This window comes from Pelobates fuscus, chromosome 10, assembly GCF_036172605.1.
Source record: "Pelobates fuscus isolate aPelFus1 chromosome 10, aPelFus1.pri, whole genome shotgun sequence".
Lineage (NCBI taxonomy): Eukaryota > Metazoa > Chordata > Amphibia > Anura > Pelobatidae > Pelobates > Pelobates fuscus.
Window position 1 is genome coordinate 19,089,269 of NC_086326.1, and position 72,089 is coordinate 19,161,357.

At 42.4% G+C, this 72,089-nt stretch overlaps 1 protein-coding gene across 2 annotated transcripts; it reads right to left on the reverse strand.

The window, feature by feature from the left end:
• Positions 1-4,408: 4,408 nt before the first annotated feature.
• Positions 4,409-44,743, reverse strand: R3HCC1L (R3H domain and coiled-coil containing 1 like). Of its 2 annotated transcripts, none has more exons than XM_063434940.1 (8): positions 44,674-44,743; positions 43,297-43,438; positions 23,272-24,939; positions 22,792-22,967; positions 21,075-21,145; positions 19,953-20,048; positions 8,083-8,223; positions 4,409-5,275 (listed from the first exon to the last, which is right to left on the reverse strand). In XM_063434940.1, exons 3-8 carry the CDS (start codon positions 24,919-24,921, stop codon positions 5,223-5,225), a joined length of 2,187 nt encoding a protein of 728 aa, XP_063291010.1. In that variant the 5' UTR covers positions 24,922-24,939; positions 43,297-43,438; positions 44,674-44,743; the 3' UTR covers positions 4,409-5,222. The 2 variants fall into 2 exon arrangements, with proteins under 2 accessions (XP_063291010.1, XP_063291009.1); XM_063434939.1 differs by having other exon boundaries at positions 23,272-24,944; positions 43,292-43,438.
• Between the last annotated feature and the right edge of the window lie 27,346 nt (positions 44,744-72,089).

The window sequence follows — 72,089 nt, forward strand, 5'->3', positions numbered from 1 at the left end:
AAAAGAAGAAAAACTACCACAACAAGAGGACATAGTCTTAAATTAGAGGGGTAAGGTTTAAATATATCAGGAAGTATTACTTTACGGAGAGGGTAGTGGATGCATGGAATAGCCTTCCAGCTGAAGTGGTAGAGGTTAACACAATGAGGGAATTTAAGCATGTGTGGCATAGGCATAAGGCTATCCTAACTATAAGATAAGGCCAGGGACTAATGAAAGTATTTAGAAAATTGGGCAGACTAGATGGGCCGAATGGTTCTTATCTGCTGTCACATTCTATGTTTCTATGTTAAGAGACTGGAGGTCTCTTCCAGGGGAAAAAAAGGGGATGGCTTACAAAGGCTGCAGTCATAAGAGCTGCAGCTTTTGTAAGCTCTTTCAGGCTATACGCCCAATGAATACATACATGAAAATATGCATGCATGTGTAAATTGGGGGTATATCTACTAAACATTTTTTTGTGGGGGTTTGGAAGTGTGGAGTGGTCATTTAACTAATTTACTATCAATAACGGGTATACATGGCAGGCAAAAGTGTACATTTATCACTCAACCACTTTTATACATGTTTATCACCATCTTAATAACCTGAGAAAAATAAATAAATAAGTCTTGTATTCTTGTTTCCAAGACCATTAATCATAACTGATTTTTTTTTCCATTATCGGTTAAACAAGAATAAACAAGCATATTACTATTTTGTCATTAATTAAGCACTGTTTATTCATTTTGAACAAAACACAAAAACAAAACTTTTACATGTTACTTTTCAAAATATTAAACAAAAACACAAAGAAATAAAAAAAAGATCCTAGTGGTCATTTTTTTTTGCAAATAACCTGGCAGTGAAGAAATTAAAATAATATATAGAGAATGCCTAAATGTATAAAAACCCAAACGAATGAAAACAGAACGAGACAAACAAAGGAACAATGTTTATTGTAACGAACAAATGTAAAACTTTACACAAAAAAACAACAAAAGTTAATCCTATAAAAATAATAAACACCCACACATTTCATATCAGTTTACAAAATTCTGCTTGGTTTTCTCAGCCTGGGAGAATCAATCTCATTTGTTATGACAAGAAGAATATAGTTGAATTACTTATCAATACATAACCATTATGGCAGGTGATATGTTGAATTAATGATGAAATAGAGCCAGCATTGTGGAGACCTAAGCATTTATGCTACGTCCATTGTCTATTCCGAAAGCCACGAGAGACTTTAAATTCTTAAACTGAGCAATTATTCAGCTAAGCTGTATTAAATTTGCAATTTCCATTCCAATTCTCTACAATTCCTGGTTTAATAAATAAACCCCATATTTATATTACGGAGACATCTTGTAGGTGAAAGTGCAAATCGACAAGCTTACTAAAGACGTTATCACTCAAACACTTCAAAGGCAAAGGATTAAAACACACAAAAAAATTATTTTCTCTAACTTATGAAGCAGTTGTACATAACTGCAAGGGGTCTTCCAATCCTCTAAAATAAACATAAAAACAGTGTGACTTCATATAGTCACCATATGCAAGCCCCATGGGTAAAATGTGCTCACTGGCAGTCCACGTACCAAGATTTCTGGATGTGTCAATCACACTTCCACTTTATCCGCAGATTTTGCTATACTTTAAGACTATTATACGTTAATTGTATTACCTGTATTTCACCCATTGGTCTCACATTGTGTCAAACTTATATGGGGTACAGAATGACATACCCGCGTGAAATTATTGCAGTTTTTAATTCTAATCCACAGACAGTAGCAATATTAGATTGTGTTATCTCTTATGTTTTATATGTGAACATTTCACTACAGGCCAAGGAATCATTTGCTGATATTTTCACAGAATATAAAATAGATTTATCCATGGGTCATTATTTACACTGTACATGCAAATGTTACAAGCAAATATAAAAAAAAAAACCACAAAACAACCACAACAAAAACCCATAAAAACTGAACTACAAAAGTTACCTTAATTATATAAGTAAACTAAATGCTAGAATCAGACTGCTGTGAATTTCTGAGGTTTTAGATGAACCAAAAATCAAACTGATAATATGACAAAAATATTCGACATGTGACTAGACAGGAGTTGGATTTTGGCATATTGCAATTTCATTATATAAATGCAACGATCATAATCAACAGAAAAAAATCATTCCTGATTTAAAGGACCACTATAGGCACCCAGACCACTTCAGCTTAATGAAGTGGTCTGGGTGCCGTGTCCAGCTAGGATTAACCCTTTTTTCGATAAAACATAGCAGTTTCAGAGAAACTGCTATGTTTATAATATGGTTAATCCAGCCTCTAATGGCTGTCTCATTGACAGCCGCTAGAGGCGATTGCGTGCTTCTCACTGTGAAAAATCACAGTGAGAAAACGCCAGCGTCCACAGGAAAGCATTGTAAATGCTTTCCTATGAGACTGGCTGCCGAAGAGGCGGAGGAGAGCTCCCCGCCCGGCGCTGGAGAAAGAGGTAAGTTTAACCCCTTCCTCCCCCCAGAGCCCGGCGGGAGGGGGCACCCTCAGGGCACTATAGTGGTCCTTTAAGAGCTTAGGGCAATTTGGAGTTCCTATGGTTCATTTTCTGGGATCTTAGGCTTTCCAGAGCATGTCAACTTTCGCCCTAACCTCTAACCCAAGCTTCTACTCTAACTAAAAACCTAAGCTTTTGTTTTGTTTTTAGTTTCTAACCCTATTTATCTTCACCACAACCTTCAATGCTATTTCCTAATTACATCTCTGGTTCTATCCTGAAAAGTTTTAATCTCAGTACCCAACATCCCACTACTAACTGAATTTATTGATCTCCCAATTACCATCAGTTGGGCAGAGTATAAAATAAGTCTCCTTCTCCTCAATTTTAGTTTTATTCCTTACCAGTATAGCATAATCAATTGCAACCTAGTAAGATAATTAAACATATGATATAAAATTATTGGACTTCAGTGACTTTTGACAGAAGTGTGCTTATGAGTTTTAATGAAATAGCAATTAAAAAAAAACACATTTGGTGCCTTATTATACACCTTGTTTTAGACAAAACCTCCCATATTATATTAATGGCGAGACTTGTTAATTAATGTGCAACTAAAAATGTCCAGTCTCAGAGCTGACAAACAGTATAAATAATGAAAAACAAACAATTTAGTCAGTCCAGATAATCCCCACGAAACTATCCAGTTTAGAGAAAATGAATTTATTTTATTTCAATGCAACCTCTCCACTTATTGCATGATCACAGAGCAGGTAATAAAACTGCAATGTAATAATTAGGCCTACGACACAACAGGATAGTGAATGCAAAGTGAATTTAAAAGTTTAGTATACGAAAGCCAACCTTAATATAAAGCGGACTATGTGAACTTTTTCCAGTTAAAATATTTTATTGTACAATTTTAAAATAATTTTGAATCGTGGCATTTCACACCGCAGTGGGAAACCTTTATAGAATATCTGTATCACTGTTACGAAGCCATGAATTGCCATGTTAATTGCATTACAATTTAAGAATGTGTCTGTGAAATTACTTTCCAGTTAAATAACAGGCCGAAAAGCTAATGCCATGTATATAATTTGAGTCCCTCTCAAAAAAAGTTTAGAACCACTTAAAGGAAAACGGTCATAATTTATTATTTTAAAATAAATTCTATGCATTATAGCCCATGAGCAGTACATTGTAATGCATGCATACAACCGGTCTTTACTGCATCTGCATTGGGGCAGCTATCTATATACATCTACTTTGGTCAGAAGGACCCCTAAATTGGTTAAGGACTGGGCTTAATGAATGCCTGAAACCAGAACCGAATTTGGTTTTAGAGGTCTGCCACTTCTGCACATTAGAATTTTATGTCACCCCTACATCCTGTGGTTGAGTAAGAGGTGTTTCTGATCAAAGAGGACTTAACAATGATCACTGCCAGAGAGCAAGGTGCCAGAGGATGCAATGATAAGAGGTGATATATATATATATATATATATATATATATACACACACTGCAGTATAATACAAGAGGCTAGAATACAGGTAATATTTTATTTTAAATACTCACGATGACAGTCTTCACTTAAAAGATAAATTAACCAAATAACAGCATCTATTAATTTTCCTACCTAATATGGGCCTCGGTTTAATATTTTTGGATAAGCTTTTGAAAAAAAAAAAATATATATATATATATATATAAATAAATATATAATATACACACACATGTACATATATATATATATATATATATATAATGCGCACACACACACAGTGAATGGGGAGTTACTAAGTGGCTTAAAGAGCCAGCTGATACGGAGTCTGATGGCGCCATATAAACAATAAAATAACAATAATATTCTCAGCCAATCAGAGACGCTCGCCAAGGCCTTTCAGCGACTTTGGGGTTACATCATTCATGAACGGTTTATTCCCTAAAGGCAAGCTGGCACCAGGCACTAATGAAGTAGTTTGGTGCACAAAGTGTTCAAAAATATGAAATCATTTTAAAAGCTTATCCAAAAATATTGAATGAGGGTCATAATTAGGGCTGTGTAGTGCCAATTCAAGAGCCATTGCCAAACAATCTACGGATGAGATAGCTTAGTTTGGTTTACATCCAAACTAACATAGTGATACATCTCCCATTGCCCTCTACAGACAATCGTTTGTCAGTGACTATCGAAACTTTGGGAAAACACTGACACCCAACATATCAACTTTAGAACGAGGCACTTAGAGAAAATCTCATTTCACAAACAGGAAAGATTAGGATATTTTGCAGATATGCAGTTTCACTACTTCCTCCAGGTAAATATTCATCCATTCTTGGATACTTTTCTAGGCCTGGATGTACGATGAATATTTGTCAACTCAAAATATGTTGCTAAAATTAGAAATAAATTCACACTCTTACAGTTTTTACCAATATTAAAAACACTGAACAGAGAAAAGCTAATTTGGATTAAAAATTTTAAATTCGTCACTCTCTTCCAGTCTCGACTTGTTATCAAGTATTTCATACACACTTTAAAAAAAATGTCTCCGATGTAAGGCAAACCCTTTTCGTCCTACACAGCTAAACAAATGATTTAAGAGTAAGTCAAACACTGTATCTCTACCAAACAAAAAAAAAATGTATGCTTGTTAGGAAGCTCTCTGTTATAGATATTACAGATACATGTCATTCTTCTTGCTGTGTTCAAACATCAGTGTCATCACCTTCCCTCCCAAGCATCTTCACGCTGCTTTGCTTCCAAATGCCTTCTCTCTACAAAGAAAATAGAAGGTTTGAAAGATTTTATTCTCATCTCAGCAGCACCTGCCGTTTCTGTTGCTTTCTTGCTGTCGGAATGATATTGAGAATACCAATTAAGCTGCTCATCAGAGGGATATTTTTCAGAAGAATAAATGGTTACATTTCAACAGGCTGATGATGCCAACTGTATTTTTTTTTAGTAGAGACGTACTGGATACCACACTCACCAAGTAACCCCAGTGCTCTAAAGCAAGGGCTGGACAGGCCTCCCTTCCAAGATATGCAGAATAAATAACTGTTCAGGCACTCCGGGATAACAAAAATACCAGATTTATTGGGGCAAAAACGGCAACGTTTCGACCCTATCGGGTTTTTATCAAGCTTGATAAAGACCAGGTATTGTTGAAACATTGCAGTTTTTGTCCCAATAAAGCTGTTATTTTTGTTATCCCGGAGTGCCTGAACTGTTATTTAAACTTTTTTTTTTTGTCCCAGATTTAAATATACAGAAAACTCACTTTTTACAGCATTTGCCCGGAAGGGCATTTCACTTTAACCATGTACAGAAATGGCTAAAAATAACTTGAATGAATACGGTTAAATTAATACTGATTACAGAGTAACAAAAACTAAATTCGAAGAAAAAGCAGATCTGTAGTTAAAATTCACCAAGTATAAAAAAAAAAAAAAAAAAAAAAAAAAATGTATGTGTACATCATTCTTTGCACTTGACTTTAGGATAAAGAAAAATTAATTTCACTGAAATTCTAAACAATCATTTTAAGGGAGGATAAAATTAGATTCTACTGTAATGCCAGTTCCAATGTATGAAGTTTGGAGCTCTGCAGACATGTACCTGAATTTGATCACATAACACATTTCAGTACCGTGCCAAAACCATACTGCAAACCACTGCGGGTTATGCTCTATTTGAATAAACATGTTGGGCTCTGAGAGCCCCATCTTGTGGCAGCTTTTGGTGCAAGTTAAAGAAGACAGAAGAGGAAGGGTTGATATTATTATTATTATTATCGCCATTTATATAGCGCCAACAGATTCCGTAGCGCTTTACAATATTAGATATACTAGATCTATATAGATTTATATATCGGATTTGTAACACTGCACACTGGTGTAAATGTTTCTGTAGTTTAAAGGACAAATATAAAAAGTTCAGTGGAAAATGTCAGAGGCAGCAAATTGGCATTAACAAGCTTAGCTGCTACATAAAAACCAAATGGGTTTCAGATTTCACCCAGAACACAAAGTGCTTTGTCTCAAGGAAACTAAAAACAAACACTTACCGGTATGTGACATTTACACTTCCACTTAAATAAAAGAAAAAATACAGTTTGCATGTTGAGTGATTGCTTAAACGTATAACACCTCCTTAACAGGATATTGAAAGGTAAACACTAGAGAATTAGGAATACAGACATGAAATCTACCTATTTAGATTCAGGGCCCACAGAATTAAGGTAGTTTTACTCAACTTACTCCCTCCCCCCCGCCGGTCTCTCCACGGCCCCCCTGCCTGAGATCAATCTTAACGATTTCAGCCAATCCAAAGTTTCCTCATAGGGAAGGATTGGGAGGCTAGTGAGCATGCGCAGCCAATTGCATTTCCTCACAGAGATGCACTGAGACGCTAAATGGCAGTCTTGCCAACCAGAATGCAGGAAGTGCCTCTAGTGGCTGCCCAAGTGATAGCCACTATGGATACCGTTCTGGAGCAGTGTAAGCCCTGCCTTTTTGCAGACATTGCTCGGAACTCAGGGATATACTCTATGCACCATAACCATTACATTAAGTTGTAGTGATGCTGGTGACTATAGTATCCCTTTTAAAACTACAAAATTATTAACCAGACATAACAATAGAGAGGGATTTGTTTTTATTAACAGATCTGATATGGCACTCTTATACAGAGTGCTTTGCTAAATGTAACAATCAAACTTATTGTTACAGACAGAGAGATACCTTCTTTAAAATAATAGCACAACAATGAGGAGTTATTGTCCTGTTAAATAATGTCATGGTCACCTCTCTAGCCAATTGAGGATCTAGCCCTGAGCCCAAGGAACTTTAGAGCAAACACTAATTCTAAATAACATGAAAAATGCTGACCTTGTGAATGCTTATACAGTGTAGGATGTATAGGGTGTGCCATAAAATGGTGCGCCATAGCACTACACCAATAATGTGCCTGTAAAGAATTTAGGTAATCATGCGAGTCATTGTACTGTCATTAATGATTGAGGTTATTAGGTCATACCTCAATACCCTCGGTCATTAGGGGCACAGAACCTTGACAAAGCAGCACACACCTCCTTCACAAGCATGCCACTGAAATTCCAGAATACGGCTTTGCTGTTAGTTTGAAAAAGGGTGTAGCTCTACTTCGGCCAATGTAGGAAGCTAAGCGCAGCCAGCTGCAATATAATTAGCATCCTTTTATTGGTAAAAAAAAAATAAGCTAGAGATGATGGGTGAAATACATAATGCAAAACACAAATATAATAAAACTACAAACATTTAGTGGTCATGGTAGATAGAGAGATTCTTTAAAAACGTTTCAAGGCCTTATTGGGTATACTGTCAAACAGAGAAGTACAATGAAAAATAAACTTTTTTGGCTTGTAGACAAGACCTTGTTGTAAATAGGGCAAGTGTCCCTTGCTCAATGATAATTATGATCACACTAGAAAGAAAAAAAAAAAACAAAAAAAAACTGTCTTTATAGCTCTACAGCAAAAAGCAGTTAACAATGATTGCTGAAAAAACAGAAACCGTTGCAAAATATAATTGCTTCCTCTCACCTCTAGCTTCCTGTAGCTTCTTTCGTTCAGCCTCCCTCTCTGCTTTGGTCTGGGTACTTCGTACTCCCAGGGCACTAATCACAAGTCTCCTTGCAAGAACCGCAGACGTTTCTGGACGTTCTTTGGCCGGCTGTAGAAACTCTGAGCCACATAAAGAACAAAGAGAAAAGAAAGTATATGATTTAATATAATAATGATATCTAAAGCAGTAAATTACGGGGGCAAAAAATGATAAAGTCAAAACTGTGGCGCCTCACTTCTACTTGTTAAACAGACTTGGTCCAGAACACTTAACTCCAGAGAGACCAATGACGTTTCATATTGTAATCACCTTAAAAATACTTCTGGCTCTTCTAGAATATCTGGCCTATTTAGGATCACATCAAATGCTGCCAGTCCTTAACATATTTATATTTACATTTCGACAATAAAATTAAAAAAAAAAAAAAAAAAGACCTCCCTTATCTGCACTTAAGTTATCATTTAAAAAGAAAAGTATTATTATTCTGGTTGCAAAACGGAATACAAAAAAAAACCCAACATACTGGATAAGGTTGCAAACCAGCATCAATAATAAATAAATATATAAGCAGAAATATTAACCCTTTAAGGACTGAGGCAGATGTACAAGTTGTGATCAAACAAAAAGTAAAAAAAAAAGTTGAATCTGCGCTTTATGCCTGTTCAACCGTAATTCACCTCTTTCATATTAAATGCACCCAGACTTATTATATATCATTTTATTCAGGAGAAACAGGGCTTTTAGGTCATATCAAACATGTATATGTGAAACATGATTTAATATGAAAAAAAATATAAAAGAAATGTGAGAAATTAAGATATGTTATTGTGAGTTGATGCAGTGACATAGTGGTAAGGAGGATTTGTTGCACTTTTTTTGTTGTTTTGTTTATGCATAAGAAATAAACAAGCTTATCAGAGAAGTCAACATGGCATCTGAACAAGTGTTCGTCAAAACAAGGTAGCGTAGCCATAAGCGAATATACTTAACTGGGGATGTGTACAGTTAGTGTAGTGATCTACATAACTAGTCAGACATGGAGATGCGAGTCAGTATTAACCCCTTAAGGACAGAGCTTCGGAAGCTTGTCTTTCACTTTGTGACAACGGCATTTTTTGCTGTTTGCGTTCAACTGCAATTTGCATTTGACTAATTTATTGCACCGACGCATATTATATACCGTTTTTTAAAGGACAGAAAGGGCTTTCATTTGATGTAACATATATATATATATATATACATGCTTATTTATTATAAAAAAAATACAGAAAAATGCAAAAAAAAATGAAAAATTTTGATTTTTTTTTACAGTTTTTGCAATAATAATGTGTGCCTAATTAGTGCAGGTTAAGGAAAGTAATTAAAAATAAATTTATTTAGTTGTTCTGATTTACAGAATATATAATGTGTCTGGGATTTTCAGTTTTTTTTGGTAGTTACAGGTCACAAAGCACAAGGAGTAAAATAAACTTTTAATATGGAGCGATTTTAGAATTTGGTATGTTTGTCTTGTAAGCTTTATAGCCATAGAAGAAAACAAAATTGCCACACAAAAGTATATATTTATATAAAGTAGACACCACAGGCTATTTACCTAAGGTTGTTTTGACACTTTCTACGTAGCCATTTTACCGCCAACCTCTGCTAAATATTGGAGTAAAATTGTGTTTTTTGGGGGTTTTCGCACACAAACTTATAACAAAGAACTTCTCATGTGTATTTTGTAAAGTTGGTGTGTGCTATTCCTGTACAAAGTTTTATTATGTGTTCAGTTACTTCTGCTGAGTACAACGGTACCCCCATTGTATGTCTTTGGCACTATTTCGTGAAGCTACAGTGCCATATAGGAGACCTGTCCTTTTCAGTATTCACAGTAGAATTTTGAGAGAAGGATTTAATGAGCCTATGCTTCCATTTGGGGTATTATAACAGTTTGACTGTTCAAAAAAACCCCACAAAGGCCTACCATTTGTAAAAGTAGACACCCCAGGGTATCTCATAAGGTGCATATTGTGCCTTAACATGCCCCCATTTTTTTACCATTACATGCCAAAGTATGTGGTAAAAAATAATTTTGTGCATTTTTTTACATACGGATTGCATTTTTGCTGGGCATTTTGTATATTTCATATGTGCCACTAAGTTCAACCCCCCCAAATTATGCTCAGCTAAGTCTTCTGAGTAAAAGGACACCCCCATTGTATGTCTATGGCATTATTTCGTGAAGCTACAGTGCCATACAGGAGACCTGTCCTTTTCAGTATTCACAGTAGAATTTTGAGCGACGGATTTAATGAGCCTATGCTTCCATTTGGGTTATTATAACAGTTTGACTGTTCAAAAAAAACCCACAAAGGCCTACCATTTGTAAAAGTAGACACCCCAGGGTATCTCATAAGGTGAATATTGTGCCTTAACATGCCCCCATTTTTTTACCATTACATGCCAAAGTATGTGGTAAAAAATTATTTTGTGCATTTTTTACATACGGATTGCATTTTTGCTGGGCATTTTGTATATTTCATATGTGCCACTAAGTTCAAACCCCCCAAATTATGCTCAGCTAAGTCTTCTGAGTAAAAGGACACCCCCATTGTATGTCTATGGCACTATTTTGTGAAGCTACAGTGCCATATAGGAGACCAAGCCATATCAGTTTTTACCGAACTTTGAATTTTGACGCCGGGCCTAAGTGCAATTTCCAAGCATCTTCGCAGGTTTTAAATTCAAACTACCCCACAAAGGCCTACCATTTCTTAAAGTAGACACCCCAGGGTATTTCAAAAGGCATATTTTGAACCTTAGCGTGGGATCATTTTTCCGCTAGCGTGTACCAGGTGTAGTGGTAATAAGCGTTTTTTTCTGCCTTTTTGACACACAAAGTGAGTTTGCACAGTATATTTTGCAAACCATATGTGTACTACCACTGTATAATACTTCATATGTTGCTCAGCTATGTCTGCTGAGTACAAAAATACCCCCGTATGTACCTTTGCCAGGTATATGTGGACATCGGAGGGGCACATTTGGGACACAGCCATTCCATTTTTTTTTTCAAACTTTACATTTTTACGCTGTGCCCATGTCCCATTTTAGAGTATTTTACCAGGCTATATAAACCATATACCCCATAAAGCCATACCATTTCTTAAAGAAGACATCCCAGGGTATTTTAAAAGGCATATTTTGAACCTTAGCGTGGGATCATTTTTCCGCTAGCTTGTACCAGGTGTAGTGGTAATGAGCGTTATTAAATGTATTTTTTTACTTTTTAAAACTTTTTTTACTTTTTAAAACTATTTTTTAAACTTTTGTTTTGCTTATTAATTTTTTTAAAGTTTCCTAAACTTTCGTAAAACTTTTTTTTACAGATTTAACATTTTTCTAAGCTTTTTTTTTACGTTAACCCCTAACTAGCAGTAAGAAGCACTAACAGTAAATTCCCCATTTTCCCATAACTCCCACCCACCCCAGCTAGCAAAATATTTAATTATACAATATTTAAATTAGTTAATTAAATAAAGTTAACCCCTGAGGGTTAAAAAATAAATAAAAGTTAATCGTCAGGGGTTAAAAAAAAATTAGATCACAGTATAATACTGTGATCTGTATTTTGATCACTGTAGGCAGTGATCGACTGGCAGGGAAGGGGTTAATTTTTATTTGGACTGGGTAAAGGGTTTATTTTTTTTACATTTTTTACTTAAACGTTATTAAAACTTTTTTTTAACTTAATTTTTTAACTTTTTAAAGCTTATTTTTAAACTTTTTTTAACGTTAACCCTTAGTTAGCCTAATACTAAATCCCCCAATTCCCCACTAACTTCCACCCTCCCCAGCTAGCTAAATTTATAACTTTAAAAAATTTAAATTAATTAATAAAATAAATTTAACCCCTGAGGGTTAAAAAAAATAATAATTAACCCTCAGGGGTTTAAAAAAAAAAATCAGATCATAGTAAAATGTAATCCCTGCCAATTGATCACTGTAGTCAGTGATCAATTGGCAGGGAAGGGGTTAATTTTATATTAAAATGGGTAAAGGGGGGTAAAGTGGGGTGGGATTTTAATTAAACTTTATTGTTTTGTCACCAGGGGGCAGGATCACTGAAGATCCGGCTCCCTGCACTTCACACAGAACCAGGAAGTGCAGGGAGGCGGAGGTGAGTATAGAGAGCACATGTGCTCTCTCTGGCATGCTGTCAGAGCGGGCACATGTACTGTGACAGCCCGATCCGGTGCTCCCGGTCTGCCTCTAATGCAGAGGCAGACCGGAGCACCATTAACCCCACGATCGCCGCAATTGCGGCGATCTGGGGTTAATTTTAACGGGTGACGGACGAGGTCCGTCACTTGTCGTTAAGGCAATCCCGAGTGACGGACCTCGCCCGTCACTCGTCGTTAAGGGGTTAATTAATTAGTTGACATGCTAATAAACCGTGTCAGGCTGATATTCCACTGGGTACCACACACTTTATAGAGAAGATTAAGAGAACAGGATTGACCTCCCTGCACCTTAAGCTTAGTAAGCGAGTTAAGTCAGGTGTCGTGTGATGACTCTTACTGCGTATATGACTGACTAGCCAGGTAAGACAGGACCAACTTGGATTGTGTGCAGTTACTTTTTAGCGTGCAATAACGTGGCGTAGTATAACCCCCAAGGCACAGTGCAGCACTGGAGTAGCCAGGTTTAGGGATACATGCAGACTCAGGAGAGGTAAGTGCGGTCAGAATTAAAATCAACTATAAGAAAAACAAAAAGAAACAAAGACTGAAATATAGAATATACACTAGTCTGCTGTAAACTTGGGCATATGTGGCAAGCAGCAGCTTAGTCGCTCCCATAGCTGCGCTGGATCAGCCGATGTCTTGACTGGGAATGGGTCCTGTGTAGCTTATGCTGAAATGCTTGAGTGCCTGATTGCTAATCAACTAGGAGTATGTCCAATCCTGTGCTTCTGCTGGCGCAAACCCACGACAGAGAATAGAGCTTGCGCGGCGTGTTCATTATTCCCACAAGTATTGGCTGGATCAGAGTCCTGGTAAAGTCCCCACATACCTGCCAGTGTGGTTTGTGGACGGTGGAAGGTGAAACCTCTGGTGTAGACAGTGCTCCTGTTGATGAGCCAAATGTCTCTCTGCTCGAGTGGTGCGCTGTCACCCTCCGGTGTTACACGGTGGTTGGGGGGGGGAACGGAGAGGTTGCGCTGTCTCATCGGATCGTTGCCAGCGTGCATTATTCAGGTCGACACCGACTTCAGGAAAGCTACTCAGCCACTGCTCGGGTAATCTGGTAGCAGACGTGGCGGCCATCTTTTTTCCATGCGGGCCCAGGCTGGTCACTCCACTGCCCAGATACTGTGAGTGAGCACTGTGTACTTTGTGGGTACCGGGATAACCCCCAAACTGTTATAAATCGGTAAGACTTCACTGAGTGTTTCAAAACCGTAAAACTATCACAACAATGATAACGTCGTGTGTGAAAAAATTAAATAATGGCACTTTCACTGACAATATCAATGTTGTTATAAATTTTACTGTTTTGAAACACTAATATCTGTGTTCAACAAAGTCTCCAGAGTAAAACAGTACCCCCCATGTACAGGTTTTATGGTGTCTTGGAAAGTTACATGGTTAGATATAGGGCCTGCGAACCAAATTCTGTGGACTGTCTGCCTGGGTTGTCAGGCAGGTCCCTCAAACAGCAAAACCCTGCGATCACATGGCCTGGTACAGCAGCAGAGGGACAGCCTGGGATGCCAGGCAAGTCCCCACATCGCAATTGCCAGCAGGTGATTGCCAGCGATCAGGTACGTACATAGCATGGCCTGGACATAATATGCCGGTCCCCAAGGACTGCATAGTATGCCTGCTGTCCTTAAGAGGTTAAACAATGAACGTACAAAGACAAGTTCCTCTGTATTTATTTATACTCTTGTAATATTTTAATAGGTTACTCAAAGATGCTGTACTAGTTATGATGGCAGGAATAACCAATGTTCGCACCACCGGTAGCATGGCACACTGTTTCATAGGCTTCCGATATCTGGCTTCTGTGGAACCGCAGCAGCCAGAAAGCAATCTAATGGTCAGCTGATCTATCTTAGTTAACAAATTCCTCTCTGTGCAAATATATATGTATATAATTGAAATTAGCCAGACCGATAACGATAGTCTTGTTCTGGACTGGCTAATAACACCTAAGGAAACATCCAGAGATTTGAGTTATACCTCTGACAACAGAGGGATTACACTCTTTGTGCTTTGTTTCGCTATGAAATGCAGCATATACTGACACTAGGCAGCATTGTCACTACAAATCACTGAAGTGGTCATGGTGCTTGGAGTAACTCTTCCTTTAATATTCAGCCATATTGACGATTGAAAAATTAGGTTATAAATTAAATTACATCTCATGCACAGTACAGTTATGACAACCATGCAAATAAATCAACGAATTCCTCTTACCCATGGGGTGTGGAACCCCAGCCAGCCAGCTTTCTTTAATGTCTACTCTACCTTAACATTACCATTCTTGCTTCTCTGTTCTGTTCCTTTAGGCCTACTTTGGCATGACCCTTACGAATCTTTTAAAATAATTTTGAACGCAGTTAAATGTAATACGTTTTTTACCCCTATGCCATTTCCCTACGCTCCAAAGGACAATACAAGAGTAGAGGACAGTCAGCTCCTTCACTGACGGCACATTTCACTGTAGAACTCTCTGTGGAGGGCTTACGGACCAAAGGCTACTCATCATGCATTTATCACAATAATGCTTGTGCATGAAACCTGTTAATTGTTAAATCCGCTCCATACCTATAACCTTGCCTGTATGGATACATCATTGATGATCTTATTGTCTATGCAATGACTCTGCACAGTCCACTTCTGAGTAGATCACTGCAACCTTTTTCAACAGAAGCTTTGGACGGTAATTTGTGTACAGGCCACATTGTACACCCCCCTTACGAATGCTATTACTTTTGCATTGTACTGTCATGATATTGCATTATATTGTATTTTGACTTTCCTGTTAACCTTTCTTCACTACAAAACACGATTAAATAAATAATAAAAGATAAAAAAAGAAATCAACTAAGGCCCTTAATGTAGAAAGAGTAAAAAAAAAAAAAAAGGGGGGGGGGGGGGTGGACCACCACTTGTACATGAATATTCAGATTTTGGATGCAGGGATTACTTTATACTGCAGATCCTCGGCACCCGACAGAGGATCGCTGGTACTCTCCAGGGAAAATCCGACATTGGACTGCGAAAGGGTAAACTATTTTGTCAGATATATTCCAACATAGGACTGCAAAGGGTTAAAGGTTTTCATTGGTTAATTAGATAATAGAAAACCCAAGATAAGTTGGGCTTGCAAGTATACACGTACAATTAAATGTCCCACACTAAAGTACATTGTCTGTAATATTTCAGAGTTAAAAATTTATTCACATGTGTTTACTTGGCACAATACGTTTTTCCAATGCAGTTTTGATCATATTAAGTCATTTATGATGTTCTGAATTTGTTGGCCATAATGTTTTATTATTAAATATTAATAAAAGAAGAAAAATCTTCCACAGAAAATTCCCCACAGCTATTTTCTTTGCAGAAAAATAAAGCTTTGCCAACATTTTTATGCCCATCATTGAGGTCTATATGAAAAGAAGAAAAACAAAAATAACATAACTTGAGGGTGTTAATAAATGGATTTTCTAAAGATCTAACAGACCATGTAATAAAGATTGCCAATGCTGGGAGGCAGGGATACATCTCATTTTATAACTTTGCATTTTAAATTGGCTACAATGCATTCTTTCTATATATTGTCCATGTTTTACAGCATTGCATAATATGATGGCCGTTTATTACTAAAGCTTAATAAAAATATTAAAGGGACACTATAGTCAACTGAACAACTTTAGCTTAATGAAGCAGTTTTGGTGTATAGAACATGCCCCTGCAGCCTCACTGCTCAATCCTCTGCCATTTAGGAGTTAAAACCCTTTGTTCATGAACCCTAGTCACACCTCCCTGCATGTGACTTGCACAGCCTTCCATAAACACTTCCTGTAAAGAGAGCCCTATTTAGGCTTTCTTTATTACAAGTTCTGTTTAATTAAGATTTTCTTAGCCCCTGCTATGTTAATAGCTTGCTAGACCCTGCAAGAGCCTCCTGTATGTGATTAAAGTTCAATTTAGAGATTGAGATACAATTATTTAAAGCGGCACTGTCATGCCGAATTTACCTTTCCTCAATCTCTTCCTCTTCTCCCCATCTCTCGGGATCTGTTATTCTTTTCTTCATGTCTTCTTTAATTTTCTTTAAAATCATAAGACAAAGTAGGGACTCTTTGACTTATGGAGGATTCCTCCGCTTGACCAGCGGAGGAGCAAAGTGTGCTTCATTTCCGCTGGTCAGAGCAATTTTCCCATGATCACTAGCTTTCCTCCCTGTTCCCACAATGCTTCCTGTCAGTATTGCCGAACGTCCTGTCACTTAGACAGAACGCCGGCAAAACTGCCAAATTGCATCCTAACAGAATGAGAAGAGTTTCTCCATTGGTGTTAGGATGCAATTCGGTACTTTGTTCGTATCGGAATTTCATTCTAATGAATTAAACTCCGATCCTATTCATTGCCGCGGCTGCATCTTGCAGCCGCTTATTAGATAACTCCCTAATTCCCACGGTATCAGGGAGCTATCTACTAAAAGGCTGAAAGACCTAAATTGGTCTTTCAGCCAAATTTACTAATACTAAGTAAAGATTACTTAGTATTAGTAAATAATATGCCCCTACTCGCTATATCGCGAGTAGGGGCATGTCTAGTAAGCAGCCTATAGCCCCCCCCGGCTGGTGTCCTGCCCCCACCCCTGCGCGGTGGGTGGGGGCCCTAAATAAAGATTGGGGGGACCTACTGTCCTCCCCCCCTGGCCCCCACACCTGCGCAGTGGGTGGGGGCCCTAATAAAACAATAAGGGGGGGGGACCTACTGTCCTCCCCCCCTGAGCGGTGGGTGGGGGCCCTAAATAAAGATAGGGGGGGTGACCTACTGTCCTCCCCCCCGGCCCCCACCCCTGAGCAGTCGGTGGGGGCCCTAAATAAAGATGGGGGGGGCCTACTGTCCCCCCCCTGGCCCCCACACCTGCGCAGTTGGTGGGGGCCCTAATAAAACAATAAGGGGGGGGGACCTACTGTCCTCCCCCCCTGGCCCCAACCCCTGCGCAGTGGGTGGGGCCCTAATAAAACAATAAGGGGGGGGAGACCTACTGTCCTCCCCCCTGGCCCCCACCCCTGAGCGGTGGGTGGGGGCCCTAAATAAAGATTGGGGGGGGACCTACTGTCCTCCCCCCCTGGCCCCACACCTGCGCGGTGGGTGGGGGCCCTAATAAAACAATAAGGGGGGGACCTACTGTCCTCCCCCCAGGCCCCCACCCCTGAGCGATGGGTGGGGGCCCTAAATGAAACCCCCCCCAATCAAGATGACTAGGGGTCCCAAGCCCCTGCTATGTTTACATATGGGTTAATCCAGCCTCTAGTGGCTGTCTCATTGACAGCCGCTAGAGGCGCTTCTGCGCTTCTCACTGTGAATTTCACAGTGATTAGACGCCAGCATCCATAGGAAAGCATTGAGAATGCTTTCCTATGGACTGGCTGAATGCGCGCGTGTCTCTTGACGCGCATGCGCGTTCAGCCAGGGACGTCAGAAGAGGGAGGAGAGTCCCAGCGCCGAGGGAGCCCGGCGCTGGAAAAAAGGTAAGGAATTTATCCCTTCCTCCCCTTTCAGTGCAGCGGGAGAGGGACCCTGAGGGTTGGGGCACCCTCAGGCCACTATAGTGGTCCTTTAAAGCGGTGTTCTGCTGGGTGCAGTTTAGAGAGACGGTGCAGAGGAAAGTACATTCTTTCAGTGCAGACCCACTGCTCTGGCTAATATTAATCTGTGAGCACCCTCAAGTCACTTGCCAACGGTTACCTAGGATAGACCAACTGCTTCTTTGTGCACCACTTTGTGTCGCTTTTGAAAAAAATATATATTTTACCTTTTTTTTTTACTTAACAGGTCAATGCAGTCACAAACAACCAAGCAGTCAATGAAAAACACCATGGAAAAATACATAAACGCACCAAAAAACACACATATTTTACAAGTTATATGCTTTTATATGACAGAACACTCTGGAAATTTAATAGGAAAGAAAACACCCAAACTGCACTGTTTAAGGAAGATCTATTTACAACGGTTAGATTTGGCCCCAGACAATGACTTGAGAAGCATGATTGAATCTCTGCTCAAAACATTAATCACAAGGAAGTGACTATGTCAGGACTGGTACCTTTACTGGCATTTTGTGAGCACACTTGCAGTTTTAATAACTTGAAGGCAAGACTAGAACTTGTCAACAAAACAAGTCAAGTTTGTGAAGATTAATAAAAAGGCAATGCACCGGATACATAAATCTTACTAAATCAGAACGTCAGATGCAAACGGTACAATGCCCCCAACTGCGGATATAACAGCCATTCGCTAGTTCACAGTAAAATAAATGGACGAAGTTGCCATGTTACGTCCCCATACAGGGAAAAAAGGAGTCAGAGAACTTGCTTAACTTAAGTACGGAGGCAATCGTCCATGTTCTGAACCAAAACTAAACCTAGAATTTGAACTACATGTCCGTTTAACCATAATTTACCTCTTTTACATTAAGTGCACCTTATTATATATTATTTTGTTCCATTACGTAGTTCCATAAAAAAGTTCTGCATGGCATTTTAACTGTGAACGTCATAATACGGCTAGCATTTATTGCAATAAAACACACATTTGTATGCCCTCATGTCCCACGAGTTCAACAATGCCCCCATGTACAGGTTTTATGGGCTTTTGGAAAGTTACAGGATCAACGCTTGTCCATTTCGGTTTTTACACACTGAAATTTGCCGGATTGGTTTGCTGGTTTGCTAGGGTGTGTGTTGAGAGCGTATGGCAGTCCAGGAATGAAAGTTACCCCATCATAGCATACCATTTGCAAAAGTAGACAACCAGGCTATTCAAAATGGGGTATATGGCCAGTCTTCTTTTTTTAAATGTCTGATTCTATTGACATTTTCAGTATAAGGTACATCAGATACAGTAATCTGGGTGCCATGTGCCCACATTTTAACCCTGCAGCTAAAACCACAGCCATTAACCTTCTAGTGCCTATCATGCTGACAGCCTTTAGAGGCGTTTCTGTGAAACAGTAGATTAAAACTGCTGTTTCCGTCAGAAGGTTCAGACAGATCATATGAATGGCGCAGTGCGGCTTTTTGCTGCGCATGCGCGCTATCCTCCCAATAATTTCCTATTAAACATTGGTGATCTCAGCAATAGAGGAGGAGCTTCATTTAGGAGACCGGTGCTATGGGAAAGAAAAGGCAAGTAAACTACCCATTAACCATAGCAGCAGGGTTCCTATCACCTAAATAGCGACTCTGGCACGGTCTGTAGCATTAGAAATGCATATTTGTATTCCTATCATGCTTCTGAAGAGAGACAAAAACAAAACACACTTTGTGTCAATTTCTTCTACCCTAGTAGCCAGTTCACATTACCCCTCCCATGTAACCCTTGGAAAACCAACTTTACCCTCTTTTTCATAGAAAAATTGTATGTTCTCGGTATGTGAAAAGAGAGAAAAGATCAACAAGAATAAAAAAATGATAAATAATATATATAATATATTAAGGTGTTTGGTTTTTTTATTAAGCAAAAGCAGAAAAGGTTCTAAAGTAATTTCAAAGTCTTTAAATTGTTGCACGCTAGCCCCCAAACTAATTATTCTTTTTAATATTTCAACTTACCGGAACAGGATCTGGCTTTGGCTCTAGAAGCTTTCGATGCATGAGACAGTGGCCTCACTTTTAGTATAGGATTCTTCATAGACAATGCATCCCGGGCTGTGGAAAGAAGACAGATCACTCAATACCAGTTTCCAAAGTTTGGTTAAAGCCTCCATGAGAGTGTAGCTAATTAGCCAATAGTAAGTTTGTTTTGTTAAATATATGTATGAAAGTTAAAAATGAGGAATGTGTGGCTACCACATGCATTTGGCCAATTGTATATTTAAATATGCAGTGGAGGGAATATAGCTAATTATGCATCATTGCTGGTGCCATATATTTCCAGGCATACTGGCCCCCACCAACTAGTTACATCCATGAATGTAATACAGTACAAAAACTATAGAGCCCCCTCCCCTAAAAAATGTTCCACATTTGTAAAAAGTTATTAGAAAGGACTTTCCACCCTTAACCCCTCAATAAAGCTTTTAATGTGCCGCAGTCACTGAGCACGGTCATACCAGAACATTTTTTGTGTGATTATTTTTTTTTTTTTATGGTTTAACTTTAAATTGGGTCTCTGCCCATCACCAATGCCCGAGAAAACAATTAATTATGTATCAGAACAGCGACCAGGCAGAGCAAAAAGGAACGCAATGCAGACAGGCACCCAGGGGTCCAACTTTCATGAGCAGCGGCAATTTTGTGCTATAACTCCCTCTCAGACAGGACAGTGTGTCCACCAGGGTGCTATGATCATCAGACACTTTGCAAATAAATACAAAAATATATATATACTTTTAAAGTTTCCTTAGAAGCTCGGTTTTGTGGGTCAGTCTGCAACAGCAGACTAATCAGGAAGAGACTCTTTTCCCAGAAAGCCCTGTCCACCATTAGCGGTAAATTCAGCATAAGTAGTTGCACTCATTACATAGAATGAGTAGAACTGCTCTGCAGTGGATTTCATCAGTTTACAAACAACGTTGTTCAGTGACGCCGCCATGTGGGCAGATCAGCAGAGTGAATAAACATGTTAAAATATCTAAAAAAGTACCTGAAAGTTTCTTCATTGATGTTTAAGTCAGAATAAGGTGCAGAAGGGATTAACATTACAACATTGAAAGAGACGCGAGACTACAGTACCTGTAATCGGACTGGAGAAAAGACCAAGAGCGTGCGTTTCATCCACCCATTTAATGTCAAATCCCTTCTTCCTGCAGCAGAATTACACAAAAGAAAAAACTCAATAACATGCATTGCCAATGGCACACATGCAACGTTTTACACCTGTTAAGTCAGCCCACACAATTGGCTTATGTACGTGGGTATGATATTGTATCTCCATTTTACGACATTCTGACTAAAACCAAGCCCTAGTTCCGAATGGATGACTTTTGAACAAGCACAAACTGTCAGCGGCAAATCAGTTTCAAAAAAGCAAGAGTGTCACGGATTGCTTCCTTCTGCATGATTATCAAAAGAAGAGCCAGATGTAGAGAACAATGCACGAGGAGTGAGCTGGAATCCTGAATCTACCCAGCAGTCCATACCATTTGACGAGTAGCATGGTTTGGGGATAGGATATTTAATCTTAAGGCCCTGCAGGTAAGTGGTAACTTGAGGCCATCGTTTTATATCTATTTCTACAATTTTATAAAGTGAATTGAAGTGGTCATGTTGGCAAGATTCTGTATGTGTAACATTTCTGTTTGAAACGCTGCACACAGTCAGTAATTGGCCCTTGTGTAACCCCTTGTGTAGTTTATTTGTGTAACGGAGGCAAGTTACATTACTTTCACAGCCTGAAGTTCCGGGGTTCCAAATGTCAATTCTGTACATAAAATATGTCTGTCAGAGCCCACCGCACACTTGCAACGGATGTATCAAGCTTCTCCTTTGGAGGGAAGTGAAGAAGACCCTGAACAAGTAGATCTCTCCTGCCTCCCTATAGCCTCAGTAAAGCTTTTTTTTGGGGGGGGGTTTGTTTTCTATTTATTACTCTCCATCCTCACCAGCTCACATTGAATAAGTGCGGCCTGAGGGCAAAATGGTCCAATCACAGGCTTCTCTATGAGAATCCCAAGATTGGCTGGCAGGAGGGCCTTGCTGACAACGGGTGGAGGCATGAAAGGCAACACCAGGAGGTTCGTCCAGCACTGGATTCCAGTTAAGTACAAGTATTTTGTGCAGGTTTATTGAAAAAAATAAATGTTTTGGTTAGTTAGCAAAGCCCAATATGGCATTTTAAGTAGAATAACCCCCCCTCTGCATACAGGTTGGAGTAACCCTCATTCTTACCCTTACATTACCGCCCCTACCCTCTTACTAAAATTTCAATTTCTAATCTCTCTTCTCCTTACCCTATCCTTAATTCACCAACGCCACACCTAACCGTTCACCCACATTCCTAACCTCTCATTCCTAACAGTTACAGCTATCTGTAGATATTGAGGACATATCCTGCATTGTAGTGGCCAACATCACACCACTACCAAACTGGCTAAATTTGTTTAGTCATAGTAACTGTGATCAATTTGCTGGCTTCGATCTGTATTACATACCATCAATACCTCCACACACAATAATACATACTTCAACCCAAAAAGGATGGCCTTCTGATGGTATTTAAAGAAATGGTAATGCTTGGTTGATCAGCAGCAGGAGTTAACGATAGTAGATTTTTTAAAATGTAAATAATAGTTACAAGACACTGGTCCACACAAGAGCAAAACAGATTAGTACAATGTTACTTTGTCACCCAAGTAAAATGGGCCACTACAAGCAGAAGCAAATTACAAAACTAACTGATATGCTGTTCTGAAAAGGAATTACTTTTTTAATACGAATAAGCAGGACTCACAGATAATTGGCAAAAGAGCGCATTAAATCCTCAGTCTTAAATTCCGCAGGAAAATCGTAGATCTCAATCACGTGCGACAAATCAAAATCATCCATTTCTGGTTCTTCGGGTTCGTAGTCGTAGTAGTTAAATTTGGTTGCCTGTAAGGTCTTTGCAGTCTTCTCTCTGTTTGTGAGCTAATATAACAAAGTGAATAGTGATAATATAGAATGCCAGATCAAGAATCTACTGGATATTTTGATGTATGCAAAGATAAGACATATCATAAAGGCAGATAAATATCAACGGGGACACAACATACATGTCTCAGGAAATTACAAGATATCAAAACTGCAGATACACTATATTCCACTTTAATTATTTTTAGTATGTGATTGGTACATATATGTATTAAAAAACAATTAAATGGAGAGCTAATTCATTTTCACCCACTGGCTACCAGTACGATAATGGTCTCACACATTGCTATGGTAAATTTACCTCTTCCAAAAGATGAGGGTCAAGACAGTCTCCATCATCAGTGAATAGGTTATCCCAGCTTTCAGCACCATCACCACTCCCATCACACTGAGCTGTGCTGTCTTTTGAAGTTTCGCAATAGGTCGCACATGGTCTTTCCACATTGTCCTCTTTGTTAGTCTTGTTACTTAATGCATCGTCAGTCCCCTCCCGTGTACAATCAATCATTGTATTGTGTATGTTTGGACCCTGCAGATCACCTGAGCAGCTTATGCCTGTTTCAGAACTCACACATAATACAGCAGACACTGGTTCTGCACATACCTCTGTTCTAACATCACACTCTGTCATATGACAAACGTTTTCTAACCCTACATCTGCATTATTCATATCACTGCAGCTGCCTTCAACCCTATCCTCAGATGATCCTCTAGATTCATTCCAATTTTGTGGTTCAGTGTTTGCGTTGTCACATTTTATTGGGGTTTTGGAAGAATGAATGTCATCTATTACACCTTTGCCTCTTTCATCCGCACATTCTTTTAAATCTGTGATGTTTTCATCTGCAGTGATGCTACTGGGATTACTAGCGCAGACAATGCTGCCGATATCCTTTATCATGTGTTCGGAGGCGTTCTGTGTTACTGGAGGTGATAAATCTAATTTCTCCTCCGCAATATTTTTCTGCTTTTCATAAGAAACTACAGTACTTATTTTATCAGTATCATTTAAGCAGACAGTAAGCTGCCCAGATATGTCTATGGGAATATTAGTGTCAGTTGTGTAGATTACTTGGGCACTATCTGTATCGGAGAGTGAAGCACTATGCAGCTCTTCAGTTGCATTGTCTGTACTTTGTGCTACAATATCACAGCTGCTGTGTATAGAACTTGATGATAAATTTAAGACTTCGCTATCACATACAAACAAGACATCTGTGCCTGTTACCTGTTTCTTGTTGCTTGATAATTTGACTACGCTTGGGGACATCATGTGGTCATATTCACATAAGTCTGTATACTCTGAAGAATATTCTACTTCCATACTAGACTGATATCTTTCTTTGGTGTGTTCTACCTTTGTGGACCTATCCTGTTCCATCTTAATCTCTGCTGACCCTGTCCTTCCATTTGCAGACTGTTCTCCAAGTCTTTGGCTGTCACTATAGCACCAGGAGGCAACCTGTTCAGGTACCTTTGATAAAAAGCTGCTATGATGAACAGGATCAACATGAGATGCATACACAAAGCTTTCATCTAAGTCCAGCGATAATGTTTCCCTTCTCTCATTAATGCTTAGGCTATTAACAGCTCCACATAATGAATGGTTTTCTTCCGCCTGTGTCTGACTGCAGGCTTGATTCCTATCCTTTTGTTCAGCATATTGCTGAGATGCTGGGAATTTGTGAAGTCTACCTTCTGTCTCTTCTGGTTCAAAAGCTTTAGAACAGGGGCTATGCTTGGCACTGTCTGGCCTATTCTTGTGAGTGGCTTTCTTGTGACGTAGTTTTTTTTCGCTACTTCCATTGCTTTTTTGATGCAAGTTGCAGACACTTATTTCTTCGGGGGGCTTTTCAACTCCATGTTCGTCCTGTGGCTCTATGCTTCTTCTAGCCTTAGGAACATATAATGCCTTGTCAGGCCTCCGAGGGCGAGATCTGCATTTCTCCATTTTTTTCTTCTAAGACTCCTTATCTGTTTAAGAAAAGCAAAAGATTAAACATAATGTTTGGGCTAGCATGTACGAAGTTTAAGAAAACACAATTATTTGCTATACTGGTCATTTGTATCCCAAGCAAAATCAAGACAGGAATTCCATACTGTTTTTACTCATAAGAAACATAGAATGTGACAGCAGATAAGAACCATTCGGCCCATCTAGTCTGCCTAATTTTTAAAAATACTTTCATTCGTCCCTAGCCTTATATCATAGCTAGGATAACCATATGCATATCCCACGCATGCTTAAACTTCTTTACTGTGTTAACCTATACCACTTCAGCTGGAAGGCTTTTCCATGCACCCACTACCCTCTCAGTAAAGTAATACTTCCTGATATTTTTAAACCTTTGTCCCTCTAATTTAAGACTTTGTCCTCTTGTTGTGGTAGTTTTTCTTCTTTTAAATATAGTCTCCTACTTTACTGTGTTGATTCCCTTTATGTATTTAAATGTTTCTATCATATCCCCCCTGTCTCGTCTTTCCTACAAGCTATGCATGTTAAGTTCCTTTAACCTTTCCTTGTAAGTTTTATCCTGCAATCCATGAACCAGTTTAGTAGCCCTTCTCTGAACTCGCTCTTAAGTATCAATATCCTTCTGGAGATACGGTCTCCAGCACTGCGTACAGTACTCCAAGTAAGGGTCTCACCAGTGTTCTGTACAATGGCATAAGCACTTCCCTCTTTCTACTGCTAATACCTCTCCCTATACAACCAAGCATTCTGCTAGCATTTCCTGCTGCTCTATTACATTGTCTGCCTACCTTTAAGTCATCAGAAATAATCACCCCTAAATCCCTTTCCTCAGATGTTGAGGTTAGGACTCTTTCAAATATTCTGTACTATGCCCTTGGGATTTTATGTCCAAGATGCATTATCTTGCATTTATCCACATTAAATGTCAGTTGCCACAACTAATTTTTCTAGTTTACCTAAATCATTTGCCATTTGGCTTATCCCTCCTGAAACATCAACCCTGTTACATATCTTAGTAGCATCAGCAAAAATACATACCTTACCATTAAGACCTTCTGCAATATGACTAATAAAAAATATTAAAGAGAATGGGTCTGAGTACAGATCCCTGAGGTACCCCACTGGTGACAAGCCCAAACTTCGAATATACTCCATTGACTACAACCCACTCAGCCACTGCCTTACCCAGTCAACAATATTGGAATCCAAACTTAAAGATTGCAGTTTATTGATAAGCCTTCCCCCTTGGCCCCTACCCATGAGCGGTCCTAGTGTCCTCCCCCACGGCCCCTGTGCGGCGGGTGGGGGTCCTACCCCCCCCCGGGCCCTCTCGCCCTAAATAACAATAAGGAGGGACCTATTGTCCTCCCCGGTGCCCACCCATTGGCGAATTTACGATCCGAACAAAGTCCTAAATTGCGTCCTAGTACGAATTAACAAACTGTTCTCATTCTGATAGGACGAAATTCGGTAGTTTCGCCAGCGTTCTGTCTAAGTGACAGGACGTTCGGGAATACTGACAGGAAGCATCACGAGATCACGGAGGAAAGGTAAAAATTGTGGGAAAATATCTCTGATCACAGGAAACAGAGCATCAAGTTCAGCCTTCCTCACATATGTTTTTTGCTGTTGATCCAAAAGAATGCAAAAAACCCAGGCCGAAGCACTTCCAATTTTGCAACAAACTAGGAAAAAATTCATTCTTGACCCTAAAATAGCAGTCAGATGTCTCCTTGGATCAAACCGCTATTACCCCACTAATAAGAAATGATATCCCTGTATGTAAAGTTTTTGCATAACAAACTTAATTTCTGAATAGCTTGTAACTAATTGGGTATGCATTATTATTAGGCAGATAGAATAAATATACCAAAATGTTTCATTCTCATACTAAATGCTATACATCACTCCCCTCCGTCTACACACTGCTCCTCTCTAACTCCTACAGAAAATCATTTTTCGGGTTGTGGTTTCTTTTTTGCATAATCCGCTAGGGCAAACACCCTGATTTCCCTCAGCAAGCATCTCCAAAATTTTGCTGCAGCGTTGCAGAAGTCGGCTATTATCACTGGTCACTGAAGGGTCAATGATGGCTGATGAGGACCAAGGTTAGAGGGCAAACTGTTGCTAAACGGTTTGCTCAATTACCGGAAAACGAGGCAAGGGTACTTCTGGCATCATAACCACTACAACGGGCTGCATTGGTTATGATGCTTGGAGTAACCCTTTAACTACCAAACACTTCTTAAAGCCTCAGGTCTCAACTCCCCATTATTACCTTTAGATTGTAAGCACACGAGTCAGCTTGCCAAACAATTTGTATAATAGCACTGTAATTGCAGGGTCTTTTGTCGATTTGTGTATACGGTCTGCCTATACTTTGTATAATTACCAATGTTATGTTTTCATAATCTGTAAATCACTCTTGATACGAGCACTATATAAGAAGTGTTAAACAAACAAAAATATAAAGGAAGACAAACTAGATATATATTTTGCCTCCTGTAACAGTAAGAGAACATGCTGTAAAATAAAATGCTAAAAAGGGCCAATGTTGTAGAGACCTATCCCTCAGCTAGATCTGCATTTTAAAGATCCCACATCAAAATCACGGTCAAGAGATACAGATTCTGTAGTGCACCACTTCTAAGATATTACTTTAAAGAGCATAAAAACAGAAACAGCAAATGATCAACAGAGGCCCGTTCACAGAGCAATGGACACTTTGGGATATCCATCTCAAAAGGCTCAAAGGCCGTTTCTCTTTTCTACATAAAGTATATTTGCCATTTTATATAAAACAGGGCTGTCTGCATCTGTACGAGTCCGACACATCACTCAGAATCAAGAACGAAAACATAAACAAAAGCAAGTTTCATAGTTCTTAGCATATTTTTGTTTTCTTAAAATCTGGCTATGTGTCCATGTTAAAGGGTCAATCTAAGCACCATTATGACTTTGTATTACTGCCGTACCAGCTCTCAGCTTCGAGAGTGGCTCTGAACCACAGCAATTTGTATTTAAAAAAAAAAAATAATAATCACTACAGCTTTAACCTAGTCCAACAGACCTGTCAATCAGGCAGTCTAAGTTTTTTGTGTTAATTTTCTTTATATTGTTTGTGCGGTGTGTGCATTCCAATAGATACACATTGCAGGGTTCCATAAACAGTGAACCAATCTATGTGTACATTGTGGGTGTACATACACACAGTACAGACAGAGGTTTATGGGATAAGATCAGAGCACAATACCTGAATGAGAATCTCCTTACTGGCTCCTAACAGGTGAAGGAAGGGTCTGCAATTAAGGTGTGTATGATAATATATTAACTTTTGTTAATTTCTAATGATAACCTTCAAACTGTGTTACAATAAACTTACAATATGATTTTACAACTAGGAAGAGACCATAAAAAGTTAGGAGTTAATGGATCACTGTAAGCACCAAACCGCTTCAGCTTACCATAGTGGTTATGGTACAATCATCAAGCTCCTGGAGCATTCCAATAATTATTTTTGTGTGTGTATAGAACAACCCTTTTCTCATGTCAGTCTGCCAGATGGAAACTTTGGTTCAAATTTGTCCCATATCCTATTCCACTTGCAGACACTGTACTGGGGGTGTGGCAGCAAAAAAAGTCCATCCTTTCTTGCGGTTGCCAATCTAATGCTCGTTTATGACAAGTATTTCTATTGGGCTGAAAATCGCACAGGAGTAAGTTAAATCTTGATAGCTGAGTAAATGGACACAATAGGCACCCAGGCCACTTCATATGGCAATATCAGGGTTTAAATGCCTCTAGTCGTTCTGACAGCCACTAGACGCTTACGTCCAAAACAGCCAAGTGAAACTATTTCTATTAGGTGGTCTGAGAGACCATCTGATTGGCGCAGCACAGCATTTTGAGGCACAGGCACAATAGGTTCCCAATGCTTTCCGATGGGAAAGCATTGGGAGGCTAGTGCGCATTGGATTGGCTAAGGTTATCAGCCATGGAGGTGCGACCGGCCACAGAGAGAGCACCACGGCATGGGAGAAAGGGTAAGTGAAATACCTTTCCATGCACTTGGAAGGAGGAGAAGGGTAGGGACATCATTAAAACGGCTAGGGTAACCTATACAGTACCTGGCTTGGCAAACTAATCCCCCTAAGGGTGAGAAGTAAAGTTACCTAATCGACATTATATCCTATCCTCCCAAAGTAGGAACCGTAGCCCTCTAAATACACTATAGGTCTACCACAGCCCTGTGTATCTCGAATACCCCAGTGTGAATATGGTATACCCCTCATTCTCAAACTAGTCAACGAACAGCCGCAAAAAAGCAACAAGCCCTCAAGTGCCCTCTAAACCATAGAGAAAATAAATATTTACATTTCTATTCTTCCCTGCATGCTCTCCCAATGTTGACAGAGCTTATACTAATGATTGGCAGGGAGCTAAGATGGAAGCGCCCATTTGAAGGATGAATTTCAGTAGCTTATATAATGCACAAATACCTATTTGTTAAATATACATCATTGGCAATTATTATATTTAAAGTCCTAGGGTGCAGCAGTGCCCCTACAAGATCTCTCTCCTTAAAGAAATCAGAATCTCTGTTCATCACGAAGCAATGTGGTCACTATTAACCTGATTCTGCATGCAAACCCTGCTGGATGAAAACAATGAATAGTCAGAAATAGCTGCAGAGTATGTACAGTCTGAAATGATCTACTGCATCCAAAGGAGAAGAAGTGAGGATTCAACACAAACAACACTATGTCTCAAATTATATCCAGAGGGGAGTAAAGGTAATAGGGGAAATGGTACAGAAGAACATGCATACTTTGGCTCAAGGCAATCCTTACACTTACTGGTTATGCTAAAACTAATTACTGCATTTTGTTTGCGCCTATTAATAGCTGTGTACAACACCTAGCTAGCATGCCAGAGCCTGCGGAAAACCAGCACATTAAATTTACATATCTTAAAGTGTACCTGCCATACAAAACAACTTTATTTACATAATACAGGGCCAACGACCCATCACCTTCAATGCACTCTTGGTATAGAGGGGGAAATGACAGGGCAGAACACCCTCCACTCTCAAAAGCACCATGCACTGTAATAAGTTAGTGTAACAGGTATCAATTCTGACACTGATAAAGTGGCAATCAAGCCACCATATTGGCTCCATGGAGGAGGTGATCTCTGCTCGGGACAGTGTTCCCCAGCAGGACCAATCAAGTTAGTGAGTAGCAAGTGTTACATTAGCAACGTCAATGCAGAGAAATGTGAATATATATATAAAAAAAAAAAAAAAAAAACATGGTTCACAAAATGGTGTAATGCCACTGGTACCATTTATTCTCCTCTGCTGTGAAGGGACAACATTTCTTAAATACAGAATTCTCCCCGTGTTTGGCTCCAAAGGTAAGATCGCTACATTTAAAAAGGAACACCTCAAATCCCTTAAACACTTCAGCGTACTGAATTACTTTAGGATTGCCACTTAAATTGTTATTACTCCAACATAAGGACTACCCTGGCCTTGTTTCCAGGTAATGGGACAGTTTGCCCTCTTACCAGGTCTAGCCGAGCACAGACAGCCCTCTCCTGCAAGCCGTGACATGCATTCAGCTTCTGCAGAAGATCGTTGATGATTCTGACTGCTCTCAGCCAAGGAATTCAACTCTGTGCACAGCAATGGGACTAAAGATGCCTCAGTGATGCAGCCGGAGGGGTAGATAAACATGCAGCAGCAAAGGGGTTACATTCGGCATGTGCAGCGTTGCATAGCAAAATGCTGAACACACAGACTGATGTGCTCATGGTGCTTTGAGTAGTCCTTTATAAAAATTCAGATTTTTAGTTTTTATTTAACTGACAAGGTTGCACCCTCCTAGCAGTCAGACTGTAGGGAAGGTTCCATTTTTATGCTTTTTATAGAGAAAAATGTAATTCAATGCTTCAGTTCAATGCTTCACTATTAGAAACACTGCAGGGATAGCAACTGAAATGAGAAGCATTAGGCGAGCCAGATGATCTCCTGGCAAGTGAAAGTCCTTTTTGGACAGGCAAATGGTGGCCAGGAGACTGCCCTACATTTGTTCTGTAATTACATAAGCATTTACAGGGCATTCAATACATGGAAAAAAATATACCGAGCTGTGCAGACGCGTCTGACACGGGCTCCTGCCGAGCGGGCATAATCCGGGGCAAAATCAGCGGCTATATAGCCCAAAGTCACCCAGGGGTGCGCCACCCACGTCGGGGGTGCCCCCCCCCCCCCAAACCACCCCGGGGCCTGTCGAGGCCAGGAGCACTGAAACTCAAATGCGGCCTACTGGGACTGAAGCCGGGGAGAAGCGGTCGCTCTCCCTGGCGCGAGAGCCCTTAAGCGATGCCACTTCAACTCACCCCCCCCCCCTTTGGACCGGCGGGGGTTATCCCGGTCCCCACTGGTGACAAACAACCAGGATGGAAAGCAGGCGAACCAGCCACACGACATATTGGGACAACAAGCACACAGAGCATAACCAAGATGGCCGCCCGCGCCCAGCTACCCAGGTCCCCCCTGGTAACATTTGACCGGCTCTGCACACACATCAGGGATACTCTGCATAGCAGAGGAGCTAGTCACCACCAAGCAGAAAGAACGGTGACCTTGTGGATACAGCCTGCAGCACGACACAACTACTACAGGCAGATACCACAAGCCTCCAAGATGGCCGTCCGGCAACACAGATACCGACAGGCCCTAAGAAGGAGAACGGCGCCATGTTTACCGGGCGCGCTTTTCCTCCCGCGACTTAAAACAACCGGGAATACAAAACAAGAAATGCAAAAGAGCAACACAACCGACCAAAATCCCAGCATACTGCGCAGCAGGAATCGACTCTACCCAAAGAACATTGCCACACAAGTAACTGTGCAGTTGCATGCTACACAGGGCACCGCCGGAGCCGACCCCCGAAGCAGAGACAAAGGAGGGACAAATAAGGACAACACCCGGGACTTACCGGCGCTAGGTATTGGCTGAAGCGCCCACTATATTGCCCCACATGGGCATTCTTAGCCTGGACTGTTCCAAGCCCTTACAGTGGCTAGACATCCGGACTCAGATGCCTCATGCATAGTCCATGCTGATTATGCACCCATGCCAGCACTAACCTGTGATCCAAATGTTATTTGAGATGAAACTTGTTCCTTAAGGTTTACTGTACAATAATGATCTGCTATGTCATGAGTTAATCGTATCTAGAGAGAACAGCAACGTCACTTTCCATTATAGGCAAGTTTTAGCAATGTTACTCATCACCCAACACCTCAAAGCCTAAACACACACGACATGGCGCATCTATGCATAGATGCATTATATGTTAGTCGGTATTGCTAGACCACAAACCGTGTTACTACATTACATCTATACTAACACAGCTGACCAAGCATTGTTAAGCATATATTATTGTTATTTTTACCCTTATTCTTATTTTACTTTATCTAGTCTTACTCTGACAACAGAGCTGTTTAGTTAAGCTAGCAAAAATATAAAAATTGTGCGAATTTTCATGCCACTGTATAACTTCTGTGAACCTTGAAATACGCTGTTGTGGCGTCTGCGGATACCTTGTGACCAACTGCACAACAAAAATAAAGAATTAAAAAAAAAAAAAAAAATTGAAACTAATTTTATATGGAAAGCTTCACATTTTTATGCAGAAGACCGGGACCGGTAATGTCATGATTGGCAGCATGACCTCATTACATAGGAGCGTCTGCTAAAGCTCAAATTAAGCAGTTTAGTGAAGACCAGTACGATTTTGAGAATTACTATGATTAGCAAGGGCCCCCATGTCCTGAATTTTAAAATCACCTTTATTTCCAGCATGTGCAATTAGATAATTTTCAAAAATCTAATGGATCCTGCAATGCATTGTTACTTTACTAACCTGCTAATTGTCTGGGTTTATCTTAGAAAACACAGAACTGTTATTCACTGAACTCTGAACTGTAGCAAATTGAAATATGAATGTCAAAATGTAGATGTGATTCAAGCAGACTTCTAGAATAGTTTTCCCCCCCAGATCTACTGTTTTTGCAATTCTGATTTAATTTTGCTACACATTAAAAGGACACACACGCTGCACACACACAAAATGTTTTATATTTTATATTATATATATTTAAATAAAAAGAAAAAAAGGAAGACATACTCTTCACACAAAAAGTACGTCAGCAGTTCTTATGTCTGCAGCCTTTGCAAGCCACCTCCAGTTTACTCAGCACAGACTTTCATCTCAATGAGAAGTCAAGAGCGCGGCAAGGGTGGATGCTGGGAAAAACTAGGAGTGGACCAGGAGGAGGATGCAACGTACAATGAGTCTTGTGGATACGCGTGCTAATCCTTGCTCATCCGTAAGCAAGGATGTGCATGCTCATCTGTGCGACTTGGGAGAGGCAGTGACAGGCGCGCAGTCTAGCACAGCACACCTTCCACCTCTGCTAGCTCAGTGCAGCTAACAGGAACGAACCTGGCTGTTTGATTGGAAATAAGCATTTTATAAAGTAATAATTAAAATGGGATGTTTTATGTGGAGCAAGAATGTCAAACTCGAAGGCTAACACAGGCCATATAAACAAGGTTTACGTTTATGTGGGCTGCAAAAAAACAAACAAAAATCTTCAGTTTTCATAGAAACTTTGGTTTATTTCGGAAAGAATAAAAAAAAGTTGCCTAACTTACACTGGACGTCCTCACTCTCGTAGGGATTCAAAGTAAACAAAATAGCAAATTTATTTTAACGAGAAGTGCATTTGCATATAACCAATGTTTCAGTCAAACTACCTTGACATATTAAGAAAAGTTTGGTAATGGGACTGAACTGGTGAATGTACGCTGTTGCACAGCTGTAAAAAAAAAAATAATGACATTATATTGTTAATTTTGAGTGTGTTCTTCACTTTGGCTGAGATCATCAACCTTGATGATTTCAGCCAATCCAATGCTTTACCATAGGAAAGCATCGGGAGGCTATTGTGCATGTGTGGCAAAAAGCTGCGTGGCCAATCAGTGCCTCCATGCGTGGCCAATACACAGCCCCCTTCCTCTATTCTACACAGTCCACAAATCCAATACATTTCCCCAAGACTAATATAATACACAGCCCCCTCTACCCAATATAATACACTGCCCCCTCCCACCACTCTAATACACAGTCCCACTTCCTCCCCAATTTAATACATTGCTCAGACCCTCCCCAACTCTCTCACCCAATTAATGCACTGCCCCACTCCTTCCCCAAATTAATAGTGCCCACCCCCCCCACCCCAATTTAACACACTGCCCCTCCCACCACTCTACTACACAGTCCCATTTCCTCCCCCAATTTGATACACTGCCCACTCCCTCACCTAATTTAATACACTGAACCACTTCCTCCCCAAATTAATAGTGTCCACTCCCACCCCCAATTTAATACACTGGCGCCCCCTCCCTTCCTCCCTCATATTAATACACTGCTCACCCTCCTCAATTTAACACAGTACTCAGGAAGGTCCCCCAAGCCCCTCTTCTCATACCTTAAGATAAGCCGCCCGTCCTCCAGTTCCAGCCCTGCTCTTCTCTGCAAGCAGGCCAGATGGCACTGCAAGCAGGAGGGAAGGAGGAGTGGCTGGCACTGCGAGCAGGAGGGAAGGAGGAGTGGCTGGCACTGCGAGCAGGAGGGAAGGAGGAGTGGCTGGCACTGCGAGCAGGAGGGAAGGAGGAGTGGCTGGCACTGCGAGCAGGAGGGAAGGAGGAGTGGCTGACACTGCGAGCAGGAGGGAAGGAGGAGTGGCTGGCACTGCGAGCAGGAGGGAAGGAGGAGTGGCTGGCACTGCGAGCAGGAGGGAAGGAGGAGTGGCTGGCACTGCGAGCAGGAGGGAAGGAGGAGTGGCTGGCACTGCGAGCAGGAGGGAAGGAGGAGTGGCTGGCACTGCGAGCAGGAGGGAAGGAGGAGTGGCTGGCACTGCGAGCAGGAGGGAAGAAGGAGTGGCTGGCACTGCGAGCAGGAGGGAAGGAGGAGTGGCTGGCACTGCGAGCAGGAGGGAAGGAGGAGTGGCTGGCACTGCGAGCAGGAGGGAAGGAGGAGTGGCTGGCACTGCGAGCAGGAGGGAAGGAGGAGTGGCTGGCACTGCGAGCAGGAGGGAAGGAGGAGTGGCTGGCACTGCGAGCAGGAGGGAAGGAGGAGTGGCTGGCACTGCGAGCAGGAGGGAAGGAGGAGTGGCTGGCACTGCGAGCAGGAGGAGTGGCTGGCACTGCGAGCAGGAGGGAAGGAGGAGTGGCTGACACTGCGAGCAGGAGGGAAGGAGGAGTGGCTGGCACTGCGAGCAGGAGGGAAGGAGGAGTGGCTGGCCTGCTATGCAGACAGACAGCCGCCCTGCGCTCTTGCAACTGCGGGAGCACGCGATCGGCTGTGGGAGGGAAGTCAAAAATCCGAAAAGAAATATCTTTCCTGTCTTGTGGCTGTTCGCAGCCACAACACAAATCGGCCCCAGCGCAGGCGGGCCGCAAATATAAGTTTGACATGCTTGATGTGGAGAGTGCCTGTAAGAGTTTGCTGACTTAAGTTTATTCACCAAACTGAGACCTTGAACGAACTGACAATAGAACATTAGGTCAATCTAACCAAGGCGGAAAAAAGAGAAGTTTTAGGGTTTTCTCGGCTTTGTCCTAAATTTTGCAGCTTGCCTTATCAATTGCCCACATTGCTCAGTATAGTGAACAAACCCCAAGGAGGCCAACGCCACCTTCAAATATTGGAGTAACAGAACGCTGTTAAAGTGACTGGAACATATATCATCCTTCCAGAAAAGCTTCTATAATGAAGGTGCTTCACGGATATGAAACAGCACGTTTATTTACCGGTGGAGACATACTAATTATAAGGTTTTGTATTAAGATATGGTTGCATTGTCACATGTACCCTTAGAATCCACAGAGTCCATAAAAATGAAATCCTATGATTAACGATTACAACTACAAACAATGATTAGGTGCTCCTCAGACAACACAATATTGTTGTTTATGACTCATGGCATAGCTGGATATGTACCTTAAGCACACTACTCTCCCCCGCACCCAACTTTTTTTTTTTTTTTTTTAAAACATACTTTTATAATTGAGATCAAAACATATTAATTTTCTGTTACTATATTTAAAGAAATCAAAACAAACGCTTCCAGTGCATTATCCAAAGCCCAAATGTACACTCCAGAAACACTCCAACTTGCTTCAGTGCTTTACGTGTTTGGGGTCTGTGACAGTTTATCATGTAAACAGTTTTATTTGGAGGTATATTTACTAAATTGTTAAAAAATTCAATGGAGTGTTACTTTAAAGGGACACTATAATCACAAATCACAAAAACAACAACTTTAGCTTAATTTAGCAGTTTTGGTGTATAGATCATGCCCCTGCAGTCTCACTGCTCAATTCTCTGCCATTAACCCCTTCAGGACGGAGTCAATAGTGCACGTTCTGATCAAAACAAAACGTAAACAAAAACTAGAATTTACGCTATATGTCTGTTCACCCGTAGTTCCCCTCTTTCAAATTATATGCACCCACACTTATTATATATCATTTTGTTCAGGAGAAACAGGGCTTTAATTTATCATTAACTATTCATATATGGAACATAATTTATTATGAATACAATTTTAAAAAAATGTGAGAAAATAAGATTTTTTTTAAAATTTGCATTTCCGTCTGACATTTTAACTGTGAATGTCATAATACTGTTCGGTTTTACTGCAAATATTTGTAATCAGCGATGTCTCACGAGTACAACAGTACCCCCCATTAACAGGTTTTATGTTGTTTTGGAAAGTTACAGGGTCAAATATAGAACATTCCATTTTCAAATTGAAATTTTCCAGATTAGTAATGTTACCTTTGAGACGGTGTGGTAGCCCAAGAATGAGAATTACCCCCATAATGGCATACCATTTGAAAAAGTAGACAAGCCAAGGTATTGAAAGTGGGGTATGTTTAGTCTTTTTTAGTAGCCACTTAGTCACAAACACAAAGTTAGCGTTCATATTTGTTTTTGTGTGAAAAAAGCAAAAACTAATATTTGCCCAGTGTTTGTGACTAAGTGGCTACTAAGAAAGACTGGACATATCCCACTTGCAATACCTTGGGTTGTCTACTTTTGCAAATGGTATGCCATCATAGGGGTAATTCTCATTCCTGGGCTACCATACGCTCTCAAAGGCAACATAACCAATCTGGCAAATTTCAATGCCAAAAAAATGAAATGCAAGCCTTATATGTGACTCTCTAACTTTCCAAAACACCATAAAACCTGTACATGGGGGGTACAGTTTTTCTCGGGAGACTTCACTAAACACAAATATTAGTGTTTTAAAACAGTAAAACATATTACAACAATAATATAGACCATAAAAGTGCCGTTTGTTTGTAAAAAATGTGAAAAACGTCACTTTTACTTAAAATATCATCGTTGTAATACAATTTACCAGTTTGAAACACTAATATTTGAGTTCAGCGAAGTCTCCCGAGTAAAACAGTACCCCCTATGTACAGGTTTTATGGTGTCTTGGATAGTTACGGGGTCAAATATAGTGCTTGCAAATTAAATTCTCTGCACTTTCTCCCTGTGTTGTCAGGTATGTCAATCAAATTTTAATTAATCAAATCACATAATTATGTTAAAAGATTATTTAAATATACACGCATGTATAGGTATTTAAATTGTACGTGTATACTAATGTAATTATCTATCTCCCTCTCTCTATATAATATATATATATATTTTTTTTTTGCGGTTATTTGTATTTTATATATAGATAGATATACCGTATATAGAATGTCATTCTAAGTGTATTTTGTTACCGATATATATATATATATATATATATATATATATATATATATATATATATATATATATATTATTAATAACAAAATACAGTTAGAATGAAATTACATATGCATATATAATTTATATTAAATTTTGTTTCAATATTTTATACATTTTATTATTTTAATTATATGTATTTATATATAATATATATATGCACATTATATATATATATAATATACATACATATATATATGTAACGTCATTCTAAGTGTATTTTAATATTAATATATATACCAATATTATTAAAATACACTTTGTATGACGTTACATATATATATATATATATATATATAAAAATATTTTAAATGTATTTTTACACGTTTAATATTTTTTTTTTATCACTTCCCACCAGCAGGGGGACTGTCTGACATTTCAGACAGCCCCCCTGCTGGCAGATCCATAGCCAGCTATAGGGGGCCATGTGATCGCTCTTTGAGAGCGATCACATGGCCCCCGGGGGCCTCATTTGCCGGAGGGGGGCTGCCTGGGCTGTCAGGCAGCCCCCTAGAAGAGGATCGCGGCGGAGGTGAGTACACCTCTCCTCCAGGGGCTCAAAGCCGTTACGACGTTCCATGCCGTCGCAACGGCTTTAAAGCCCATTTAATGCAGGACGGCATGGAACGTCATAACGGCGTTAAGGAGTCAAATTGCTTTGTTTATACAGCCCTAGCCACACCTCCCTACATGTGACTTACAGAGCCTTCCTAAACACTTTCTGTAAAGTGAGATTTAATGTTTACACTTCCTTTTTAGCATGGCAGAATGGCAGAGAATTGTGCAGTGAGGCGGGCATGGGCATGATACTCAAAACTGCTTCATTAAGCTGAAGCTGTTTTGGTGTCTATAGTGTCCCTTTAACTAACAGTGACTTTTAGAACCACTGTCCAGCCTTTGTAAGTTCACCTGCCAAGGTCATTGTAAACTTGAGTCAATCTGGGAATGGACCAGAAACTAATAGACATCAAGCTCACATCCTGCATATCGTGTGGCAGGTTTCAAGACCAGGGACAACACCATCATAGTTATTTGTCAAGCTACTGATGTGGAACATAGAATGGCCTGTATATTCCCTCTTCTCTGATGGTGTTTAACCTACATTATACAATACTCAAATGGATAGAACAAGCCTACAACACAGGCTAAGCTAAACTTTTCCTTGTCTAAACTTGTACATTTAGGTATGGTAAAATAACGGAAAACGTTATGGAAAATTATATGGTCAGTTTCCAGGGCCAAAAATAGGTTCAAGTGACAGTTGGACGTGTAGTCCTTCGATGCTCAAACAACTTTTCCCATAGTGGCCATCCACTCAACAAGCCTTGTTGCCATTATGTCCACTGTAGCCTTTTGTGGCACCCTCTGTGACCATTTTATCGCAGTCCATACTGGTGATGTATCAATACACTAACAACATAAATCCAAACGATAACAACACAATTTTTACTAGATGTAAAATCAGAACAAATGGCATTGCATTAAACAGCATCACCTTAATACAGTAGTTATAAACATAGTATGGGTAAAAATCCAAATAGACAACCCATATCATGATAATGTATCAAAGCAGAGTTACATAAACAAACAACCCAAAGTAGTCAGCAGTGGTAATAAATAACACAACATACACAAGTTATGAAACTTGTAAGAAAGGGGTAACAGCCAGAAGCTGCAGGATTAAAAGATTATATATAAAAACAGACGCATGACCTGAAGACTTTATAAAAAGAAGACTCTCAGGTGAAAAGTGCAATTTCCACTATCCTCACACATACAAGGCATATAGTGTAGTAATTACATTTTTTTACAATATATTGATGCAAGAGATAAAAACGAATTATTCCACCTGCGTTTTCTGAAAATGATAAAAAACAAAACAAAAAACAAACCTTTAGATTCCTATTATCTAAGCAATAAATATCTTGTTGCCTGAGAACCTGTCAATCATAGCTTTTCCTTCTGCTTATGAAAAATAAAAAATAATTCCACCCCGATCTGTATTAAACAGCAAATTAGAAAATAAAACATGGTGATTTTGGCACCAGGAAACGGTCACCTTCTGCTGGGGGATTTGCAACCCTAGACTGTGCTGTACAATAAATCATATTGTGTAAAGTTTAAGAAAGACATGCTCATTAACTGTGTACATCTTAAAACCACATCATATGATATATGCAAGTAATTAAACTCCTTGTCTTTAATACACATATGGACAATTTTACACCAAGGAATCACAAACGTGAGATACAAGCAGGCGCAGGAAATTAAAAATTACGATGTACAATAAAAATAAAAATAAAAAGGCAGCTGATAGTATGTTATGTCAGCAGCAAAAATGGATTTAGGATTTTCACTGCTTAGCTAATAAGCTCCCATAATTTCACTTTGGATGAAAGATGAGGACATTATATATATATATATATATATATATATATATATATATATATATATATATATATATATATATATATATATATATATCTCAAGTCTGTAGCTTTCCTGTCACCCTTAAAATCAGGTTTTCTTAAAACACTGCAGAAAAGAAAAACAAATAGCAAAAACACTAACACAATCTGCAGACATTTTTATTTTTTTTGGGGGGTGGGGGTGGGGGGGGGCTTTGATAAAACAAATACAACAGAGCCAATTTAAAAACCAATGAACACATAGGTGGACCGTTTTTACATCCATGGTAACAAATCTGAAGCCACAAACATACGTGGAATATTTACTAAACTCTCAAATGAAATCCGAATGGTAACATTTATGAAAAAAAAAAGCAAATTTGGAAAAATTATCCAATACTGCGATAGCCACAGCTTGGATGTTTAATTCAGAATTTTAAGGTTTGGATATTTAGTAATAGGTTTGGAGTTTAGTAAATAAACATCTGCATGCGCAAATAGGAACCAGTGGAGCAGTTCTGTTCCCTTTTCGTTCCTAGGTAATATAAGGTTCAAAATTTAGGGAGCCTTAGCCTGATTATAATGCACGCCAAATGGTCCATGAACAACATAAGGGCATTGCACACATCTGTATAAAGAGATCACAGACAAATCTGACGGCAATTATTTCTTTTCAGGCCCATGACAAAGTAACAAATCCTATCAGCACAAATAATCTATGTGTGATAGATTTTGCCTATGTAATTAGCAGAGTTATAATGAAGCTACACAATTCAGCAGAGAGATCGATTTTCCGTTCCAACCAAGAGAATGCAAAGTTCGAAACAAGAATTTACTACCTGTTCAGGGACACATTAATCTAGTAGACAAATCTGACTTGGAGAAAACAAAAAAAAAAAAGTAATATTTGGTAACTATGTGCAGCTTATATATAAAATAAATGTATCTATTAAACACAAATTAAATCAGATTTCCATGTAATGCAAGATCTCGGAAAATAAGTTTTCCCTTAAATATCAGATAGACCGTGCAGGCATGAAGCATATCCATATACGGATTTTACAGTAAATAAACACAAATTTTTGTTTAATTTATATTTTATTGATGAATTAATACATCTCTCTAAAGCCACACCACACTTTAAACGATAGTGGCATCGTTAATGTGCCTGATTTTGATTGCAAGTAATTAAACGTGTGCTCTGCTTCAGAGAACGCTAGCAAGCATTATCTTTACGAAGTGGTTTAACGAAGAAGCAGCAGAACATACCTTTTTGGGGCTTTTTATGGCATTGGAGAGCACAGTGCAGTTTGTTTAAATAGCATATAATCCTGTTGAGAATAATTAAAAAGGCGTTAACAACCCTGATTGTATTTTATACCACGTTAGCGGTGGATAACCTTGACTCTGCAGCTGTAGAATACTGCACTTCCCATGATGCTCAGTCAGCATGCCAAGTATTGTACGAGATGCAGAGTAAATGATCTGGAGAGATGAACATGGACTATCAGTGTATTACAGCTTGAATAAGATGTGCTACTTCATATATGCCAAGGAAATGACAAGATTTAAAAGGGCACTCTAGGTAGCAAAACCACTAGATTCTAATGAAGTGGTTTTAGTGCAAAGACCCTGCAACTGTCACAAATGACAATGTTTACATTTGTTAGAGAAGTGGATGTCACCAAGAGAGCTACTAGATGTATTTGCTATTTAAGATCATAAAAGTTATAGTTTTCACTTTCAGGGTCACCACGCCGACCATTATGACACCGTACGCTAGACAATTTTCTTCAGAGAGAAGAAACAGGATAACGCTTCTCTTTGAGAAGCATCTAACTGGCGGAGAGCAGCACTTGCCCTGGGCTGGAGATCATCAGTTATTATATCATATCACAGTGATTGAAGCAGCTGCCTAATGAAGGCTGGGACAGCTCTAAATAAAAGGTGAGTTTTATCCATTTGGCAAAAGTGTATTTTAGCGTATTTTATTATTTGCTGTTTCGTTCAGAAGTGATTAAGTGGCACAATAAGCAAAATAACTAACTCCAAATAATAAAATACACGTTTACCCCCACATTCGAGGTAAGACAAATACTATAGGAGTTAGTTGTTTTGCCTAAATCACACCTGAACGAAACGGCAAATAATAAAATACGCTATAAAATACACGTTTACAATCCATTTTATTATTATAATAATGTTTATTATTGTTATGTAGATTGTTTTTTGAAGGATTTATTGCCGGTTTCGATCGATTTTCTAAAGCTGAACCAGCATATTATTTTATCCCCATAATCACCAGTTGTTGATAGGTTACATTGCATTGTTGGAAAAAACAAATCACTATAAAGAAGTAATCTTTGTAAACATTTTTAACTTTGGGGCTGGTAAATTAAGTTAGTCTATACTTACACAAAGACCTGCCATCAACAGCACCGCCATTTTCTCTCTAAAATATTGCTTACCAGGGATTGTTGAGGCCATTTAATTATTGCATTTGTACAAAAAAAAAATCAAGCCCTAGGAAAATCCCATGACAGAGTATGTACACTCAAACTATACAGACTTCTTCACATTACAATTATTAATTAAAAAGCACAACTGTAGTGAATTAAAAATAGAATTGTAAAAATTATCCAATTTGGCTACACTCACTGCTTGGCTATTTTTACAATCCAGTTTTCAATGTTCAGTGAATAAACCCTTACAGTGGCAGATAATGCCATTGATGTCAACAGTCACATAGTGATGCCTTTACAAGTTTCTATTTGGCTGTGGTAATGGACAAAACATGATGTTGTCAACTTAAGGCTCCTAGATAAAACAAAATAGTCCATACTGTGTCACATCGTTTGATTTCAGGGTACATCCAATTATTATGAGTAGTTTATAAAGATTTTATCTGTACAAAACACTCAGAAATGATATTGCGGTCATACTGCTCACATCACTTGGTATCATATATTTGCAACATTACATAACAAGTCGTAACTATTCAGAAAATAATAATATTAAACTTTACTCTACCTGACACAGTGGCTTTGCATACCAACAAGTCAATCCCTTCAGGTCTGCGTTATCCAACCCCTCTACAGCACAGACAATAAATGGTCCCTCGTGAAAGCAAGTGCGAGGTTCAACGTTTTGTCTTCAGATTTTCTCACAACCTGCCAACTGTCAGAGGAAAATATTGAATTGTATCGACACCGTACATTATGGGAAAATATCTGTTAGTCTGTTATCAGAAACAGTAGGTTTGTTTGCCAACCAATATCAAAAATAAAAAATTGAAAAAAAATTAAAAACGCTAATCAGACTGAAAAAGGTGGTAAGCTTCAGGACAGCTCGTTCTGATTTAAATAGCCTTAATGTGTGATAACATTGCCTACAGTGTACCCTACACTCTCTAATTTTGCTGGTTGCCAGCACTTCCAAAAGAATGAAGATGATGATCAAAATATACACACTTAGCCCACGTTCAAATAATGACAAAATGGAATATTAGGAAAACATAAGCACCTTATGGACATTCTGCTTAATTACAAACAATGTCTAAATGGAATAGAAATACCCAACATATAACTATAAATATATCTAAATATGGGTGCCTAGCTAACACTAACACTTACTCAGGTACAAGCAAGGTAGGTTCATACAAAAGGTAGGTTGATATATGAGGTAGGTCTCTACAGAAGGTAGGTCTGTACAGAAGGTAGGTTAATACAGAAGGGAGGTCTCTATAGAAGGTAGGTTAATATAGAAGGTAGGTTAATACAGAAGGTAGGTCTCTATAGAAGGTAGGTTAATACAGAAGGGAGGTCTCTATAGAAGGTAGGTTGATATATGAGGTAGGTCTCTACAGAAGGTAGGTCTGTACAGAAGGTAGGTTAATACAGAAGGGAGGTCTCTATAGAAGGTAGGTTAATATAGAAGGTAGGTTAATACAGAAGGTAGGTCTCTATAGAAGGTAGGTTAATACAGAAGGGAGGTCTCTATAGAAGGTAGGTTAATATAGAAGGTAGGTTAATACAGAAGGTAGGTCTCTATAGAAGGTAGGTTAATATAGAAGGTAGGTTTCTATATAAGGTAGGTCTCTATATAAGGTAGGTATCAATAGATAGTAGGTTGTTATATAAGGTAGGTCTCTATAGATGGTAGGTGGATACAGAAGGTAGGTCTCTATATAAGGTAGGTTGTTATATAAGGTAGGTCTCTATATAAGGTAGGTCTCTATATAAGGAAGTTTGTTATATAAGGTAGGTCTCTATATAAGGTAGGTGGATACAGAAGTTGTGGTTAGGGTATTTGTTTCCATGTCACTAGTTAGTAAAGAGGTAATAATCCTGTATGTATCAGAGCTGCCAGCCTGGAGGAGAGCTGCCCGCGGTGGTTATGGTGTCCCCACTCACAGTGACTCTCAGGACATCTCTGTACGGAACTCCTCTCACCCACTGACTGCCAGGATACTGCCTGCTCTCCTGCGGGTCATGTGATCACATCACTGGGCTACGGGCAGGCCGCTGGGACAAACTTAGTCAGAGCCGATTGCTCTATTCACAAACGCGCTGATCCTTTCAATAGAATGTTGTGCTGGCTCATACAATGAGAGCTGTCTGGATAGCAGTATACTGACACCATTTCTCCCCAATTATTTATACATTACATCTGCATTAAACATGCATGGGTTACATTATAAAAAAAACTAATATTTGGATAAAAAACAAAACACATTCAAAGCCCAGGAGACAGTGCAGAGCTGGGAGATATGATGATAATTTACACATGCTTTTAGCAGATACACTATGCAGATTGATTCACTGAAATCCTACAGGGTTCCAATTTCAGGTCAAAGTAGCCATTTTATCCGCTGTGCTTCTAGTACGGCTACTTTGGCCTTGAATTTGAATTCAGCTCTCGCTTTGGTATTTAATGAGTTACTCCTACCACCATGATCACTTATGCTTTTATTTGCCCTTTTTGTGCCAGGGGCTAGTTACACCCCTCCGGCATATGTCAATTTAGCAGCCCAGAACTCTGGCAACTAAAGTAAATCGCTTCTCCCTCTCAGGGAGCGACGACAAGGGCAAGCATTTGTCTCCCCTCCCTCCCACCTCTCTCTATCCTCTGTTATTTTTTTTTTTTTTTTTTTTTTTTTAAAGCTGGGCATTTTTCTGAGCTGGTTAAACGGTCCAATCAAAGTCTTCTCTAAGAGACGGCTGCCGTAACGTCAGACGGGGAGTGCCGAACAGAGCCTGGATTCCAGGTAAGTTATAGCTTATTTTAGGAAAAACCATATAAGTAAAAAAATATATATAAGTATCAGTTGAAAACTACATATATATGGTGTTTTCAACTGATTCTTAAACATATATATATATATATATATATATATATATATATATATATATATATATTATTTTATTCTTATGTCTTTTAATATATGGATTAAAGTAATATTTTATTATATATAAGTCCTATTTTATTGTTTTTGCTGCTGATCCAATATCCTGGTTCCTGCTATATCCCAGGTGGGGATTATACCACCAAAGCTATACATACCAGAGCAAGTTACTGCTCAAACAATTGTAAGTAGGATACTGTGGTGGAATCTCGGTAAAAATAAATTTAGTAGGCCGAGATTACCACGTGGCATGTGTACGTGCATATGCTGACGTATCGATCAGTTGGTTGCACGTGGCAAGATACGATCAGTAGTGTACGGAGCATGTGCAAGAATACAGGATATAGTATTCCCCCTCCTCCATTGTGCTGGACAAGCCATGCGGTCAAACAGGAAGTTAATTCTTATTTGTGTTGATTGGTTAAGAGAATGTGCGGGTGGAGCTTAATATGGGAGGAGTTATATGCCTATATAAGGAGCCTGCACTATTGTCCATACTTAGAGTCCGTATAGATATTCACTCTTAAACCTTCAGCCAATTGTAACGCTCGTGTTAGTGCTATTAATTCTGCCTTTTGTGCTGATGTTCCTTTCGCCAGTGGCCGAGCTTCTATCACCTTGTCTATTGTTGTTACTGCATATCCTGCATAGCGGATCCCTTCTTTCACATAACTACTGCCGTCGGTATAATATTGAACATCGGGGTTCTGGATGGGAAAATCACGAAGATCTGGTCTACTTGAGAATACTTCATCCATTACTTCCAAACAATCATGTTGACTTTCAGTAGGTTGTGGCAAAAGGGTAGCTGGATTTAAGGTGTTTACAGTCTCTAAATGCACTCTTGGGTTTTCACACAACATTGCTTGATACTTGGTCATACGGCTGTTACTAAACCAATGATTTCCTTTGTAATCCAACAACGTCTGTACTGCATGTGGGACTCGTACATAAAGTTCTTGACCCAGAGTGAGTTTATCGGCTTCAGCTACTAGCAGGGCGGCTGCAGCTACGGCTCTTAGACAAGGTGGAAGTCCGCTGGCCACTGCATCCAGTTGCTTAGACATGTAGGCAACAGGTCTTTGCCATGATCCCAAGTACTGTGTCAATACTCCCACAGCCATTCTTCTTTGCTCGTGTACATATAAGTAGAATGGTCGTGTGTGATCAGGTAGACCTAATGCTGGGGCACTCATCAAAGCCTTCTTCACATCTTCAAATGCCGTTTGCTGTTCTTGGGTCCATAAGAAGGGGTCGTGCTCTGTACCTTTGATAGCTGCGTACAGAGGTTTTGCTAGTATCGCATAGCTGGGAATCCATATCCTACAGAAGCCTGCTGCCCCCAAGAATTCTCGCACTTGTCTTCTATTCTTGGGTATTGGTATTTGGCAGACAGCTTCTTTTCTCTCTGGCCCCATAATCCTTTGACCTTCAGAGATATGGAATCCCAGATACTTGACAGTTGGCAAACACAACTGAGCCTTCTTCCTGGACACCTTGTATCCTGCCTTCCAGAGAATGTGCAGTAGATCGTGCGTTGCTTGCTGACAGATTTCTTTTGTAACTGCTGCTATCAACAAGTCATCTACATATTGTAACAATACACATTCTCCTGGGATAGACTCGAAATCCAGTAGATCTTGACTTAGGGCTGAACCAAATAGGGTAGGTGAATTTTTAAACCCTTGGGGCAGTCTTGTCCAAGTCATTTGGCGTTTTGAGCCCGTTACAGCGTTCTCCCATTGGAAAGCGAAAATACATTGACTTTCTGCGGCAATTCGGAGGCAAAAGAAGGCATCTTTGAGATCTAAGACTGTGAAGTAAGTAGCCCCGCCCGGAATTAAAGCAAGCAGGTTATATGGATTGGGTACAACTGGATGTATACTAACAACCGCATCATTGACTGCTCTCAAGTCCTGCACAGGTCGATACTCATCTGTACCGGGCTTTTGAACAGGCAGCAATGGGGTGTTCCAGGGGGAAGTACAGAATTTTAGGATACCATACCGTATGAACTTATCCAGATAGGATTGGATGTTCTTCTTAGCCTTCTGTGGGATGTGGTATTGTCTTAGGCTCACTGGATAAACCCCAAGTTTTAGTTCAATTTTTATAGGTGGAATATTGCGGGCCAGTCCTGGTGGGTTGTTCTCTGCCCAAACTCCTGGTATGTTAAATAATGTCTCATCACTCCTAGGGTTTTGGCTAGTCAACACTGTATAAAGTCGCCACTCTTCTTCCTTTGGTACGGATAAAGTCATAATACCTGAAGGTCCATTAAACTTTAAGGATGTTGTTCCATTTGGTAGGAACGTAATCTGCGCTTGTAATTTTGATAGCATATCACGTCCCAGCAATTGGACTGGACATTCAGGCATATAAAGGAATTGGTGTTTTACTACGTGGCCTCCCAATGTACAGAGTCGACTTTTAAGAACCGGTCTTTCAGCACTTCTTCCAGTTGCTCCTATCACAGTAATAGTCCTTCCAGATGGAGGAGCAACTAGATTAGTCACCACTGAATGTTCAGCACCAGTGTCGATCATGAACGCACTCCTTTTTCCCCCTATTGATACATCGACCATAGGCTCCGCTCGACCAAGGGGGATGGAGCCCGGTCGGTATCAATAGTCCTCCATGACCGTGTCAGCCAATCCTACGAAGTCCCTACCTTCTCTATCGCGGGACCTTTGCGCTGCTGGAATATACCTGTCTTCCCTAACACTTCCTCTGTTCCCATTACTCCCTCTATAACCATTACTCCCTCCGGGGCCTCCTCTACCTCTCGCTCTGCCTCTAAAGTTTCCGTAGCCTGCCCTGGGTTGGTCTCTCTCGTACTGCTCTCTTTGCGGACATTCGTTCCTCCAATGCCCTTCTTCCCTGCAATACGCGCACTGATCCCTACTCAAAGGCTCCCTACTCCATCTATTATTGCCTCTATCTGGGCCCCGTTTATCTACGCCTGCGATCGCTACCGCTAGCATATCAGCCTTTTTACGCATCTTGCGCTCTTCCTCTTTCTTACTTTCTGTATCCCTGTTCATATAAACCTTATTAGCTACCTCCATTAGTTGGGTGATGGACATACCTGCAAACCCTTCTAACTTTTGTAGCTTGCGCTTAATATCTCCGTATGCTTGGCTGACAAAGGCGGAGTTAACCATTCGGGAATTGTCTGCGTCTTCCGGATTAAAGGGGGTATACAAGCGGTATGCCTCCAATAATCGGTCATAAAAGACACTGGGCGCTTCATCGCTTTTCTGGATCACCTCAACTGTCTTCGACATGTTAATGGCTTTCTTTCCTCCTGCTTTCATGCCAGCAATTATAGCGTCTCTATAGGCTCTGAGTTGAACCATATCAGCACCATTTACGTTCCAATCGGGATCAGTGTTGGGATAATGTGTTGCGGCCCATGCTGCTGGATTAGCTTGGTTCAAAGCACGGGCTCTATCTTCTAATGCTTTAATGGCTGCTTGATTTATTCTTGTCCTTTCCTCATTGTTAAATAAAGTCATTAATAACTGCTGGCAATCAGCCCATGTCGGATTATGCGTCTGTACTATTGAGGTGAACAGATCAGTCATGGCTTGTGGTTTCTCAGTATACGAGGAATTATGGGTCTTCCAGTTTAAAAGGTCGGTAGTGGTAAATGGGACATATACGAAGACTGGGTCAGCGTGTGCCATTTGACCTGCGGCATCGATATAAGCTGACCCGGGATTTAGGCGAAGAGGCATCTGATAGTGCTTTAATTGTTGGGCACCAGTCAACTGTCGGGTTTGGATGGGGCTACGTAGAGAGGCGTCAGTCATGGGTTCCGGTCGGGGAGAGGTAGGGTATGGGGATGTGGGAGGTTGGTTTTGGGAAAAGGTCGTAAATAAAACACTTCGAGCCGAGCTAGATGAAGCTTGACCGGAAGTCTGAAGTGGCGCCAAATCAGGATATTCGTTTTTAATGGGGGTGGGTTCTGGTTCCGGAAGGGGAGATTTAGTACGAGGGGGGGTGGATCCTGTACTGGAGGAGGAAGCGGAAGTGGATGAGGGTAATGAGGGGAGGGGTGCAGGGCTTCCTGCGTTTGCGTCACTTCTTCTTAACGGAAAGTAAGGGGGCGGCAAAGGGATCTCGGACTCAGGGGGCGTGTCCAAAATGGGCCTAACACCAGTCCTAGTGGACGAACAAGTCCTAGCTACCATGAGGCGACACTGCTCCTCGTGGCATGTCTGGAGCCATTTTGGCGAGTCATTTACGGCCTGTCTCCAACAGTCAATATAAGGAAACTGGAAGTAAAGTTCAGGCCTACCTGATACAGCCACGTGTAAGCGCTGTACCAGAGTTAGATCCAAACTGCCACGTGGCGGCCATGCCGCAACCAAAGTAGGCCACTCCCTAGTGCACAAAGTAACTAAACGTACAGGAGACATCTTAACCCCAAAATCACAAGTTTTGAATCCCTTTTTAAAATTCTTCACCATACAACCTAAGGGATCCGGAATCGTTGACTGCGACGCACCCATACTTAACAATGGAACGTCGTCGACAACGAATACTATACACGCGTACTATTCAACAGTCACACCCGTTTCCTCTGGCAACAGCACCACGTGGTACGGTTACCAAGTGAAACGTACACAATAACAATAAACACTCAGGGAATTCCCGTACACACACAGCTGTTACACCAGTCACTATATAATCAATATTATGCCCTTTGGCGTAACTATACAGTCACCCACGCTATAATTCTCTATATACGAATTACCCGTCTATAACATACCCCAGTAACATCGTCTTTTACAAATAGCGGTTACAGTACGGTTAGCATAGGTCAAAGCACAAGTTAAGGTCACAATACAATTATTAGTGGTTATGGTGTTAAACATGCAATGGACGACAATGATTAGTACTTATATACAGTGTCAGTAAATATACAGGGTTATGGTACCGTGCACTATAATACAGCAACACACTATTAACACTCTCGCTAGACGGCTGAGCTCGCGCTATCTAACAAGATATACACTTTACTAAAACAATCGTTAACACATTTACAATTCCCAACTAAACTATTGGCCAGTACCTTGAATGGACTACCTAAAACTATATACACCCGTTTTGGTTAGCCACACTGCCCAATCACCACATATATAGCGAGCTAGAGAACCGAATTTACACAGGCGCCTCTTAGTCGCACTATCAAAAGTCTAGTGGGTTCCAAATTTACACGCCTTCCCACTTAGCCCAGATAGGATGAGAACTAGCGAACCGAATTTACACAGGCGCCGCTTAGTCTCCCGGTCCCTCCGACCTAGCGAACGTAATATACACCCTAGAACGCTAGTCTAGACAAGACACCGGTGTCCGGCTAGGGCTATTTACACCAGAACCCCGCCTGACTAACCAAATCAAACGGTCTGACTAAAGAGCGTTCGATCGAGCGGTGCGCCTTCGCTCCTTCCCTCCGACAGAGGGGGCAGATACACAGATTCAAAACCCCTTTGGGCCTACCGCACAATCGGTATACCCCTAGTGGGTCCTGCCGTCTAAAACAGCAGTTATCTTACCTCCTCGTTCCTGAACCTGAGTTCACACTCATCGACGGGGACACCCCAGCACTTCTCACGTAGAGGCCGATGATCTCCTGGACAACGGCCCAGTGGCGCCGAGACGAAGGGAGGTCCACGCAGAAGTTCAGGGGTGCAGCCGTAGAGAACGTGGGCAAAGATAGACCGTCTCACGCCTCTGCCTCTCAGCTACCGTTGAACGATGAGCTTCCCGGCCAATGCACCAAATGATACCGGAGAAACTGACGGAAGCCAAGCACAGAGAGATGGACACAGGTTTCTTCAGGAAGGAAGAGATTCTTTATTGGATCACCGATCGGGACTCAGAGGGACTAATGTCACCAAAATACAGCAAGTTCTGAGCCCCGGACAATAGTGCAGGCTCCTTATATAGGCATATAACTCCTCCCATATTAAGCTCCACCCGCACATTCTCTTAACCAATCAACACAAATAAGAATTAACTTCCTGTTTGACCGCATGGCTTGTCCAGCACAATGGAGGAGGGGGAATACTATATCCTGTATTCTTGCACATGCTCCGTACACTACTGATCGTATCTTGCCTCGTGCTACCAACTGATCGATACGTCAGCATATGCACGTACACATGCCACGTGGTAATCTCGGCCTACTAAATTTATTTTTACCGAGATTCCACCACAAAACCTGTGTCCATCTCTCTGTGCTTGGCTTCCGTCAGTTTCTCCGGTATCATTTGGTGCATTGGCCGGGAAGCTCATCGTTCAACGGTAGCTGAGAGGCAGAGGCGTGAGACGGTCTATCTTTGCCCACGTTCTCTACGGCTGCACCCCTGAACTTCTGCGTGGACCTCCCTTCGTCTCGGCGCCACTGGTCTGTTGTCCAGGAGATCAGCGGCCTCTACGTGAGAAGTGCTGGGGTGTCCCCGTCGATGAGTGTGAACTCAGGTTCAGGAACGAGGAGGTAAGACAACTGCTGTTTTAGACGGCAGGACCCGCTAGGGGTATACCGATTGTGCGGTAGGCCCAAAGGGGTTTTTGAATCTGTATCTGCCCCCTCTGTCGGAGGGAAGGAGCGAAGGCGCACCGCTCGATCGAACGCTCTTTAGTCAGACCGTTTGATTTGGTTAGTCAGGCAGGGCGCTCTGGTGTAAAATAAGCCCTAGCCGGACACCGGTGTCTTGTCTAGACTAGCGTTCTAGGGTGTATATTACGTTCGCTAGGTCGGAGGGACCGGGAGACTAAGCGGCGCCTGTGTAAATTCGGTTCGCTAGTTCTCATCCTATCTGGGCTAAGTGGGAAGGCGTGTAAATTTGGAACCCACTAGACTTTTGATAGTGCGACTAAGAGGCGCCTGTGTAAATTCGGTTCTCTAGCTCGCTATATATGTGGTGATTGGGCAGTGTGGCTAACCAAAACGGGTGTATATAGTTTTAGGTAGTCCATTCAAGGTACTGGCCAATAGTTTAGTTGGGAATTGTAAATGTGTTAACGATTGTTTAGTAAAGTGTATATCTTGTTAGATAGCGCGAGCTCAGCCGTCTAGCGAGAGTGTTAATAGTGTGTTGCTGTATTATAGTGCACGGTACCATAACCCTGTATATTTACTGACACTGTATATAAGTACTAATCATTGTCGTCCATTGCATGTTTAACACCATAACCACTAATAATTGTATTGTGACCTTAACTTGTGCTTTGACCTATGCTAACCGTACTGTAACCGCTATTTGTAAAAGACGATGTTACTGGGGTGTGTTATAGACGGGTAATTCGTATATAGAGAATTATAGCGTGGGTGACTGTATAGTTACGCCAAAGGGCATAATATTGATTATATAGTGACTGGTGTAACAGCTGTGTGTGTACGGGAATTCCCTGAGTGTTTATTGTTATTGTGTACGTTTCACTTGGTAACCGTACCACGTGGTGCTGTTGCCAGAGGAAACGGGTGTGACTGTTGAATAGTACGCGTGTATAGTATTCGTTGTCGACGACGTTCCATTGTTAAGTATGGGTGCGTCGCAGTCAACGATTCCGGATCCCTTAGGTTGTATGGTGAAGAATTTTAAAAAGGGATTTAAAATTTGTGATTTTGGGGTAAAGATGTCTCCTGTACGTTTGGTCACTTTGTGTACTAGGGAGTGGCCTACTTTGGTTGCGGCATGGCCGCCACGTGGCAGTTTGGATCCAACTCTGGTACAGCGCTTACACGTGGCTGTATCAGGTAGGCCTGAACTTTACGGCCAGTTTCCTTATATTGACTGTTGGAGACAGGCCGTAAATGACTCGCCAAAATGGCTCCAGACATGCCACGAGGAGCAGTGTCGCCTCATGGTAGCTAGGACTTGTTCGTCCACTAGGACTGGTGTTAGGCCCATTTTGGACACGCCCCCTGAGTCCGAGATCCCTTTGCCGCCCCCTTACTTTCCGTTAAGAAGAAGTGACGCAAACGCAGGAAGTCCTGCACCCCTCCCCTCATTACCCTCATCCACTTCCGCTTCCTCCTCCAGTACAGGATCCACCCCCCCTCGTACTAAATCTCCCCTTCCGGAACCAGAACCCACCCCCATTAGAAACGAATATCCTGATTTGGCGCCACTTCAGACTTCCGGTCAAGCTTCATCTAGCTCGGCTCGAAGTGTTTTATTTACGACCTTTTCCCAAAACCAACCTCCCACATCCCCATACCCTATCTCTCCCCGACCGGAACCCATGACTGACGCCTCTCTACGTAGCCCTATCCAAACCCGACAGTTGACTGGTGCCCAACAATTAAAGCACTATCAGATGCCTCTTCGCCTAAATCCCGGGTCAGCTTATATCGATGCCGCAGGTCAAATGGCACACGCTGACCCAGTCTTCGTATATGTCCCATTTACCACTACCGAACTTTTAAACTGGAAGACCCATAATTCCTCGTATACTGAGAAACCACAAGCCATGACTGATCTGTTCACCTCAATAGTACAGACGCATAATCCGACATGGGCTGATTGCCAGCAGTTACTAATGACTTTATTTAACAATGAGGAAAGGACAAGAATAAATCAAGCAGCCATTAAAGCATTAGAAGATAGAGCCCGTGCTTTGAACCAAGCTAATCCAGCAGCATGGGCCGCAACACATTATCCCAACACTGATCCCGATTGGAACGTAAATGGTGCTGATATGGTTCAACTCAGAGCCTATAGAGACGCTATAATTGCTGGCATGAAAGCAGGAGGAAAGAAAGCCATTAACATGTCGAAGACAGTTGAGGTGATTCAGAAAAGCGATGAAGCGCCCAGTGTCTTTTATGACCGATTATTGGAGGCATACCGCTTGTATACCCCCTTTAATCCGGAAGACGCAGACAATTCCCGAATGGTTAACTCCGCCTTTGTCAGCCAAGCTTACGGAGATATTAAGCGCAAGCTACAAAAGTTAGAAGGGTTTGCAGGTATGTCCATCACCCAACTAATGGAGGTAGCTAATAAGGTGTATATGAACAGGGATACAGAAAGTAAGAAAGAGGAAGAGCGCAAGATGCGTAAAAAGGCTGATATGCTAGCGGTAGCGATCGCAGGCGTAGATAAACGGGGCCCAGATAGAGGCAATAATAGATGGAGTAGGGAGCCTTTGAGTAGGGATCAGTGCGCGTATTGCAAGGAAGAAGAGCATTGGAGGAACGAATGTCCGCAAAGAGAGCAGTACGAGAGAGACCAACCCAGGACAGGCTACGGAAATTTTAGAGGCAGAGCGAGAGGTAGAGGAGGCCCCGGAGGGAGTAATGGTTATAGAGGGAGTAATGGGAACAGAGGAAGTGTTAGGGAAGACAGGTATATTCCAGCAGCGCAAAGGTCCCGCGATAGAGAAGGTAGGGACTTCGTAGGATTGGCTGACACGGTCATGGAGGACTATTGATACCGACCGGGCTCCATCCCCCTTGGTCGAGCGGAGCCTATGGTCGATGTGCGGTAGGCCCAAAGGGGTTTTGAATCTGTGTATCTGCCCCCTCTGTCGGAGGGAAGGAGCGAAGGCGCACCGCTCGATCGAACGCTCTTTAGTCAGACCGTTTGATTTTGTTAGTCAGGCGGGGTCCTGGTGTAAATAGCCCTAGCCGGACACCGGTGTCTTGTCTAGACTAGCGTTCTAGGGTGTATATTACGTTCGCTAGGTCGGAGGGACCGGGAGACTAAGCGGCGCCTGTGTAAATTCGGTTCGCTAGCTCTCAACCTATCTGGGCTAAGTGGGAAGGCGTGTAAATTTGGAACCCACTAGACTTTTGATAGTGCGACTAAGAGGCGCCTGTGTTGTGGTGGAATCTCGGTAAAAATAAATTTAGTAGGCCGAGATTACCACGTGGCATGTGTACGTGCATATGCTGACGTATCGATCAGTTGGTTGCACGAGGCAAGATACGATCAGTAGTGTACGGAGCATGTGCAAGAATACAGGATATAGTATTCCCCCTCCTCCATTGTGCTGGACAAGCCATGCGGTCAAACAGGAAGTTAATTCTTATTTGTGTTGATTGGTTAAGAGAATGTGCGGGTGGAGCTTAATATGGGAGGAGTTATATGCCTATATAAGGAGCCTGCACTATTGTCCGGGGCTCAGAACTTGTGGTATTTTGGTGACGCTAGTCCCTCTGAGTCCCGATCGGTGATCCAATAAAGAATCTCTTCCTTCCTGAAGAAACCTGTGTCCATCTCTCTGTGCTTGGCTTCCGTCAGTTTCTCCGGTATCATTTGGTGCATTGGCCGGGAAGCTCATCGTTCAACGGTAGCTGAGAGGCAGAGGCGTGAGACGGTCTATCTTTGCCCACGTTCTCTACGGCTGCACCCCTGAACTTCTGCGTGGACCTCCCTTTGTCTCGGCGCCACTGGTCTGTTGTCCAGGAGATCATCGGCCTCTACGTGAGAAGTGCTGGGGTGTCCCCGTCGATGAGTGTGAACTCAGGTTCAGGAACGAGGAGGTAAGACAACTGCTGTTTTAGACGGCAGGACCCGCTAGGGGTATACCGATTGTGCGGTAGGCCCAAAGGGGTTTTTGAATCTGTATCTGCCCCCTCTGTCGGAGGGAAGGAGCGAAGGCGCACCGCTCGATCGAACGCTCTTTAGTCAGACCGTTTGATTTGGTTAGTCAGGCAGGGCGCTCTGGTGTAAAATAAGCCCTAGCCGGACACCGGTGTCTTGTCTAGACTAGCGTTCTAGGGTGTATATTACGTTCGCTAGGTCGGAGGGACCGGGAGACTAAGCGGCGCCTGTGTAAATTCGGTTCGCTAGTTCTCATCCTATCTGGGCTAAGTGGGAAGGCGTGTAAATTTGGAACCCACTAGACTTTTGATAGTGCGACTAAGAGGCGCCTGTGTAAATTCGGTTCTCTAGCTCGCTATATATGTGGTGATTGGGCAGTGTGGCTAACCAAAACGGGTGTATATAGTTTTAGGTAGTCCATTCAAGGTACTGGCCAATAGTTTAGTTGGGAATTGTAAATGTGTTAACGATTGTTTAGTAAAGTGTATATCTTGTTAGATAGCGCGAGCTCAGCCGTCTAGCGAGAGTGTTAATAGTGTGTTGCTGTATTATAGTGCACGGTACCATAACCCTGTATATTTACTGACACTGTATATAAGTACTAATCATTGTCGTCCATTGCATGTTTAACACCATAACCACTAATAATTGTATTGTGACCTTAACTTGTGCTTTGACCTATGCTAACCGTACTGTAACCGCTATTTGTAAAAGACGATGTTACTGGGGTGTGTTATAGACGGGTAATTCGTATATAGAGAATTATAGCGTGGGTGACTGTATAGTTACGCCAAAGGGCATAATATTGATTATATAGTGACTGGTGTAACAGCTGTGTGTGTACGGGAATTCCCTGAGTGTTTATTGTTATTGTGTACGTTTCACTTGGTAACCGTACCACGTGGTGCTGTTGCCAGAGGAAACGGGTGTGACTGTTGAATAGTACGCGTGTATAGTATTCGTTGTCGACGACGTTCCATTGTTAAGTATGGGTGCGTCGCAGTCAACGATTCCGGATCCCTTAGGTTGTATGGTGAAGAATTTTAAAAAGGGATTTAAAATTTGTGATTTTGGGGTAAAGATGTCTCCTGTACGTTTGGTCACTTTGTGTACTAGGGAGTGGCCTACTTTGGTTGCGGCATGGCCGCCACGTGGCAGTTTGGATCCAACTCTGGTACAGCGCTTACACGTGGCTGTATCAGGTAGGCCTGAACTTTACGGCCAGTTTCCTTATATTGACTGTTGGAGACAGGCCGTAAATGACTCGCCAAAATGGCTCCAGACATGCCACGAGGAGCAGTGTCGCCTCATGGTAGCTAGGACTTGTTCGTCCACTAGGACTGGTGTTAGGCCCATTTTGGACACGCCCCCTGAGTCCGAGATCCCTTTGCCGCCCCCTTACTTTCCGTTAAGAAGAAGTGACGCAAACGCAGGAAGTCCTGCACCCCTCCCCTCATTACCCTCATCCACTTCCGCTTCCTCCTCCAGTACAGGATCCACCCCCCCTCGTACTAAATCTCCCCTTCCGGAACCAGAACCCACCCCCATTAGAAACGAATATCCTGATTTGGCGCCACTTCAGACTTCCGGTCAAGCTTCATCTAGCTCGGCTCGAAGTGTTTTATTTACGACCTTTTCCCAAAACCAACCTCCCACATCCCCATACCCTATCTCTCCCCGACCGGAACCCATGACTGACGCCTCTCTACGTAGCCCTATCCAAACCCGACAGTTGACTGGTGCCCAACAATTAAAGCACTATCAGATGCCTCTTCGCCTAAATCCCGGGTCAGCTTATATCGATGCCGCAGGTCAAATGGCACACGCTGACCCAGTCTTCGTATATGTCCCATTTACCACTACCGACCTTTTAAACTGGAAGACCCTGTAACAGATCCCTACCAACCTCTGGTGGATGTGAAACAAACAAGGGGATTACAACTTACACATCCATTCGTTCCATTCCTCTGTTCGTCTGGTTCCGTGCGAATTTCACGTGTAATGCAGAGGTGGCCGCCATTTCGGGACTTTCCACGTGTTCGCGGCCATCTTGTGTGCGAACAGCGGTGTTTGCCTGTAACCGCATGGAACTGAAAACGGATACGCAAACAGGCGAACACCGCTGAATCCTCCAGACCTCCATAAGTTCGTACGGAAACTACCGAACGTCCCCTCGTTCGGTAGTTATATGCAATCATCTATGGGGATTCCAGCGAACCCCGCGATTCGCATGGATGGCCAGAGTATCATACCTTTTTACCGTGCGAACGGAGACCGACCGCAAGGCCAAAACTCATGGAACTAATTTCGGCTAGTTGGTCTGTGCGGTCGGTCAAAACTTTGGAACGTTGTATCTCCCGAACTGTACATCCGAATGGGGTGATTTTTGGATATATTGTCCCCCTGAAGGAGAGCTATCCAGCGCTACCGGATTTAAAGCTGTACCCCCTGTTTTTGGGGTACATCCAGAACTGGTGGAAAAATGTGGACATTTTAATTGGGTTATGTAGTTATCTGAGGGGAGGAGACGTGGGGGTGTTACCATCTGTATTATTGGTTGTTTTCATCCTCCCCCTGGGAGTGTTCTGTGTGTATCTATTTCTAATAAAAAGCAGGCTGGGTGTTCCAGTCCTCAGTTCTTCTTGACCCTTCAAAACGTAGCCTCGTCTCGTTCTTGGAAGGGGATTATTTGGGAATATTATTCTGCTCCTGTTTACAGCTGAACCTGCTCCTCACTCTGGATATCGTGGATGGGATTACAGCAGCCTACTTCTCCACAGCAGCTTGCAGGGAAAAAGGACGTCTTCAACGGCAGAAACCCTCTCTCTATCTGGGTAGCCGTTACATTGGTTGGCAGCGGTGGGATGGTTCTTTTGCCCAAGGAGCAAGTGCTGAATGGAGTCTCAGTATGCCAAGCTGAAAAGACCCACACTGAAAGATCTATTGGAAAATCGTGGTAGGAGTGCTAGTAACAGACCAAGGAGAGAGCTGATAGCTGACCTACTGGAGCTGGACGAAATGGATAGATCCATGGAGGTAACTGAACCTATTGCACCGGTCAGCGAGAACGATGTACTCACTGCTATTGTACAGCGAAGATTAGCATTATATCCGGAAAAGACCACGGAGCTATTAGACAGACTGTTCAAGAACGCAAAAGAGGAGATCGAGACTAAGAGGAGGCAAGACACGGAACATGTATTGGCGCAACAAGCTAGTACACATATAGTTCCTACTCCTCCTCCCGTTGCTGCAGGGAGGAAAATACCATTTACTGCATTTAAAGCGTTTGCAGAAAATGAGGAAGAGATTGATGGGTATTTGGCAGATTTTGAGCGGCAGTGCTCACTGCACCAGATACCCCCAGACCAATGGGTTACTATTCTGGCTGGGAAACTTTCAGGAAAAGCAAATGAGGCTTTTCGGGCACTCACGGCCGAAGATATCACACAATATCAGCGGGTGAAAGCCGCACTACTCACCCGATACGCAGTCACCCCAGAGGCGTATCGCCGTCGCTTCCGGGAGTCCAAAAAGAAGGCAGCGGACTCCCACATGGAATGGGCAAACAAGCTACAAAGGGTGGCATCACATTGGATGCAAGGGTGCAATGCTAACACCGGAGAAGAAGTGCTACAATTGTTCTTGATGGAACATTTCTTCCAAGATTTGGCGGCAGATACACAGGATTGGGTGAGAGATCGCCGCCCAGCCAACTTAAATGAGGCAGCACGACTAGCAGACGAATATGTGGAAACGAGAAAAGTGAGCCAAGGTACTACGCGACCAGCACCTAGAACAGAGGCCCGCACCCCAACCTACGCTGCACGCACAGAATTCCGGGCCCCGGTACCCCCAGGACCTCCACGTCCTCAAGGGTCTAACAACCAGCCCCGGGAATCCTACAGAGTGACGTGTCATCGCTGCGGCAACCTGGGACATATTGCCCGTGTTTGCCCATTGGGATCAGCCAATAATAATTGGAGGCGCACATCTAACACCGAAAGCCCATCTTCACGCCCCGCTGCTGCTCATTGCCTGGAAATTGAAGGGAGCCCTGAGGAATGCCTGGGAATATTATATGAGGCCAACCCCATACAAGCGGCTTCCCCAGATAATCGCCAGCACCACCGTCAGGAGGTGCGTGTAAATGGACAGATAGCACAAGGCCTAAGGGACACTGGCGCTACCATCACTTTAATACAAAAGCATCTGGTGAAACCAGAGCTTGTGTCTAACCGTACTGTTGCTGTTCGGGTCGCAGGGGGGGCTGTTTTTCGCTTACCCACCGCCCGGGTACACTTGGATTGGGGAGTCGGGTCAGGAAAGACCACGGTGGGCATTATGGACAACCTACCCGCTGAGGTCGTGTTGGGCAATGATATTGGCCCTCTAGCCTCGGCCTTTTTACCCACTACTGCTGCGGCTTGCCCCGTGACCACCCGCTCACAGACCCGTATCGAGGACGATCCGCCAACAGGTCGGGAGACCCAGGTAAGCCACCGACAGACACCTAGCAATGACACTACAGATAGACCGCTAGCTTGGGACACCCCAGAGGAGTTTGGGAGGGAAACTAGACAGGACCCCACCCTCCGAAAGTACCGAGAACTAGCTGACAATAGAGGGGATGAGCGGGAACGTTTTATATGGGAGGGGGACCGATTATACAGATTAACCGAAGGCAGGAAGAGAGGCTGTGCTCCTTCGCAGAAGCGCCAATTAGTGGTACCTAGAAAGTACCGATTGGAGCTTCTCCGAATTGGCCACGACATTCCGTTAGCAGGACATCTAGGGGGTAACCGCACAACCTACAGAATCACTCAGACCTTCTTTTGGCCAGGAATCTCGAAGGACGTGCGCCGTTACTGTAGCACGTGTGATGTATGCCAGAGGGTGGGGAAGAGAGGGGATCATCCGAAAGCTCGACTGTCCCCTATGCCTGTGATCGAGGAACCATTTAGCAGGGTGGCAGTCGATCTAGTAGGACCCCTACCTAACCCCAGTCCCTCTGGTAAGAAATACATTCTTACCGTGGTGGACTATGCCACCCGCTACCCAGAAGCCGTCGCTCTGACGAATATCCAGGCTGACACTGTCGCCAGTGCGCTAGTCGGGATATTCACCAGAGTAGGATTTCCCCAGGAAATCTTGTCGGACAGAGGGACCCAGTTTACCGCAGACTTAACCCAGCAGTTGTGGAAGGTCTGTGGTATTAAGCCCCTACTTAGTTCACCGTACCACCCCCAGACTAACGGTCTCTGTGAACGCTTTAATGGTACCCTAAAGCAATTGCTACGGACCTTTACGGCGGAATACAGAGACTGGGAGCGATTTTTGCCACACCTCCTGTTTGCTTACCGGGAGGTACCGCAGGAGTCCACTGGGTTCTCTCCCTTTGAACTGCTCTATGGACGGAGGGTGCGAGGCCCTCTCGACCTCATCCGAGAGCACTGGGAGGGAGAGACGGAACACGAAGGTGTCCCCATCGTACCATATGTGCTAGAAATGCGGGACCGTATGGAACAGTTAGCCCGGATGGCCCGGGATCATCTCCATGCGGCCCAGGGTCGGCAGAAACATTGGTACGATCGGAACGCTAGGCTGAGAACATTCCAGGTAGGACAGAAAGTTCTAGTACTTAAACCCGTTCGAGGAAATAAATTGCAGACCTCCTGGCAAGGCCCCTACAAAGTAGTAGCCCAGGTCTGTGACACCACCTATATCATTGCCAGTAGCAAGGACGAAAAGATACAGAAGTCCTTTCATATAAACCTATTAAAGGAATACCAAGAACGGCCCGAGGACATAGCCGCCATATGCATCCCCGCCTCTGAGGACCCTGACAGTCTCCCCATCCCTGATCTATTAGCCAACCCCGAGTCCAAAACGCTGCTTAATACAGTACAGCTAGGGGAGCGATTAACTCCCACAGAACGAGAACAACTCCAGCAACTACTAGTTGAAAAGAGATTAACCTTTTCCCAGGAGCCAGGTTACACACCTGTAGCGACCCATTACGTAGAAACCCCAGGCCAAGCCCCGCTCCGACAAACTCCCTATAGAATTCCCGAGGCTGTAAAAGAAGAGATGAGGAAGGAGATTCAGGAGATGTTAAAACTAGGGGTTATAGAGCCATCCGACAGTCCCTGGGCATCTCCCGTCGTCCTAGTCCCCAAAAAGGACGGGACGACCCGGTTCTGTGTCGATTACCGACGCCTCAACGACCGAACTGTGACAGACGCATACCCCATGCCCCGAGTAGACGAGCTATTGGATCGCATTGCCAGGGGACGCTATCTGACCACCATTGACTTGTGCAAGGGGTACTGGCAGATTCCCCTGGCCAAGGACGCTATCCCTAAGTCGGCGTTTGTCACCCCGTTTGGCCTGTACCAGTTTAAGGTCATGCCTTTCGGGATGAAAAACGCCCCAGCTACTTTTCAGCGCTTAGTGGACCGCCTCCTTGATGGCTTCCAGGACTTCGCTTGCGCATACCTGGATGACATTGCGATCTATAGCGAGACTTGGGGGGAACACCTACAACACATAGAGACTGTGTTGGATCAGATTAGGGCCGCCGGCCTAACTCTAAAGCCGGAGAAGTGTAACTTTGGCATGGCTGAAGTCCAGTATTTGGGACACCGGGTGGGGTGTGGGAAACAACGACCAGAACCCGCTAAAGTAGAGGCCGTAGCCAATTGGCCCACACCCCACACTAAGACACAAGTGTTAGCATTTTTAGGGACGGCAGGGTACTACAGGAGATTTGTCCCTGACTACAGCGCCATCGCCAAACCCTTGACAGATTTAACAAAGAAGAATTTACCTAGAGTAGTCCTGTGGTCTCCCGCCTGTGAAACAGCATTCCAAACCTTGAAACAAGCCTTGATCAATGCACCTGTCTTATCTGCCCCCGTCCCTAACAAAAGATTTGTCGTCCACACAGATGCGTCCATGTACGGACTGGGGGCAGTGCTAAGCCAGGTCGGCGAAGACGGGGGCGAACACCCTGTCGCGTATCTCAGCAGAAAACTGTTACCTAGAGAAGTGAGTTACGCGGCAGTGGAAAAAGAGTGCTTAGCCCTGGTCTGGGCCCTAAAGAAATTAACCCCATATCTGTATGGTCAAGAATTCACCTTAATTACTGATCATAACCCCCTTGTATGGCTGAACAGAGTAGCTGGAGATAATGGACGCTTACTGAGATGGAGTCTCGCACTACAGCCATACAATTTCTCCATCCAATACCGCCCTGGCAAGTTTAATGGGAACGCGGACGGTCTGTCCAGACAAACAGAACTATTGCCCTAACAAAGGACCGGACAGCCCCAAGTTGACCCGAAAAGGATCAATCCGGGTCTGCCGGAGTGTTCCACAAAAGGGGAGCAGTGTAACAGATCCCTACCAACCTCTGGTGGATGTGAAACAAACAAGGGGATTACAACTTACACATCCATTCGTTCCATTCCTCTGTTCGTCTGGTTCCGTGCGAATTTCACGTGTAATGCAGAGGTGGCCGCCATTTCGGGACTTTCCACGTGTTCGCGGCCATCTTGTGTGCGAACAGCGGTGTTTGCCTGTAACCGCATGGAACTGAAAACGGATACGCAAACAGGCGAACACCGCTGAATCCTCCAGACCTCCATAAGTTCGTACGGAAACTACCGAACGTCCCCTCGTTCGGTAGTTATATGCAATCATCTATGGGGATTCCAGCGAACCCCGCGATTCGCATGGATGGCCAGAGTATCATACCTTTTTACCGTGCGAACGGAGACCGACCGCAAGGCCAAAACTCATGGAACTAATTTCGGCTAGTTGGTCTGTGCGGTCGGTCAAAACTTTGGAACGTTGTATCTCCCGAACTGTACATCCGAATGGGGTGATTTTTGGATATATTGTCCCCCTGAAGGAGAGCTATCCAGCGCTACCGGATTTAAAGCTGTACCCCCTGTTTTTGGGGTACATCCAGAACTGGTGGAAAAATGTGGACATTTTAATTGGGTTATGTAGTTATCTGAGGGGAGGAGACGTGGGGGTGTTACCATCTGTATTATTGGTTGTTTTCATCCTCCCCCTGGGAGTGTTCTGTGTGTATCTATTTCTAATAAAAAGCAGGCTGGGTGTTCCAGTCCTCAGTTCTTCTTGACCCTTCAAAACGTAGCCTCGTCTCGTTCTTGGAAGGGGATTATTTGGGAATATTATTCTGCTCCTGTTTACAGCTGAACCTGCTCCTCACTCTGGATATCGTGGATGGGATTACAGCAGCCTACTTCTCCACAGCAGCTTGCAGGGAAAAAGGACGTCTTCAACGGCAGAAACCCTCTCTCTATCTGGGTAGCCGTTACAGACCCATAATTCCTCGTATACTGAGAAACCACAAGCCATGACTGATCTGTTCACCTCAATAGTACAGACGCATAATCCGACATGGGCTGATTGCCAGCAGTTACTAATGACTTTATTTAACAATGAGGAAAGGACAAGAATAAATCAAGCAGCCATTAAAGCATTAGAAGATAGAGCCCGTGCTTTGAACCAAGCTAATCCAGCAGCATGGGCCGCAACACATTATCCCAACACTGATCCCGATTGGAACGTAAATGGTGCTGATATGGTTCAACTCAGAGCCTATAGAGACGCTATAATTGCTGGCATGAAAGCAGGAGGAAAGAAAGCCATTAACATGTCGAAGACAGTTGAGGTGATTCAGAAAAGCGATGAAGCGCCCAGTGTCTTTTATGACCGATTATTGGAGGCATACCGCTTGTATACCCCCTTTAATCCGGAAGACGCAGACAATTCCCGAATGGTTAACTCCGCCTTTGTCAGCCAAGCTTACGGAGATATTAAGCGCAAGCTACAAAAGTTAGAAGGGTTTGCAGGTATGTCCATCACCCAACTAATGGAGGTAGCTAATAAGGTGTATATGAACAGGGATACAGAAAGTAAGAAAGAGGAAGAGCGCAAGATGCGTAAAAAGGCTGATATGCTAGCGATAGCGATCGCAGGCGTAGATAAACGGGGCCCAGATAGAGGCAATAATAGATGGAGTAGGGAGCCTTTGAGTAGGGATCAGTGCGCGTATTGCAAGGAAGAAGGGCATTGGAGGAACGAATGTCCGCAAAGAGAGCAGTACGAGAGAGACCAACCCAGGACAGGCTACGGAAATTTTAGAGGCAGAGCGAGAGGTAGAGGAGGCCCCGGAGGGAGTAATGGTTATAGAGGGAGTAATGGGAACAGAGGAAGTGTTAGGGAAGACAGGTATATTCCAGCAGCGCAAAGGTCCCGCGATAGAGAAGGTAGGGACTTCGTAGGATTGGCTGACACGGTCATGGAGGACTATTGATACCGACCGGGCTCCATCCCCCTTGGTCGAGCGGAGCCTATGGTCGATGTATCAATAGGGGGAAAAAGGAGTGCGTTCATGATCGACACTGGTGCTGAACATTCAGTGGTGACTAATCTAGTTGCTCCTCCATCTGGAAGGACTATTACTGTGATAGGAGCAACTGGAAGAAGTGCTGAAAGACCGGTTCTTAAAAGTCGACTCTGTACATTGGGAGGCCACGTAGTAAAACACCAATTCCTTTATATGCCTGAATGTCCAGTCCAATTGCTGGGACGTGATATGCTATCAAAATTACAAGCGCAGATTACGTTCCTACCAAATGGAACAACATCTTTAAAGTTTAATGGACCTTCAGGTATTATGACTTTATCCGTACCAAAGGAAGAAGAGTGGCGACTTTATACAGTGTTGACTAGCCAAAACCCTAGGAGTGATGAGACATTATTTAACATACCAGGAGTTTGGGCAGAGAACAACCCACCAGGACTGGCCCGCAATATTCCACCTATAAAAATTGAACTTAAACTTGGGGTTTATCCAGTGAGCCTAAGACAATACCACATCCCACAGAAGGCTAAGAAGAACATCCAATCCTATCTGGATAAATTCATACGGTATGGTATCCTAAAATTCTGTACTTCCCCCTGGAACACCCCATTGCTGCCTGTTCAAAAGCCCGGTACAGATGAGTATCGACCTGTGCAGGACTTAAGAGCAGTCAATGATGCGGTTGTTAGTATACATCCAGTTGTACCCAATCCATATAACCTGCTTGCTTTAATTCCGGGCGGGGCTACTTACTTCACAGTCTTAGATCTCAAAGATGCCTTCTTTTGCCTCCGAATTGCCGCAGAAAGTCAATGTATTTTCGCTTTCCAATGGGAGAACGCTGTAACGGGCTCAAAACGCCAAATGACTTGGACAAGACTACCCCAAGGGTTTAAAAATTCACCTACCCTATTTGGTTCAGCCCTAAGTCAAGATCTATTGGATTTCGAGTCCATCCCAGGAGAGTGTGTCTTGTTACAGTATGTAGATGACTTGTTGATAGCAGCAGTTACAAAAGAAAAATGTCAGCAAGCAACGCACGATCTACTACATATTCTCTGGAAGGCAGGATACAAGGTGTCCAGGAAGAAGGCTCAGTTGTGTTTGCCAACTGTCAAGTATCTGGGATTCCATATCTCTGAAGGTCAAAGGATTATGGGGCCAGAGAGAAAAGGAGCTGTCTGCCAAATACCAATACCCAAGAATAGAAGACAAGTGCGAGAATTCTTGGGGGCAGCAGGCTTCTGTAGGATATGGATTCCCAGCTATGCGATACTAGCAAAACCTCTGTACGCAGCCATCAAAGGTACAGAGCACGACCCCTTCCTATGGACCCAAGAACAGCAAACGGCATTTGAAGATGTGAAGAAGGCTTTGATGAGTGCCCCAGCATTAGGTCTACCTGATCACACACGACCATTCTACTTATATGTACACGAGCAGAGAAGAATGGCTGTGGGAGTATTGACACAGTACTTGGGATCATGGCAAAGACCTGTTGCCTACATGTCTAAGCAACTGGATGCAGTGGCCAGCGGACTTCCACCTTGTCTAAGAGCCGTAGCTGCAGCCGCCCTGCTGGTAGCTGAAGCCGATAAACTCACTCTGGGTCAAGAACTTTATGTACGAGTCCCACATGCAGTACAGACGTTGTTGGATTACAAAGGAAATCATTGGTTTAGTAACAGCCGTATGACCAAGTATCAAGCAATGTTGTGTGAAAACCCAAGAGTGCATTTAGAGACTGTAAACACCTTAAATCCAGCTACCCTTTTGCCACAACCTACTGAAAGTCAACATGATTGTTTGGAAGTAATGGATGAAGTATTCTCAAGTAGACCAGATCTTCGTGATTTTCCCATCCAGAACCCCGATGTTCAATATTACACCGACGGCAGTAGTTATGTGAAAGAAGGGATCCGCTATGCAGGATATGCAGTAACAACAATAGACAAGGTGATAGAAGCTCGGCCACTGGCGAAAGGAACATCAGCACAAAAGGCAGAATTGATAGCACTAACACGAGCGTTACAATTGGCTGAAGGTTTAAGAGTGAATATCTATACGGACTCTAAGTATGCGTTTTTAACCACTCATGCCCACGGAGCTTTGTATAAAGAAAGAGGACTACTGAATTCAGAAGGCAAAGAAATCAAATACGCAGCTGAAATCCTACAACTATTGGAAGCAGTGTGGGAGCCGAAAGAAGTCGGTATCATACATTGTCGAGCGCATCTGAGAGGAGATGGTGATGTAACCAAAGGAAATCGGATGGCAGATAGTGCAGCTAAGCGTGCTGCTGAATCAGGAAGACAGGAGTATGTGGGGCATATAGCTGCTCTTATACCAACCCCACTGTCCCAATGGACTCCAGTTTATACAGCTCAAGAAGAGGAGTGGTTAAAGACTGAACCGGGAAAGTATCTGGAGAACAAGTGGTATCAGCTAGAAGATGGAAGAATAGTTATACCAGCATCGCTAGCGGTAGAAATTGTCCAAAATTATCATAACGGGACACATTCTGGGAGAGACAGTACTGAAGAATCTCTCAGGAAACATTTCTACATACCAAGATTGTCCAACTTGACTCAGGCCATTGTACGCAGATGTGTAACGTGTGCTAAAAATAATGCAAGACAAGGACCAGTAAAACCACCAGGAGTCCAGTTTATGGGGGGACTCCCCATGTCCGATCTACAAATAGACTTTACAGTGATGCCTAAATCGGGTGGACATCGTTACCTGCTGGTAATTGTGTGCACCTATTCAGGCTGGGTAGAAGCATGTCCTACTCGTACAGAAAAAGCAGGAGAAGTTGTGAGATTCCTGCTACGAGAAATAATACCCCGATATGGACTACCCTGTTCTATAGGATCGGACAATGGTCCAGCTTTTGTTCATCAGTGCCTACAACAACTGACTCATATGCTTGGTATAAAGTGGAGGCTTCATACTGCATATAGACCCCAGAGTTCTGGTAAGGTAGAGAGAATGAATAGAACTATAAAGAACCAGTTGGCTAAAATGTGTCAGGAAACCCAACTTAAGTGGAACGTTCTCTTACCTATAGCTCTATTGCGAATCCGCAGTACCCCTACCAGAAGGATGGGCCTCTCTCCTTTTGAAATTATGTATGGGCGACCACCTCCCGTACTTGGTAACTTAAGGGGGGATTTGAGTCAGTTGGGAGAAGGAATTACCCGGCAGCAGGTTGTAGAGTTGGGTAAGACTATGGAGGAGGTACAGAAATGGGTACAAGATAGATTACCTGTGAATATTTATCCCCCTGTTCATAGTTATCATCCAGGAGACCAAGTGTGGATTAAAGAGTGGAATAATGTACCGTTAGGGCCCAAGTGGAGAGGTCCTTATGTTGTTCTTTTGTCTACCCCTACAGCGATAAAAGTAGCAGAAGTGACTCCGTGGATACATCACTCCAGGGTTAAACCAGCAGCAGTCGATTCTTGGCAAGTTACAGCAGATCCAGAGAATCCCTGCAAGATCCGGTTGAAACGCACTACTCAGTCGGAGTAACGAGGAATTATTGTGGATTACAAATTTTATTGTTACAGGTGTGAGTGAGAAGGCCATAATAAAGCCTGTCCGCTTACCATCACATAGTATATAAGCCAGGAAAGTCTCGAAGGGACACCTGTGAAGACGAGCAGAACTCCATTCCCTGCAGCCCTCACATCCTGGAAGCTGAGGTTCCATCGCACGGACGAAGACTGAGGATGGCGGCGAAAGATGTGCTTTTTATTGTGTTTATTTATATGTGTTTTTATATTCAGGAAGGTAGAGGTACCGACACTCCTAGCTGTGAGGTATGCATTAAGACTACGAGAACAGGTAACCATATTTCCCAAACCCTAATTTGGCATTCACAATACGAATGTAAAGGAGAGGTATCAAGATGTAGATACCTAAATATAGACTATAGTGTGTGCCATTTAGGAGTAGGAGAACCTAAGTGCTTCAGTCCAGAGTATCAACCTCGTACAATTTGGTTGACTCTCAGGAATGGAGATCCTCAGGGGACCCTAATTAATAAGACGGTGTTAGAATCCGTACATTCTTCGGGTGTTCTGCTATTTGATGCGTGTAAAGCGATATCGAGTGGTAGAAAGCCGTGGAATGTATGTGGGGATCTTAGATGGGAGAGGACGTATGGGTCTAATGATAAATATATTTGTCCCAGTAGTAAAAATAAATATGTAAGTCCTAGATGCCCAAATAAAGACTATAACTTTTGCCCATATTGGTCTTGTGTGGGGTGGGCGACTTGGGGACAGACAGTAGACAAAGACATGATAGTGACTAAGTTGCCGACTAGCCCTTATTGTAAGTCTATGGAATGCAACCCAGTCCATATACTTATTAATAACCCCGACAAGTTCTTAGATAAGTATGGAAATTTATTTGGGTTTCAGATATACGGGACGGGTTTAGATCCTGGGACATTATTGTTTATAGGAATAGAGACTGATACGGTATCCTCCCAGACTCATCAAGTATACCATTCCTTTTATGAAGAGATGAGTATAGATAATAAGATCCCCCATAACGCTAAAAACCTGTTCATTGACCTAGCTGAAAGTATTGCCGGTAGTCTTAATGTTACCAACTGCTATGTGTGTGGAGGTACTAACATGGGAGACCAATGGCCTTGGGAAGCAAAGGAGGTAATGTCCGGTTCTGAGGCAGTTGACCAATTAATATCTACACAAGCCGATTATCATATGAGTGTTAGAGGTAAATCTGAGTGGAGATTAAAGACCTCCATCATAGGTTATGTTTGCATAGCAAGGAAAGGAATAATGTATAATACTTCTGTAGGAGAATTAACTTGTCTAGGGCAAAAAGCTTATGATGATGATACAAAGAATACAACTTGGTGGTCGGCTTCAAATGTCTCGGAACCATCAAACCCGTTTGCTAGATACGCCAATTTAAAGGACGTGTGGTTTGATCTATCCATCACATCTACCTGGAGAGCCCCAGCAAATTTGTACTGGATCTGTGGTAAGAAAGCCTATTCGGAGTTGCCACAGGACTGGGAAGGGGCATGTGTGTTGGGTATGCTCAAACCATCCTTCTTCTTGTTACCGATTGAAACAGGTGAGACTTTAGGTGTTAAAGTGTATGATGTGAATCATAGGAAGAAAAGGGGGCCCATAGAGATAGGCACCTGGGAAGATAATGAATGGCCTCCCCAGCGTATCATAGATTATTATGGGCCAGCCACGTGGGCTGAGGATGGTACCTTTGGTTATAGAACCCCTATTTATATGCTCAACCGTATTATAAGATTACAGGCGGTGGTTGAGATTATCACAAATGAGACATCACAAGCGCTCAATCTTCTAGCGAAGCATAACACCAGGATGAGGACAGCAGTCTACCAAAATAGATTAGCCTTGGATTACCTTTTGGCAGTAGAGGGAGGTGTATGTGGGAAGTTTAACCTAAGCAATTGCTGTCTTCAAATAGATGACGAAGGGCAAGCAATAGCTGAGCTTACTAGCCATATGGTTAAACTAGCGCATGTGCCTACTCAGGTATGGAAAGGGTATAATCCAAGTAGTTGGTTTGGTAGCTGGTATGAGTGGTTTGGAGGGCTTAAGGCAGTGGTAGGTGGAGTCCTACTGATTTTACTGTTGTGTCTACTCCTGCCGTGTCTTATACCCTTAGTAGTCAGGTCTGTGCAAAGCCTGATAGGAAGTATAGCAGAGAGGAAGGCTGCTGCACAGATAATGGCGATTTATAAGTATAAGGCTTTAGATCAAGGAGAACCAATGCAGGAAGATGAGTGTTAAAAGATTCACATCATAGGATAAGTCTGGTCTGGTTCAAGGTAACTTGCGGTGTAAGCAAACCAAGGTTAAGTGATGCCTCAAGTAATTGTAAAATATCAAGAGGCATCAAAGGGGGGAATGTGGTGGAATCTCGGTAAAAATAAATTTAGTAGGCCGAGATTACCACGTGGCATGTGTACGTGCATATGCTGACGTATCGATCAGTTGGTTGCACGAGGCAAGATACGATCAGTAGTGTACGGAGCATGTGCAAGAATACAGGATATAGTATTCCCCCTCCTCCATTGTGCTGGACAAGCCATGCGGTCAAACAGGAAGTTAATTCCTATTTGTGTTGATTGGTTAAGAGAATGTGCGGGTGGAGCTTAATATGGGAGGAGTTATATGCCTATGTAAGGAGCCTGCACTATTGTCCGGGGCTCAGAACTTGTGGTATTTTGGTGACGCTAGTCCCTCTGAGTCCCGATCGGTGATCCAATAAAGAATCTCTTCCTTCCTGAAGAAACCTGTGTCCATCTCTCTGTGCTTGGCTTCCGTCAGTTTCTCCGGTATCAGTGTAAATTCGGTTCTCTAGCTCGCTATATGTGGTGATTGGGCAGTGTGGCTAACCAAAACGGGTGTATATAGTTTTAGGTAGTCC

Excerpts from the sequence above, each read along its gene's own strand:
- R3HCC1L (XM_063434940.1), bottom strand. The coding sequence starts at position 24,921 with ATGGAGAAATGCAGATCTCGCCCTCGGAGGCCTGACAAGGCATTATAT. Across the intron at positions 22,968-23,271 it reads ACCCTCATCTTTTGGAAGAG|CTCACAAACAGAGAGAAGAC; the intron begins GTAAATTTACCA and ends TTGTTATATTAG. Across the intron at positions 8,224-19,952 it reads CAAAGCCAGATCCTGTTCCG|AGTTTCTACAGCCGGCCAAA; the intron begins GTAAGTTGAAAT and ends TATGTGGCTCAG.